The sequence below is a fragment of the Citrus sinensis genome, chromosome 1 (genome assembly GCF_022201045.2).
Source record: "Citrus sinensis cultivar Valencia sweet orange chromosome 1, DVS_A1.0, whole genome shotgun sequence".
In the NCBI taxonomy this organism is placed as follows: domain Eukaryota; kingdom Viridiplantae; phylum Streptophyta; class Magnoliopsida; order Sapindales; family Rutaceae; genus Citrus; species Citrus sinensis.
Window position 1 is genome coordinate 14,234,516 of NC_068556.1, and position 53,500 is coordinate 14,288,015.

At 31.9% G+C, this 53,500-nt stretch overlaps 2 protein-coding genes, 1 long non-coding RNA gene and 1 pseudogene across 12 annotated transcripts; 1 reads left to right on the forward strand and 3 right to left on the reverse strand.

The window, feature by feature from the left end:
- Positions 1–3,311: 3,311 nt before the first annotated feature.
- Positions 3,312–6,151, reverse strand: LOC102621739 (uncharacterized). 5 transcript variants are annotated; one of them, XR_008052307.1, is made up of 4 exons: positions 5,318–6,150; positions 4,761–4,902; positions 4,270–4,679; positions 3,312–3,976 (listed from the first exon to the last, which is right to left on the reverse strand). It is a non-coding gene; the product is annotated as an uncharacterized LOC102621739 (long non-coding RNA). The 5 variants fall into 5 exon arrangements; XR_008052304.1 differs by having other exon boundaries at positions 4,270–4,391; positions 4,546–4,679; positions 4,761–6,150; XR_003062054.2 differs by having other exon boundaries at positions 4,270–4,391; positions 4,567–4,679; positions 4,761–6,142.
- Positions 6,152–21,915: 15,764 nt separating this feature from the next.
- Positions 21,916–29,367, forward strand: LOC102621248 (phosphoethanolamine N-methyltransferase 1-like). 3 transcript variants are annotated; one of them, XM_006490707.4, is made up of 12 exons: positions 21,917–22,188; positions 24,617–24,729; positions 25,881–26,018; positions 26,126–26,263; positions 26,978–27,121; positions 27,381–27,491; positions 27,591–27,732; positions 28,107–28,387; positions 28,533–28,694; positions 28,797–28,850; positions 28,953–29,027; positions 29,121–29,367. In XM_006490707.4, the coding sequence occupies exons 1-12, from the start codon at positions 22,167–22,169 to the stop codon at positions 29,217–29,219; spliced, it is 1,479 nt and encodes a 492-aa protein (XP_006490770.1). In that variant the 5' UTR covers positions 21,917–22,166; the 3' UTR covers positions 29,220–29,367. The 3 variants fall into 3 exon arrangements, with proteins under 3 accessions (XP_052293678.1, XP_006490770.1, XP_052293677.1); XM_052437717.1 differs by lacking the exon at positions 21,917–22,188 and adding an exon at positions 24,237–24,516; XM_052437718.1 differs by lacking the exon at positions 24,617–24,729 and having other exon boundaries at positions 21,916–22,188.
- A 494-nt stretch (positions 29,368–29,861) lies between these two features.
- On the reverse strand, positions 29,862–33,595 carry LOC107178687 (hypothetical protein). 4 transcript variants are annotated; one of them, XM_052437730.1, is made up of 7 exons: positions 33,122–33,595; positions 32,223–32,464; positions 32,006–32,128; positions 31,743–31,859; positions 31,445–31,627; positions 30,614–30,755; positions 29,862–30,308 (listed from the first exon to the last, which is right to left on the reverse strand). In XM_052437730.1, exons 1-7 carry the CDS (start codon positions 33,531–33,533, stop codon positions 30,283–30,285), a joined length of 1,245 nt encoding a protein of 414 aa, XP_052293690.1. In that variant the 5' UTR covers positions 33,534–33,595; the 3' UTR covers positions 29,862–30,282. The 4 variants fall into 4 exon arrangements, with proteins under 4 accessions (XP_052293690.1, XP_015389636.1, XP_015389633.1 ...); XM_015534150.3 differs by having other exon boundaries at positions 29,862–30,328; positions 33,127–33,592; XM_015534147.3 differs by having other exon boundaries at positions 29,862–30,328; positions 33,122–33,592.
- Positions 33,596–35,568: 1,973 nt separating this feature from the next.
- Positions 35,569–52,466, reverse strand: LOC102620967 (tubulin beta-5 chain-like; annotated as a pseudogene).
- Between the last annotated feature and the right edge of the window lie 1,034 nt (positions 52,467–53,500).

Sequence of the window (53,500 nt, forward strand, 5' to 3'; positions counted from 1 at the left end):
TTTGATATCTCGTAGTTGTGACTTCTTGTAATTGTTATTTCAGGATTGTAATTTTAATTTTAATTCATCATTATTATAATGTATGGAATTAAATTTATGTATTGTTGTGTTATGATTGGTTATTGTGAAATTGTGATAAACTAATAATAAAATGTTAATTGTTCTCTTAATAAAAATTATTATTATTTATTATTATTATTATTATTAGACTGATGAGCTTAAAAAAGCACTTCAGGCACGTGAACTTGAATAAAATACTTCAGGCACGTAGGGTTTTTTAGGCATGCTAGGCATGTGGGCTTAAAAAAAAAATTGATGAGCCTTTTTTGGGGCACGGCTCGAGAACAGCACGAGTGCGGGCCGTGCCGGGCCCTTAAAAAAATTGGGCACAGCACAACCCACCAAGTTGGTGGGCCGTGCCATGCTAGCCCCCGGACTCTTGTGGGCCCTTTGCTTAACAATCGACATGGCTCGTTGGCCACATTTAATTTGAATAATAGTCTCATGTAAAAAAAGAAAATAAAAACTATATTGAAAAATAAAAACAAAGTGAAACCTAAGATTTAATTAGAAAGATTTCGCTTTTAACTTTCACCTCCTCTTTCAAAAGTAGGGTGGCTAAGCATTAATTGTTTTTATATAATTTTCACTTTTTTCTTTATCTTTCAAAAAATTTGTCGCAACCCTGAGTTTGGTTATACATAATTTTAAGCATAAGGTTTAAACTATTAAATCACATTCATCCTAATGAATCTTGTCATATTATTTCACATATAACATATAGCAATTCTTGAATTATAACTTAAAATAAAAAAAAAATTACAATATATGCAATAATTAAATTATCATGGATAGTAATCCATAAGTTTATATCATAGCCTAACCATTATATATATCATAGCCTAACCTCATTTCAATAGCTTAAATTGATTGTACATAAATTTCTTTCTAATCCAAAATTAATTAACAGCTCGCTCTCCTCATATTACACTCTCAAAAATTTTGTCCCGTAAAGTTCTAAGCTTCTACGAAACTTAAAAAGAATTGTAAAGAACCAAAAATAAAAAAATTAAACAAACAGCAACAATAGTTTTTTTAAATATTTTAATTTATTGTGTTTACTATTTGAGGAGTTTACACTTTCACTTTTTAATTTACAACATAGGTAAGTAAATAAACATTTGGAAAGTAAAATTAGATGAGTCTTTTGTAATACTCTGAACTATTGAAATGAGTATCACCTAATAGCTAAAAACTAATGTCCAAATTTATATTTAGAATTGTGTTCCTCAAACCTGCCTTATCCTAAACTTACTTCCTCTCATGTTCAATTTTTTTATTATTTAAATCTCATTTTTCTTTATCACTACTAACAATTTGTAAACACAAATTTAGACACAAGTTTCTACGTACACGAAAATAAACTTTAGCTAGAGAAAGAGGAGACAAAAAGAAATAAAGGCCAAATAAGTAGTTTGTTAATAATATAATAACAATTAAAACTTTAACTTAAAAAATGGGGAAATAAATAAATTAGTGGATTCAAATAGTTTAATCTCTTAACTTTTGATAAGTACTTAATTTCACATAACTTTTTATTAATTTCTTTGTATTTATTTGATATTTTCTTGAACTTCTTACATCTTTATTAGTTTGTTACATTTTGTAGGAGTTCTTTAGGCAAAGAAACAAAAAGGAGTAAAAAAGCTATAAACTAGTGCGAAGAATACACAGATTGCGACTTCATGGATTTTCATTGCTTCTTAGATGAATTTTTGGGCTCTATTCACTATACTACGATATAATAAACTTAAGTTAAAGTTAAAAATTAGATTTAAATCATAAAGATTGATTCTTAAATGGATAGTCAGATATCTTAATTGGGTTTCATTAAAAATGAATTTTAGAACTATTCTGCAATATGGGTCTATTTTCTTGGGTCAAAATCTTATTCTAATAATGGAAAAGAAGTCAAGAACGAATTTTATTATTCCTATAAGGAATAGGATAGAAACTTTATAGAAAGGTAAGAATTCAGACACCTTAGCATAAGAAAAGCGTGAAGAATTAATTCAAGAATACAAGAGAACACAACAAGTAGAGGAAATGACATTTTTTAGAAAAGACCAAGCCACTATAGCCTCAATTCAATCAACAATTTTTTCTTCTCTTGTCTTTTGGAAGTTTTCTTTAATGAACTTCACTTTGAATATTTTAAACATGTGTGAGTAATCTTTTTTATTCGTTAGGATTGATTTCAATACCTTAGAGATGAATTTTTAGTTAATAAAGTTTAGAATTTCTTCATCTTTCTCTAGCAAATGTTATATTTTTCTGATTTTAATGTCAAGAATTATTATCTTGTTCATTTAGTTGCACAACTAGATGAATTTGATAGTGGTTTAAATGCTAATTTAGTGTTTTTCATTCATAATCGTTAAAGAACAAAACAAATTAAAGTGACAGATGGTAATAAATGATTATGAGATATTTTCGTTTGATTGTATGTGAAATATAATTTAAGACAAAAATTAACTCTATATGCCCCTAGAATTTTGTGCTCGTGTTTGTTAGTGTGTCCTTGGTATACGTAGAAATTTTAAGCTAATTTCTTTAAATTTATATTGGGTCTTTAATTTAATTTTCATTTCAGGTTATTTTTGTGTTTTGTGTTAATGACTTATCAATTGCAAATGATCTTTTACAGAAATAATCCTTGCTTGCTACTATACTCATGGGCAACAATATTTGAAGAGAAGGATTTAAATGAAGTGCTTTTTAGCAGTGTCAACTTTCTCATGATAAATAATCTGGGTGTGCCCAACAATCTTGGGCACATGGGTTCGAGTCCTAGCGTTAGCACAACACTAGGACTCGACTCCCCCTATATAATAGGGGTCTATTTGTCTCCCTACATAGGGGTAGAATCGATCTCCCTCTAGTATTGACAGTAAGGGTAGATCTCCTTCCAGTTTTAAGCAAGGGTTGAGCTTCGGGTTGTGCTATAATAGGATTATTCAGGAGTATTTCGACTAATCTCTGATTGTAAATATCAGTATATAAAAAAAAAACTACTTTGTCATGATAAATAAAATTTAAATGACTATTTTATCCTTTATCAATTCAAAGGTAAAAATTTTAGTGATCTTATCCTTATAGTTTGGTCTATACACAAACTTAAAACACTTTGGAAACAATATTCCGCAAACATTTAACTAAAATTTATTATGTTAAAACAATTCAATTTTTCACTTTTAAGTAATTTTGCTTGTCAGAGTTTTAATATGAAAGGATAAAAACTAGTTGTAAAACAGTTTTTTTTTACGAAATAATTCCATTAACATCACGACAACCATTCTCAAAGATAACAACATAGGTGTGGTGGAAAATCTTCCACCTAAACATAAGAATTCCTTCAACAGACAGAACATTTTGATAATGCATCTGCTGTTGTATAACAAACTCTTGAGATATGTCGAACCTCAAAAGAGTGCTATGGAGAGAGTACGTTCTTCACATTATAAATGAGCCAAAACAACTCAATAAGAGTACTACGTCGATCTGAAACGAATTGAATCACACCAAGTGAATTTGACTCAACTATTAATAGAGATAAACCAACCTACCTAGCAAGTCGTGATATAAAGCATAAGACCTTAGCCTCAGCCAAATCAACATCATCAGAGAAAACCCCTTGAGCCATTCCTGCAGCCATCACCAAACCATGATGGTTTCGCACAACAACAACATATCCCACAACATCCTTATTTGCACCGACTGCTGCATCAACATTCAGTTTCATCCAAACCGTAGACAGTGGCTCCCACTTCACACTCTCATGTCTATCACTGCTTAAATTACAATCAACACTACTGATACCATGCCTGCCGAAATAGTCCAAAATCCCTTCAGCCCGTCTACAAATAGATTGTGACCAATTATTTTGGCCCTTAAACAGCATATTGTTTAGTACCTCCTAAAGACACCACATAATCATCACCAATAAGCATAAATCATTTAAGATAATGTAGAAATAGCATATTAAAAAAAACTTTAGTAATCATTTGAAGCATCACATAAAACCAAATCAATAAAGATTGTATCCCGCCAAACTCATCGTGTAAAAGCACAATGAAATAAAGCATGAATAAGGATCTTATAAGAAAACCAGCACAAACTACAACAAGCATTAAACAATACCTTTTGATTTGTGAGATTAACCTTTGTCGAAAGGACATCGTGCAAAACGCAACAAAGAAAAATCTTTACCTTAGGGGGCACCTTCAAAGTCCAAATCAAATTCTAGCCCTTTGATACTCTAACCGATGTTCCCGCAGCTGCTAAATCTCTAAGCTGTACTGCCAGATGATTCCCAGATTTTATAGTGTACACTTCACATTTATCAAAATTCCAAAATCAATTCAACATCAGTAGGTGAAAAATGCTCTCGTAATCGTGCCATATGCAAACCATTCCCAATGTTAAGCAAATAATCTATTGTCGTTTCAGGTGGTAGTGAAACTGGTGAGATAGGCCTAAAAGTACCTAGTCTTAGTAGCCACTTACTGTCGTGTATATTAATGCTACGACCATTTTCAACACGCCAGCGAAGACCCGTTATAGTAGTTTTCGTCCCCAATGAATACTCTGCCATATGTAAGAAGGATTTGAGTTTAATTCTGCATGGAAAAATAGGCTATGCCGTTATTGGTCACAGGACCTTCGTAACCAATAAATAATCATAAAGTAGTAACCACCACCTTTGCTTAGCCAACATGGATTGGTTTAAACAGACAAGATCCCAAAACCCAAGAGCCCCTAACTTCTTTGGCTAACTCATTCTTTTCCACCTTATCAACATGGAAAGCATTGAATTGCTGTTGAAAACGTCAAATAAAGTACCTGCCAAACAGAAAACACTCATAGTATATGACGTAATAACCTGAATAACTGCCTTAATTAAGACTTCCTTCCCACCACAAGAAAAATTTTTATCTTGCTAGTACGCTAATTTCTTAGCAACTTTAACAATATTGGCAATTTCTGCCAACTATAGTTGGTATTTCCAAATATCTTTCATAAACAATAATCTCAGCAAGCCCAAACAAAGTTGTTATCTTGCGCGAAACATTTTGATCCATTAGGGCGAAAAAGAATAGAAGATTTATCATAATTAAAAATTTATCCCTACGATGCATAATAGCAATAAAAAAAAGCTCTTTAGTCAACAACAATCTGCCAAAGATGCTTGGCAAAATACAAGACTGTCATCTGCAAACAAAAGGTGAGAAATAAATAAACCAGAAGCAAACCGTACCCCTTGAATAGTCTTAACAGATTCAGTAGCATGTATTAAAGTGGAAAAAATGTCAGTACACAGAATAAATAAATAAGGCAATAGAGGACACCCTTGCCGCAAGTCCTATTGAGACCAACACAAACCCCATACTTTGCCATTTATATTGAAAGAAAACGTAATTGCAGTAATACATGCCATAATCAACCTAATCCACTACTCATAAAAATCCAAATGACGCATCACTAGTTCTTTGAAACCCCATTATTCCCAATCATATGCCTTACTAACATCAACTTCATTGCCACTAGACCCTTTTTTTTAGATTTATAGATTGGAGCTTATGCAAACATTCATATCCAACTATAACGTTATCAGTAATTAACCTATCTAGAAAAAAAAATACTCTAGTTTTGTGAAATAACATAACACAAAACTAACTTCAAATTGTTTGCAATAACCTTGGCAATAACGTGATGAACAATATTGCATAAACTAAGTGGTTTGAATTCAGCTATCGTAGTTAGAGATTGTACCCTTGGTGTCAAGACCATAACTGTATGATTTAAATCACCAACAAAATGTACCATTATTTAAAACAGAGAGGCAAATAAAAGTAACCTGAGGACCAACTGATTGACACTAAAAAGTATACATTTAATAAGGATAAAATTATTATTTTTCACTTACAGTGTTAATTAATGCGCTAATTATTCCTAAATGTTCTTAACACTCCCCAAATATATTTTTATGTTAAATTAATGTGTAACATGTTAATTTTGATTTGCAGATAAATTTCAAGAATAATGAGGAATTGGAGCTAAAAGCAAGAGACAAAGAAGCTTGATTGTATTCATATATAAAAGCTAAAAAATAAAAAATAAAAAAATAATAATTGAAAAATGTGCCTGAGCCACTTATCAAGATGAGCAAGTGGTTGCCACCATCCACTTGCTTATCCCTTTAATTATTAAAAATAATTATATAATAATAAATTAAATAAGAATAAAATGAACAAAGGTGGAGGCATTTGTTGCCTATAAAAGCCAAAGAATGAGAGCCGAGCTGGGGGAGAGGGGAGTGAAGTTGAGGAATTTCTTTCTTTCTTTATTTTCTTTTCTTGTTTTCTTTTGTATTAATTTTCTTGTAATATATTTCAGAAATTTATCAATAATAAAAAGAGTGTTTTGTTTTCTTTCAATATGAATAGCTAATTTTACTAAGCTACGGTGAAAGGTGAAGCTCAAGGTTTAAAATCATTAAATTAATTAGTTTCTCAAGTGAGTTTTAAGTTTATTTTATTCTTTTATGTTTATTTTTATGTCATGTTAATTTATAGATTTCCTTGGATCTGTATGGTATTTTGATATAATGTCGACATAATAATATAGTTGTGGCATATTGGATACTTGATTCCATATTTATCCACACACATAGTTAGTTAAAAATTAAATGACATAATAATTAACTGGTAAAAGTGAGAGAAAATATAAAAATGAAAGAGTATTTAAACTATAGTTTGAATACTGAGAGTAGATCCCGTAACCTTAACATATTTTAAAATTGATTCATAGTGATTTCTTTTCCCGCAATTAATTTTCTTTGTTTAACAAATTGACTACTAGATTTTAAATTTTATGTGGCTCGACTCCGAACTCGCCGAATTATATTATAACTAGACACTCTTATACTTGGGAGTAATAACACTTTTGAGTCATGCCACCAACCACTCCCTAACGGTCTTGAAAGAAAACAGGGGGCAACCCATCTAATCCTGGAGCCTTAGTCAAGTGCATTTGCATCACAGCCTGATGAACCTAATCCCCAGAGAATGGTAACATCAACTCCCTATTTATAGCATCCGTAACCCGTACGGGCACATGTTCTAAAGCTGATACCCATTGTTGATAAGTTGGATTTGATGATGAAAACAGCTTCGCAAAAAACTGTTCAATGATAATTCCCATCTCAGCCACATATATAACCATCTGACCCTTGTTATCTAATAGTCCCCTAATCAAATTTTGTCGTCGCCTCGTTAAAGCAAAAGAGTGAAAAAAATTGTGTATTCTTATCCCCTTCTGTCATTCACAATACATGAGCCCTTTGCCTCCAATACAATTCCTCTTCATAAAGCAAGCCATCAAGCTCTCTGTCTAGTTGCCTAAGCCCATTAGTATCACTTTAAAGTTAATAAGTTTTTCGAAAAGCCATTAATTCAGTATGCTTGGTGATTAGTGTTAAAAATTGTATGTTTATTAAGGAGTAAAAATGTTATTTTGTGCTTATAATATAATTTACATTTGTAATTATGTAACATATTATGAATTTTTTAAATATTTTATTTTGTGTATTTTTGTGTGTTTATTAGGTAAAAATAATAATTTCACGTAGTTTGAGGCTCCAAACAAATGTACAGATGTCAAATTTAGATTCCAGATGTCCGAGATATTAGGTCATTGTTGATGAGGAACTGCCATTTTTGTTGTAAATTTATAAGTTTTTACCGCAGTAAATGTGGTAATTGTGAAATTATAAGTTTTTATCATGTTAAGTATGATAATTGTTAGTGGAGTGTGTTGGATGTCCTTGAATGGATTAAGTTAGGTATATACTTGTTAGTGAGACAAATGTAAGGTTAAGATGTAATTAGTTTTATTTATTTGTGTGGTGTGGATTAATCTTGTATTATTATGAATAGAAAGGGGGGGGGGGACACACCTCTCCACACATTTTCTTCTCTTCTTTCCCTTCAAATTCTTATTCTCATATCTCTTTGTAATATATTTTCAATAAATAAAATTAGTTTTATTTTCAATTTTCAAATACTTTTTTAATTATGTTTTTTATTTTAATAATTCCCTTTATTTCAATTATGTTTAGTTAAATATTAATAGTTAGGGGAAGGTGAAGCTCTTAGGAAATAAACATGATTTAATCAAATTCTATTTTTAATTATATAAATTAAATTATTTTCTATTTAATTTTATCCATTTTTTATATTTTGAAATTTTGATTTATTGTAAACAAACATTGGATTTTGGCACAATGAATTCTTAATATCTTAGTATAAAGTATGGTAAAATTGTATTTTGACTTATTGTAGACAAATTAAGTTTTGGCACATTAAGTACTTAATCTATAATAAAATTAATGGGAAAATAATTGTAATTTATACAATTAATCTTTTGAGCAATAAAATAAAAATAAAAAGAATTTATTAAATTGTACTTATTACTAAGAGTGGATCCATAACCCTAACCCTAACTAATTTTATTTTATAGTTTTTCTCAAATCCAATTACATATATTTAAATTTTCTTTTCTTTTTTTAGATAAACTTAAATAAATAAATTAAATCATTTCTCTGTGGATCGACCTCGGACTCACCGAGATATAGTATAACTAGACACTCTTATACTTGAGTGGCGAATTACGAGTGTTTATAGTCATCCTTAGGTTGATTTGAACAAGTATATACCTAACTTATACAAGTATAATTAGGTTGATTTGAACAACTATAACTAGGCACTCTTATACAAGTATAATTAATAAATAGCTTGACACGATATGACACGATAAATTATCGTGTCATATCTATATTGACTACCTCAATATAATTACACGTTTATGAAACAAGTATCGATTTGATATGATACAAACACAACACAATTACACAAAGTTAACACATCCAACTTCAGTGACCATAAGCATTTTATTATTTTGATTTCGTATCAAAATCATATTCTCTCGACAAAAGTACTTATATTTGTTTCCTAAAAGCTCAAAAGGGTGAAGCGGTCCACGGTGCCTGGGTATACTAATCAAATATCATGTGATTATAAAATTCTTTTTATATAATTTTGTAAAGTTCATGGTACTTAAAAGATGTTTTCATTGTTATCCCTGAGAAATGGTCTACTACTAGTTCTACCTTTTAAGTTCCAAAATTAGACTTCATTTTTCCGACCATCAATTAAATTTGGTTTTGTGAAATGACATCTTTACCCTTATTTTCTAAAATAACCCTGTACTAGTCTTCATAATTTTTTCCACCACTTTTAATTTTTGACTTTTGCTTACTTTCTTAATTTTTTATACATTTTCTAATAATTATTTTACATTTCTTTTTAATTTTTTTAATTTTGCAACACAAAATTATTAATACTTAAATTATCTAAGTATAAAAGGATTATTAAGTACAAGTATCATTCGATAGTAAAAGTACGATATTGAAATAGATGAGTCTATCAACTTAAAAATATTGGCACTGGCAAACATAGTGACGGAACCAAACAATTTATATAGAGGGGTTATTCTTAATAACAATGTTATTATCTAACAATAAGATAATAAAACGAATTTAATTAAAATAATGCCAATAGTTATAATAATAGCCTCAATTTCAACAACTTTAATAGAAACCAAAATATAAGACTTGAATCTAAGGTTTAACGATTACTCTTCCAATTCTCATTCACAGATCCACTAAATTTTTTTATTCTATTATTATACAAAACAAAACAACACTATAAAATGTACACAAATCACAAGAACAAATTTATGATGACGAATAATTATACTTTTTACTATGTAAACAGACAAAAACATTTATTAATTTAATATTTACTATATAACTTAACGGAATAATTGTATATAATGATAATTATGAATGAAAGATTAAGAACTAAGAATACAATATTGGATTCTTGAAGGCTTTAGAAATTATAAAAGAAATTGTTTGGGGGAAAAATAGCAAAGATAGCATAACGCCACGTGTCGACGAATGGAATAACTTCAGTGTGATCCGAGGTACCCCGCATGATTAGAGGTACCCGGCGTGATTAAAGGTATCCGGCATGATTAGAGGTATTCGTCATGATTAGAGGTACCCAGCACGATCAGAGGTACCCCGCATAGATTGGGGTACCCCGTATAATTAAATGTACCCCATTTAACTCTAGAGTAACTCGAGGTATCCCACATAGGTCGGGGTACCCCATATAATTCGAGGTACCCGGGAGATCAGATGCAAGAAACCCCTCTGAAAAAGACCGCCATGAGAAACGTCTCCACCTCTTAAAAGATAATATTTGATTTTTTCAGAATTAAATATCAAAACGTCGTACTAAAAAGGGGGGAACAGCCGCCTGCCACTCCTGCCAAAGTGAAGGACACTATCCCAAGGACAGTGGTCCTCAGCTGCCTACCCAACAGCTACTGCAAAGGTACCCTGGACCACTCTTCAGCACGCTCCACGTTTCTAAAGGACGAGATACACCGCAAACGCCTTCTTGATTCCCAAGCATGCACATAATGGCCCAAAAATCATAAAAAGGTAAAAAGACGTTAGCCAAAAAGGATACACCACGTGGCAGCTGAGGTACTCCATATATAAAGGTACCTAGGTTTCATTCTCCATCATGTTCTCATTCACTCACACTCCACAAAATAAGTTTTCTTCAACCTTAAACCTTAATTTATAGAGGGCTGGCAAGCTCTCTTTACCATTAAAAAGCTTGAGTTTGCTAACTTGAGCGTCAGAGTGTGAATGTCGGGGTACCTTAGCTTCACCTCTAACCTCTATTTCACCGTTTTGCAGGCATGAAGCTCATTTGGAAGGATTTTTTTATTGGTTCTGACCTTTCTCCATTGTTGCCACTCCCTCTTCCCTTCTTACCTCCCCGAATTTCAGATACAGCCGCTTGCCACCCCTGCCAAAAGTGAAGGATACTGTCCCAAGGACAGTGGTCCTCAGCCGCCTACCCAACAGCTACTGCAGAGGTATCCTGGACCACTCTCCAGCACGCGCCACGTTTCCAAAGGACGAGATACGGCACGAACGCCTTCTTGATTCCCAAGCATGCACATAACGGCCCAAAAATCATAAAAAGGTAAAAAGACGTTAGCCAAAAAGGATACGCCACGTTGCAGCTGAAGTACTCCATATATAAAGGTGCTTAGGTTTCATTCTCCATCATGTTCTCATTCACTCACACTCCACAAAATAAGCTTTCTTCAACCTTAAACCTTAATTTACAGAGGGCTGGCAAGCTCTCTTTACCATTAAAAAACTTAAGTTTGCTAACTTGAGCGTTGAAGTGTGAACGCCGAGGTATCTCGGCTTCACATTTAACCTCTATTTCACTGTTTTTCAGGCGTGAAGCTCATTTGGAATGATTTTTTTCTTAGTTCTAACCTTTCTCCATTGTTGCCACTCCCTCTTCCCTTCTTACCTCCCTGAATTTCAGATACACCACACACAACAAACCAGTGAGGTACCCCGTCTCCCCCAAAAATACAAATTCATTGTTCTAAATAGGTTTACCTTTTCTTATCCCCAAAATCTATCGAAAACAGAAACTAATGAGTCAAATTATTTTTTAGATTAAAATAAGGATTCTGAAGAGCAAAAAACTTAATTTCTTAAATGCAAAGCCTCTAACTCTTGTAATTATTTAAAGAAAGTAGTTTTTTTAAGCTTTTATAATAGGATAGAGTTTAATTTGAGCCTTTATGAAAGAAATTACCGGGAACTTAAATCAATGTAATTAAAATTAAAATATTACATATTTGAATAAGAAAAAGAAAATACCAGGGGCTTAAATGAATATAATTGACATAAAGATATTGCATACATTGAATAAATAATTGAATTTAAGAGGAAAGTTTAGTTCAGAGGGGAACCTAGCCTTTGTATGTAGTCACTGCTTGAGTCTGTCACTGGGTAAACATATGATTGATAATCAATATTTTAGGGTTATGATTTTTACATTAAAAAATATATATATAATTATCTTCTCGTGAAAACAACAAAACTATTAAAGAGACTCTAGTTTTTTTTTAGCTTCAGTCAGAGGTTTTTTTTTTTTTTTTCCTTTGACAGGAACTAAATTACTTAACTTTAATTATCAAAACTACCCTTTACATAATAAATTTATTTCCTACCATATAAAAGCTTAATTACTTTTTTATTTTACACAATCAATTTTTTAATAAAATTTTTGATAAAATTTTAAATCATACTACTAAAAATTATTTAAGACATTTTTTTCTTAATAGAAAAAAATCAGAATTTCTAAATTTTATCTTAAGTCTAAAGTCTTATGCACTGTTTACTTCCCGATTATTCAGAATTGGTAGGAATCAAAATGAGTTAGAATTGAGATGGACTGGAAACAGAATGAGAAATGTGAATTAGAAAAGTTGTGCCTTGAGCTATAGAAATCATAATTGGAACCAACAATACTCCCATTAATATATTTACTTTTGTATTATAATTAGAGTGAATTGTTTCAAGTTATAAAAATGCCCTTAGTTAAGATTATTTACTTTTTACTAATTAAATAAATAAATAAACATTTTAAAATCAAATAAATGCAAATTTATTATAATATGGAGTGTAATACAATGATTTTTGAGTAAAGTACTTATTATTACTACTGCTACTAATAATAATAATTGCATTATTATTTTTGTTATTGTAATTTTTGTTGTTGATATTATTATTACTACTACCACTAATAATAATAGTATTATTATTATTATTAGATTAATTATAAAAATAATATTGTAATCATAAATATTATATTATTATTATTATGTAACTTTTAGTAAGGCAAGATCGAAACTTCAGAAATAGAGTAAAGTAGTTAGTTCAAAGAATGAGAATCATGTTCTCACCTCTCCCAATGGGAATATGATTTAGATTTGTCATTTCCAAGTTTGGTGAGTTCCAATGAATTTATTCTCATTCTGAAATGTAAAATAAGCATGTAAACAAGTAATCATTCTCATTCCTTCATTTTGATTCCTTAATCTGAGAAGTAAACGTACCACTAACGTGTTATTTAAATTTAAATTCTCAAATATGCCCTATATTTTCTATTTATATTAAAATTTAATTTATTGTATTATTGTTAATGTATGCCTATTTTTAATTATTCTTTTAAATTTTTTAACTTTAAATAATTTAGGACCCGTTTGGTAGCGTTTTTACCCATTGTTTTCATTTTTGTTTTCATAATACAAACGTAATATATGTTTGGTGAGATGGTTTCAAAAAACAAATCACAAAATAACAAATTCAGATATAGTGTTATAACTACAAACATGAAAACGTGTTTAACATGTTTCCTAAATATTACAAACTAAACTCAAAAATAGATTAAGAAACAAAACCGATTCTCTTTGGCAGCAACCCTCTCCCCCCTTTCATCGTTCTCGATCTGGTCAACCCCCCCCCCCACGGCCATCCTCGATCTAGTCACGGCAGTAGTGCTTTCTCCTTTTCTCCCTCCAACAAAATTTTCTCTGCCGCTATTAAAGATTGAGAAGTCAATCACGAAGATTTGAATTGATTGTATAATTATATGATTTTATTTGTTTCCTTTCTTACTTTTGTACAGCTATAGAAAGGAATCACATTAATGGGTTTGCCTTAGATTTCGGCATTCCTCTGCTTTTGTATCTTGTATATAAACTCATGATATGGTGGCTGAATAATATATACAGAATTCATTCAATTCTTTTCATGGTATCAGAGCGAGATTCTGGTAACCAGATTCTTCTGCTCATCCCAGCAATCTGATTTTTTTTTTAAAGCCATCAATCCATGGCAAACAAAGAAAAAGCTTCATCACCAATCTCCAGCCATGAAGATCCAAGTAACCCATTATTCCTTCATCACTCTGATCATCCAGGAGTAATATTAGTGTCACAGCCCTTAACTGAAGACAACTATAATACCTGGAGCCGTGCAATGATTATGGCATTAAGTGCGAAGAACAAAATCGGGTTTATTGATGGATTTATCAAGCATCCTGGAGACACTTCAGCCGCTGAGTCACAGCACTGGAATCGCTGCAACGATATGGTCAAATCATGGCTGCTCAACTCTATATCAAAAGAAATCTCTCTTAGTGTGATCTATTGCAAGTTTGCAAGTGAGATTTGGACGGATTTAAAAGAACGACTTTCACAGGTAAATGGTCCATATATTTTTCAAGTTGAAAAAGAAATTCATAACTTGGTGCAGGATACCATGTCGATAGCAACATACTATACTAAGCTGAAAGCATTGTGGGATGAACTGGATGCACTTTGTTCAATTCCAACGTGTTCTTGTGGCTCAATGAAAGCAGTTATCCAATATCAGCAAAGCCACAAAACCATGAAGTTCCTTATGGGACTAAATGAATCATACTCTGCAACTCGCGGATAGATTTTATTGATGGATCCACTTCCGAATGTGAACAAGTCATATTCATTGGTGCTTCAAGATGAGCGTCAGCGTGCGGAATCTTCAAATCAAACCATTGCACCAGAAGCTGCTGCACTTGCTGCAAAAATGAACTCACGAGAAAGGAAAGAATACAAGGATGTGGAGAAGAGAAAAGACGGAAAACGTGAACGCCCAAAATGTGATCATTGCGGATGGGTTGGCCATACAGTTGACAAGTGTTATCATATTCATGGATTTCCTCCAGATCACCGAAATCGGAAAGGAAATTCCAAACCAAGTGCCAATCAAACATCCTCACTTGCTGTAGATTGTAAAGAATCAAGTGGTTATTCATTTACTCAAGAACAATGCAAGCAAATTCTTGAGCTCTTGAACAATGTTAATAAACCAGGTCTTATGGCACATCATGTAGGTACTTCTGCCATGACTCACTTGTCAGGTAAATTCATATGCCTCTCCTCATCCTTAGAATATACTCCATGGATCATAGATAGTGGTGCTACAGATCACATGGTTTGTTCCTCATCTTATTTAACATATTCTACGCCAGTGAAAAATCAAACTGTCAAACTACCAAATGGTTCATTAGCTCCTATCACACACATTGGATCCATTAATTTTTCTTCACAATTTACTTTGACCAATGTTATGTGTGTACCTACCTTTCATTTCAACTTAATTTCTATAAGCAAGCTTTCCCAAAATTCACAATACTCATTTATCTTCTCCTCCCAATCTTGTGTAATTCAGGACCTACGCTAGAGAAAGACAATTGGGACGGGAACTGAACGGGATGGTCTATACTACCTGAATGTGTTCAAGGAAGTCACATGTCAATCAGTGAACTCTTTTCCTTCTCAATTATGGCATCGTCGTTTAGGACATTTATCAAATAAATCTCTTCATCTACTTTCTACCAATGTACTTGACATTAAAGCTTGCGACATTGGTAATTGTCCAGTGTGTCCTTTAGCAAAGCAAACAAGAGTAGAATTTTCTTTAAGTTCAATATCTTCTACTGCACCTTTTGAGTTATTGCATGTTGATATTTGGGGAGGCTATCAAACATCTTCTATTTCAGGAGCCCATTATTTTTTGACCATTGTGGATGATCACACTCGATGCACATGGGTTTATCTAATGCGTCATAAGTCTGAAACCCGTCATCATTTACAATCATTTGTACAACTTGTTGAGACACAATTTTCTTCAAAGGTTAAAACCATCCGTAGTGACAATGGCCAAGAATTCATCATGCCACTTTATTATTCTAACAAAGGAATTATTCATCAGACTAGTTGTGTCTCCACCCTACAACAAAATGGAGTGGTAGAATGGAAACCCGACATCTCCTTAATGTAGCACGTGCATTACTTTTTCGAGCTAATTTACCAAAATATTTTTGGGGTGAAGCCATTCTTACAGCCACATATTTGATTAATAGGATACCTACACCTAATTTATCTGGAAAATCTCTATATGAAATGTTGTATAAAATTAGACCATCTTTTAACCATCTGCGTGTTTTTGGTTGTTTATGCTTTGCTTCCACACATGCTCAAAAACCATCCAAGTTTGATGCACGTGCTACTCGTTGCATATTCATTGGTTACCCTTATGGACAAAAAGGATATCGAGTCTATGAAATAGAAAATCGTAGAGTTTTGATATCCCGTGATATCATTTTCAATGAAGATCAATTTCCTTTCTCTAATTATTCAAGTCCATCACATTCTCCAGTTTTGCCCATGCCATTTCCTATTCCAAATGACGAGAATGTGCCCCCAAATTGCAATGATAATCCCACACCAGCTCTAGAGCAAGCCACTGATATTTCAAATATGCATTTCAATGCTTCGATTGTGCCACGTAGATCTTCTTGCCCAACTAAACCTCCTGGGTATTTGCATGACTTCCATATCCAACATAGACTCCCATCTCAGATGTCTCAATCGTCGGAATCAGCTACGGTCACTTCTCTTGGTAATCCTTATCCTTTATGTAATTTTTTATCTTATGATTGTTTGTCTTCTCCTCATCAAGCTTTCACCTCTTCCATTTCTCTTCAAACAGAACCTAAGTCCTTCTTGCAGGCATTTCGAGGCAAAAATTGGCGAGATGCTATGAGAGCAGAAATAGATGCTCTTGAAAACAACCAGACATGGACCTTGACTTCTCTTCCTCCTGGCAAAAAATCAGTAGGGTGTAAATGGGTTTTCAAAGTCAAGTATAAACTCGATGGTTCTGTTGAACGATATAAAGCACGTTTGGTTGCGAAAGGTTTCAGCTAAATAGAAGGGCTTGATTATACAGAAACATTTACTCCAGTTGCCAAGTTAGTGACAGTTCGTGTATTACTTGCAATTGCAGCTACACAAAAATGGCATCTTCATCAACTTTATGTTAACAATGCGTTCTTGCATGGAGATCTTCATGAAGATGTCTACATGGATCTCCTTCCTGGATTTGGACGAAAGGGGGACACAAGGTTTTGCAAACTCAACAAGTCATTGTATGGTCTAAAGCAAGCATCTAGACAATGGTTTGCTAAACTTTCTTCCGCCCTTAGAGATGCTGGCTACAAGCAATCAAAGGCATATTATTCAATGTTCGTCCAATCAGAGGAAGGAAATTTCACTGTTGTTTTGGTGTATGTTGATGATGTGATCTTAGCTGGAAATAATTTGAAGAAAATTCAAGAACTTAAAGAATTTTTGAATGGTTGTTTCAAACTCAAGGATCTTGGAAGCTTGAAATATTTCTTAGGCATTGAGGTTGCATGCTCGAGAAATGGGATTCATCTCTGTCAAAGAAAATATGCTCTTGAAATCCTTGAAGACACGAGTTTTCTAGGTGCAAAACCAACAAAAATTCCTTTGGAGCAAAACTTGAATTTAAGTGCATCGGATGGGGATTTATTAACAGAACCATCATCATATCGGAAGCTCGTTGGTAGATTGATTTACTTAACTATAACACGACCAGATTTGGTGTATGCAGTACATGTGCTAAGTCAATTCATGGACAAGCCATGTACATCACACTTAGATGCAGCACATCGAGTTTTACGATACATTAAGCAAGCACCAGGCCAAGGGATATTCTTGTCAACACATAGCTCAATTCAGTTGAAGGCTTATTGTGATGCGGATTGGGCACGATGTAGAGATACTCGAAGGTCGATTACTGGATATTGCATCATGCTTGGAGAATCACTGATCTCTTGGAAAAAAAAGAAGCAAACAACTGTCACTCGATCTTCAGCTGAGGCTGAATATAGATCTATGGCAACCACTTGTTGCGAAATTACTTGGTTAAAATATTTACTTGAAAACTTGAAGGTGAAACATTCGCAAGCAGTTATGTTATATTGTGATAACAAGGCAGCCATTCATATTGCTTCAAATCCTGTTTTCCACGAGCGTACAAAGCATATCGAGATTGATTGTCATCTTATACATGAGAAACTTCAAACCGGCATGATTCAAACAGCCCATGTACGCACCAGCCAACAACCAGCTGATATTTTTACTAAAGCTCTTGGTTCAGCTCAGTTTCATCATCTACTTGGCAAGTTGGGTGTTATGAATATACACTCCAACTTGAGGGGGAATGTTAAAGATTGAGAAGTCAATCACGAAGATTTGAATTGCTTGTATAATTATATGATTTTATTTGTTTCCTTTCTTACTTTTGTACAGCTATAGAAATGAATCACATTAATGGGTTTGCCTTAGATTTCAGCATTTCTCTGCTTTTGTATCTTGTATATAAACTCATGATATGGTGGCTGAATAATATATACAGAATTCATTCAATTCTTTTCAGCTGCCGCTACAACTTCGTCTCTACCGCAGTTGTCCTTTGGTGTGCCGTTCTCTCTCCGTCATGGCCGTTGCCACAAAATACGAAAGCCGGCCTGCCCAGTTCCAAATGACAGCCCAGTTCCAGGGCTGCTCACAATTGGGATCAAAGATGTCACATCCCGCACCTTACCAAAGTTGAAGCGAAAAGGATTGGAATTGCCGGAATCACCATTTGAGCTTTCATCAGATGAATTCTCATCCTTCGACTTGCCAAGCTGAAATGGAGGGAACGGTCCAGCTTTCTTGGCAAACACACTGAATCTTGGGTTCTTGATGATGAGCCTTGAACGGGGTGTTGTATTGAGCAGAAATGAATTGGAGGAAGTAAGCGTCGGGGCCATGAATTTTGGATATACAAACAGAGGATAGCAATCAGAAGGACACTCTCCTTCTTCAATGCAGTTGCAGTTAAGTGTTTTGTTGTATATACAACAAATCTTTGGATTGCGTACAACGAATTTGGCATTCATTGGGTTTTAATTTGCTTGGGAATCTTTGTTATGTGAGTTGCTGAACGTGTAATGTAATTTTCTTGCTAGTGTTGATGATTATTGATTATTGTGGAATTTATGATTGAAAGTGGAGGAGTGGATTGGTGAGTCAATGTGAAGTAGTTTTTTTTTTCTTTTGGCAGAGCAAATATTGTTTCTAGAAAGCAATTAAACAGCTTTCTAATTCCGTGTATAATGTGTTTTCATAATGAATATTCTAAAAAAAAAAATTGGCACTGACTTCACAAAAAGTTGTTCCAAGAAGATGTGTAATTGGATTTACATTTATTGCTGTGTTTGGGAGCATGGAATCAAAACCTTGGAATTGGAAATTGAAACTGCAAATGCTATATAAAATAATTTTGCACGAGCAAGCTTCATGTTAAATTGCACTAACTCTAGTTCATACCATGCATACTTTCAGTTTATTATCAAACTTTTTTTTAATTAATGTTAATTTTAAAACTTTATCATCATGTAATTTTTTTAATAATAAATTTGTTTAAATTATTTTATTATATTTATGTATGTAGTAGTTAAATAATTATTTTATGACTACAAATATAATGTAAATGCTTAGTAAAAATTATTTTTGAAAAAAGTATTACCAAACGCATATTTTTTATTTTATTATTTTCAACTGTGTCTATCAAACGCATATTACTGTTTTCAGTTTTAAAATATAGGATATAGAAAATGATATCAAACGCATATTTAAATTCGAAATACAGCAACTGCAAAACACCATTTTCATTTTCATTTTTATTCTCAAAAAATACAAATTCAGAAACAAAACCAAACAAGCCTTAATGTCCTAATAACTTTAAATGACAAATAGATTTATTTTGATTTTATGAAATAATATAATTTTGAAAATTATATTGTATTCATTACTTTAAGTAAAATCAACTTGAAAATACTAGTTTTCATACATTTTTATTACCAAAATAAACAACTAATTACATATGATCAAATGTTAAAAAAAACATATCTTTAAATAAATGCATTCATATTTATTTATACAAACACATTAATTATCTAATGGAATCTTTTATATGTTACTTTTTAAATATGTATTAAAAAACATATTTACTTCTTTCAAAATAAAAAAAAATTAAATAAACATATTAAAAAGAAATTACCAAACATTTTTTCTCTTAAAAAATGTGAAATAACCTACCTTGGGCATTTAGCCGTTTGGCAATTCCAAATGAAACCCCAGTAAAGTTGGATGAAATATTATAAGATAACATTCTACACTTGTTAATTTTTTTTTCCTTTTGTTAATTTTTTTCCTTTTCTCTCTCTTTCTCTCTCTCTAAGTTTCAATAGTATAAAATTTTTTCTAAAAATTAGTTTTAAATTTCTATTTAAACTTTTAACTCTAAAATAAATTATTTATCATTATAAATATTTTAATTATTATTTTCTAGGCATTATAATTACTTAAAATTTCAACTCCATGGTAAATAAAATGTTAACCATTTTTTAGGTACAACCACAAGCACTTATGTACAAACAATATTATACAAATTGATGTGGCATAATAAATATGATTGGTTGAATAAAATATTATATTACCCACATAATTTATTTTTTGTTACTTACATTTTCAATCAATGCAATTATGTTATGCCACATTAGTTTATACAACATTATCTATACAAATATTTATGGTTGTATGATTACTCTTTCTATTATTATTGAACACATTCATTTTAAAAACCCAAAGCCAATAGATAAAATTTTAAAGAGAAATTATCATTGCACCACCTTTATTTTGCCTTATGTTCATCCAATCACTATAAAATTTTAACATGTACTTTACACTATATTTCTTTTCACATTTGTATCAACTAGTTATTTTTGCATTAACACTATTAAATTATTTTAATAAAATGACAATTTTACCTCCAAATAAATTGAAAGACTATTTTATCTTATAAAAACTTTTAAAATTAAAAATTATAATCATAAAAATACCCCTAAATTTAATAAAAAATAAATCCCAAATAGAAATAATCATAAAAATATCCCTAAATTTTATGTTCTCAATATAAATTAGTAAGTAAATGATTCATCTACTCCTATTTTTCTTTAAATTTTTTATATAATAGAATTTTTGAATATTATGAAAAGAATAAGGGAATAATTGTTATATATTAATTTTATTATGGAAAAAATTGAGAATCACATACACATTATCTTCTCTTTATGAATTCGGCTAAAATAATATTTAAATCACGTGATGTTTATAAGTCCAAGGCATTCATTAGTAAATGGTATGGTAATGGGGAAGAGTGAGGACCACAAACAGATTCTGAATCAAACGTTGGCCAACCTCCCCATTATTTGAAGTCGCAACAAAAGTTGTTGCATGTGGGCCTATTTTTGGAAATTAAATTATTGGAGGTCTGGACGGACATCACATGGCTATTGGGTCATTTGATTCCAATTTCACTTCTTGCCCACGTAACTCGTCTGCGGCTTCTCGAAGTGTAAATGGCCAAGAGTAAGGTCACTGTCGCACTTGAAAAATCAAAATGATGCCAATAACTTATCGGTTGAATTATTTAATTACTTTCTGTTTCTGATTACATTTTAATTGAGAATTTTTATTTTTATTGTTTTAAATTTGAGAGTTTATTTATTTATTTAAATTTTTTAATTTTAAAATTTTAAGCTAGACTTCAACTTTAATATATCAAGATATGCCTTTAAAATATATATATATATATCAAGATATGTCTTAACATGCATTAAATTAGATAGGATTTAAGTCTCTCTGCAGGAGTGAGAATTTATTTATTTATTTATTTTCTTTAATTTCAATTTTTTAAACTAAACTTCAATTACGGTATATTGAATAGATAGGTATATTTCTTTCTAATTCGTTAACAGAAAAAGAAAAAGCAAAACTATTTTCTAAAAAAATAAATTAACTTGTGTTTTTGCAGCAACACCAAACGGAGCCCCTGGCTCAGTCTATAAATAGCTTGCGCATATCAAGCATTTGAAGCACCGAGCTTCAAAATCAGATAGAGTTGCATTTGCATTTGGGTTTGCATTTTGCATGCAGCAGAGAGGGAGAGAATACAATTACAGGTCGAGGAGTTTCTCAAGAGCCCGAGTTGCTGTTGAGGGCTTTTAGTTTAAGCCTTCTCTCAAAGAATCTCTCGGATCTCTATTAATTTTCTTTCACAGCTAATTAAAATACTCTACTCCTCCCTTTGAATCCTCTTGTTCTAAGAACCTTTGCTTGTCTCAACGATGGGTACTCAAAGTAATCATGGTGAGATATCTAATTCAATACCGGCACCATAATGATTATTTTGAGACACTTTTGTAGGAGTTCTTGATTTTATGTTGTTTATATTTTAATTTCATTTTTTTCTGAATATTATCTGTTAAAGTCCTGTTGACATGAATTTAATGTACCATATTATATTAGACTTAAGTTATTACATAAATCTTTTATGAATAGAACATTTAAAATCTGTCGCGACTTGAAAGATAAGAAGATGAGATATCCATTACTAAACCAAAAAAAAAAATAATAATAATAATTTATAACATTTAGTGAAATAGACAAACATATTCTTTTATCAACTATAGGTAGAGCCTGAAGAACATGGAATTAAGCTTCTTGAAATATTGCCTTTTCAGAGAAGGATATATATGAAATATTGACTCATTTTACAACTGACAAGAGCCTACCATACCCTCTTCTATTCTACTACAACTTTCAGAAATCCTCGGGGCTTTAATTAGGCACCGGGAAGCCTCATTTCTCTTTTCAATTATTTTTTAGGTTTCAAAATTTTCATTGGAAATTTCAATTTTATTTCAGAAAGATCCTACAAATTTACATATATATTCATCCCTGATATTTAATTACAGAAAAGTTGGGATGGAAATGGATTTTACATCCAAGGGCGTGCTTTTAATATATATCAATATGAAACTATCAATTTCGTGGCCCTCATTATGTGCCAGTGTTTTTATTTATATATACATAGATATGTAAAATTAGCATTAAACATGCAAAATTGTGTCATTAAGTACTCTTATTGTTTTCAGTTATTGAAAGATTATATCATGAATCTAAAATATTATTGTTATATCATTTTATTTTTAAAAGAGGAATTGACAAATTTTCATTTTACAGTTTAACCCATTATCTTTTATAATATTTATTTCGTTAGGATCTCTTAATATTTTTTTCTCCTAGTATCTCCTAATCTTTCAAATTTAGTAAAAAAATTGACTTAATTGTAAATAAAATGAAAAATGATTGCTTGTTTGTCAACATCAAAAATTTAAAATTTAATCTTAACTACTTAACTCACTAAGGAGTAAGAAAAAAAATAAGATAAGAAAAAAATTCTTGTCCACCCTAGTATTTCTTCTAATGTCAAAATTGTTAAAAACAGAAAATGATTTATTTCTAAACAAGAAGACTTCAATTCAAAATTTGATATTAGAGGGACAGCGGTCGTATAAAATATCTATTTATTTGATAAGAAATTAAAAGGAAAAAAATATAAGAAAATATGTTCGAATAAAAATAATAATCTGTTTAAAAAGAATTATTATCACACATCTCGATAAAATTAAGAAAATACCGCAAGAAATATCAGTCTATCATGACACTGTGTCCCTTTCAGAAAGAGAAAAAAACCTCATCTAGGACAGGTTCATCGTCTCAGTACACTGAGATGGTGAACAATAAGAATATTTTTCAGGCAGAGCACATAGCTTTATAATATAACCTTTTAATAGATTTAATATTAAATTTATTTGGTTCTATAATAAAACCTAACTGTGAATCTTACTTTTAAATACGCTACTCTGGTAGAGCATTATAAAACCGTCTGTCCGTCTCACCTCACCTCAGTCGAAAGTGATGGTCAGATCTCACATAATTGTTTCTCCATGAACAGCGGTGATTATTTTTATTTGTCTTCATTTTAATATTCTGGAAGAAAGGGCCACCACGTAATCAGATCCAACGCACAGGATTTGTCGTCTCATATTATTTCTGTTAAAAAAGGCCAACACGTGATTCATCGGACGTACACCATTTGTCACATTATATTATTTCTAGTAGAAAGGACCCCACGTGATTTAGATTTAACGTAATACACAAATCTATCGCTTTTTTTATTTGACCGACAATCAAAATCTTGCAGTAGTATATGGACAAGTTATAAAAAAAAAGGTCGCAAAATAAATAAATAACCCGGCCAAAATTCCATGTGGCAAAAACTAATAGGATGAGATTTGTGCCACAAATCCGAAGCCAATAAGCCAATTTCAAAATACAGCGCACTTACGAACTGAAGGCTATAAAAGGTGCCCATTGCAAAGGAAGAGGGCAAAGACGGAGGTTCTTGCATTTGGCGTTTTTGATCGTCGCCGTTTTGCGTCGTTTTGGTCATGCAGCAAAGAGGGAGAGCTAATAACCGTAGATCCAGGAGCTTTTCTAGATCTAGACTAGCCATTGAGGGGTTTTAGCCTTGAATTTTTGTTTATTTTTTGCATTAGATCTTTAAAAAAAAAAATTTAAAAGCCGAGAAGAATTTGCGTATTTTGCAGTCCGTTGCAATGGCTGGTCAAGGTGAATGATTAGAAATTAAGTAAAAGTAAAATAATAAAGTATTGAAATGAATGTTGTTGTTTCGAGAAATGGATCTGAAAGTAGCGGTAATGGCATGCAGGTGAACGTGAGATCCAAAAGAACTACTGGATGGAACACTCGGCGAATTTAACAGTGGAGGCTATGATGCTCGACTCCAAAGCCTCTGATCTCGACAAAGAAGAGCGTCCTGAAGTAATTTTGTTTTCCTCCTTTTAATGATTTGCTTCACTCGATGCCATGCTTTTTTTTAAAAAAAAATTATATGTGACTGTTAAGGAAAAAGAATAATAACCGCCCAAAAGAATAACAACACCCATGGATGACAACCTTTATTTTAGAAAATGGTCACATCGTGTTCAGAAATGTCACACAAACCCTCGTTTATCTAAAAATGGGGTTGTCTAACTAATCATTTCGAAAATTATGGGGTCTTTGTTTTCAGAAATGTCACGCAAAACCTATGTTTGTCCAAACATAGAGTCTGTGTAACCATTTCGAAAACTATGGAGTCTTGGTGATCATTTATCAGAACCACTATGTGTCTCTGCCTTTCCCCTTATTATTATTTTTCTTATTTTGTTTTTCGTGTTTTTTGCTAGTGGTTGTGTTAATGTCATAGTTAGCAACATACAATGTAAGTGTCATTGTAGAATTTTATACAAATAATAGTGATTTCTATTAATATTTTGAGACATAATCTGTTAGGTCCATTGAGATACTGTACATAATATTAATCTTCTACGGTGCTTGTTTGCTGTAAAACCAAAACTGAGTCATATTTGTTGAAGAAAGTTGCTATTATTAATTTTATCTATAAAGCTGATACCAGATCTAAAAGTAATTTGTAGAAATGATTTTTCAACTTAGTTTCAGTTGCTGTGCACTAGGTTTATGTGCCAGTCATTTCTTTAAGGATTGTCGATTATCAAAAAACTGTTCATTCTCATATTAACATTTTCACAACATTTGCTTGTTTTGGACCTATTTTAGTAGTTGCACTATAAACTTATTCATTTTGGTAGATCCCGAGTATATTTAAAATCAATAGGCCTATATATAATTCAATTTTTTCTTTGCTTTTAGGTTGTTATTTGTTGGTGCTGTTTGATCCTGTCTATGGTTCTTTATTTTTTTTCCCCCTCTTTGATTAAATAGTTTTACATACTCAATTTATACTATTTTCCATATTGTCGTACGAATTCTCCTTCTTTGCAAAGTTGAGCAACATTTCCCTTCCATCTTTGTCAATTTCATTTTCATTCAATTTATGGCTGTAGAGGTGCATATATCTTTTATAGAACAAGTAGAGCTGCAGAAACTTATTTCATTTTTGGTGCACACAGGTGCTTTCTCTACTTCCACCATATGAAGGAAAAACAGTTCTGGAATTTGGAGCTGGAATCGGTAGATTTACCGGTGAATTAGCTAAGAAGGCTGGTCATGTTATAGCCCTGGACTTTATTGACAGTGTCATCAAGAAGGTTATTCATCTTCTGTACCTTGACAATAAGTTTTTAATTGCAGAAAGAAAAATTTGTTACCAATGTCTAGAGCTTGTCTTATTTTTCTTTCAATTTCCTATTTGCAGAATGAAGAAGTGAATGGGCATTTTGAGAATGTCAAATTCATGTGTGCAGATGTTACATCCCCAGACCTTACTTTCTCTGAGGATTCAGTGGACATGATGTTCTCAAATTGGCTGCTGATGTATCTTTCAGACAAAGAGGTCATACTTTATTTCATGACCTGTTATTCCCCTTTATTAACTGTTGGCATTTAGCAAGAATTACTATAAAAAAAATTTTGTATCCTAGCTTAGATGGGAATGGGATTTTATGGGTTCTTGATAGTGGGCTTGAGTATAGAGCATACATATGAAATAATAAAAAAAGAATAAGATCGTATGCAGCTGGCTTGTTGTTAGCGGTGCTCAAGATCCAATAACTTAATAGTTAAATTCTTCTTATGGTGTAGAAATTAACCTTTAGCCCTTGCAGCTTTTTGTATAGTAATTCAGAATTTTTCTTTCAGTTGATATTATTTATCCTTTCTTGAGGCCAACTGGTTTTGCATTATCAAGCGGATGATGTAGAAAATGAGTCTAGTGATATGATAGTTACAAGACAGATGTAGCATTTGGAAAGCAAATTGGTATCAGCAGGACTAGACCTTTAAAAAAAAAAAGGGTTTCTGTGCTACGGTGGTTGTTTTTGTACTATTGGACTAATTTTGTTTTCCTTAATTTCAATGGTTCTTATATTTACTTAATGCAACTATAAGATGTGAAAATTGGAATTTCCTTTATTGGTAGTTTGTGACTGGCATGTCTGTATACTTTGGAATCACAAATCAATTCTTTTCCATTTTTTCTTTGGTTTTCTCTCTTTACTTCTGAAGTATCTCCAACATTTCATGAAAACTTAATTAACATGGAATGCAGGTGGAAAAATTGGCAGAAAGGATGGTTAAATGGTTAAAGGTCGGTGGGTACATCTTCTTCAGGGAGTCATGTTTTCATCAATCTGGAGACAGCAAGCGAAAACACAACCCGACCCACTACCGTGAACCCAGATTTTATTCAAAGGTTTTCCATTGAACTTTTTTATGTTCATTCAACATGGTCAACAGGAAGCTAAACTTGTTGGCTGAAAAACTGCTCTGTAGAGATTGTCATCACTGTTAATTTTTTCTGCATCAAATTTCTTAATATTATATCTGCATCTATATATGTCTAATACAATCTCTAATGTTTTGCCTCTTTATATGGCCTTTCCCTACAGAGATCTGCCTCTTGTAGTTTTCAATTTATAGAAATATTTGTACTGATATCCATTGTTCTGTAGGTCTTTAAAGAATGCCAGATACAAGATGCTTCAGGAAATTCCTTTGAGCTCTCACTGGTTGGTTACAAGTGCATAGGAGCATATGTGAAAAACAAAAAGAACCAAAATCAGGCAATAAATTGAACCTAGTTAACTTTTCAGTTCTTTTTTCTGGTTTTCATTAAGAATGATTTTTTGACAAGTTCTGTAATCAATGTTTGTATAATCCAGATTTGCTGGATCTGGCAAAAGGTCCGTTCTCAAAATGATAGGGGGTTCCAACAGTTCCTGGATAATGTTCAGTATAAACTTAATGGCATTTTACGTTACGAGCGCGTCTTTGGAGTAGGTTTTGTGAGCACAGGAGGAATTGGTATGCCTATTGGACTAAAACATTATTTAAAATTTTCTGTGCTAAAAAATCGAAATGGGACATGGTAAAAAGATGAAAGCAAATAGTATTTTGTTTTCTGCCGCGAATATGTGGAAGTTACTTTCCTAATTGTTTCAAAATGAAATGACTAAATTAGTTGAAATAATTGCAGAAGTTGATTAATATGATTTTTTAAAATTATTATTTCTGGGATATTATACATATAAATTAACTAAGCTGCTTTCTTTGTTTCTTTCTTTCGTCTTTTTTATTATTTTTGTGGAGAACAGTTATTGCATTTGCAAATGAGCTGTCAAAATGTTACTTTTTGTTATTATATTTCTTGATTTTCAAGTGCATCACTTTCTGAGCAGAGACAACAAAAGAATTTGTGGCAAAGCTGGATCTCAAGCCTGGTCAGAAAGTCCTAGATGTTGGCTGCGGCATCGGTGGAGGGGACTTTTACATGGCTGACAAGTTTGATGTGCACGTTGTTGGAATTGATCTCTCTATAAATATGATTTCTTTTGCTCTTGAAAGAGCTATTGGACTCAAATGTTCAGTCGAATTTGAAGTAGCTGATTGCACCAAGAAAACATATCCTGAAAACTCATTTGATGTGATCTACAGTCGTGACACAATTCTGCATATTCAAGTAAGATATCATCTATTTGCTGCTAAGATAATTCTTTATTTTGGAACTTTTTTTCAAACAATTGCAGGTAGAGTTTTATGTAATGCTTTGACCTGTCTTATGAAAAGAGATTTGATAAATAAATCTGTCTGCAACATTTTGTCAGGACAAACCTGCATTGTTCAAATCTTTCTTCAAATGGTTGAAGCCTGGAGGTACAGTTCTTATAAGTGATTACTGCAAAAGTTTTGGAACTCCATCAGTAGAATTTTCTGAGTATATCAAGCAGAGAGGATATGATCTCCACGACGTAAAATCATATGGACAGGTCAGCTTGCATTTAAAAGTTTATATTTGCTGTTTTCTCAGTTATATTTTGTTCATTTTTTCTGAAGTGCAATCTCTTTATTCGGTTTTGAACTGCTCACAGATGCTTAAAGATGCTGGTTTTGTTGACATAATTGCTGAGGATCGTACTGAGCAGGTTTGGGTAAATCTGTCTTATTGCATGCATATTTGTCTACTATAAATTGTGCTGGCCTGGCAGTCTAACGAGTACCTTCTTTTTTTCCCCCTCTGCACCCAGTTCGTGCAAGTTCTTCAGCGCGAATTAGATGCTATTGAGAAGGACAAGGATGCATTCATCAAAGATTTTTCTGAAGTATTTTGTTTCTTTCATTTAGATTGCCTCTCTGATACAGTTGACTCTTCTTTATTTTCAGTTCTCAAATGTTTTTAATTAATCAATATGCAGGAAGACTACAATGACATTGTTGGCGGATGGAAGGCAAAGCTGATCAGGACTTCAGCTGGTGAGCAGCGATGGGGCCTGTTCTTGGCCAAGAAAAAGTGATATCTGTCTGATTCCTATTATCGGTTTATCTTATGTACCTTTTATATTTTACAAACACGTCGTGGTTGTATGTTTCCAGTCGACTGATTGTTTGAACTGAATTTTCCATCCGTAGTTAATTATGTTTGAATAAAACTATCTTTCCTTAGTTCCTTTGGTGTCAACGGATGATGAAAGCCAGAGATTTTGATCTTTGTTGGCATTTGTGTTAACTCTTAGTGCTTCTTCTTCCCCCCAACTTATGTGAAGGGATCTGAAGTTTGAACTTCAGCCTCGTACTAAACACCAAGTGTTTGACAAGTGCTTTCAACTTTGGTTCACAGTTTAAGTTGATTTTACCCAACTTCAAAAGCTTTGATTACTAAATACCCCATCCACTTTCACAGTAGTTGCTGCAAAAGCCACATAACCAATCCAAAAATGGAGCCTAAGATTCATATGTTACCTTTGCTAGTCTCAGTCGGCAGCCTGCCTGCATAAACAGCTAACAAGCACTTGAATAATTTCCAAAATAGTTAATGATATGCTTGAAGAGAGAAATTCTTGCTGGCAAATTTATAAGAAAAATCCGGGTATGCCTGCTAAATTACCACAATCTAGACATGATTTCTTAGGCCATCAAAATACAACTGAGTCTTGCAATTAAACCTTCAACTCCAAACTGTTCTGTAATATTTAAGTATGAATTTAAAAAAAAAGAATGCTACAGTTATTTACTCCCGAAACTATGGGACAGTACTCTGCATGGATATTATACATGTATGGATGGCTACAGCCCCCTAAAAATTTTACAGACCTTGGTTTCCAGTATTAGGAGAAAACCACACATTCTATTTTGATACCAAAACCTTGTATTGTTAATTAATATAGAAAGTTTATCGGTTATACATGGACATACAAGTAGAAGAGCAAGGAAAGGAATCACTTCAACATATCTGTCATGTCCTTTTTGGATCTGACAGCCACTGGTGTCGTGGAAAGATTGTTTTGCAGTTTTTCCTTATCCAGTTCAGGTATCAGCAGTAGACTGCCGGTCTTAGTACATTCTTCAGCCTTTAGGGATTTATCGGGGGAGGAAGATCTGTACATCTGCACCAACAAGCTTCCACCTACCATAAGATATAGTGTACAAGTTTCATTCTCACATTACTAAACAAAGCTGCGGGAGAATTTTGAAACTAGCAATCTTCCAACTCAATTGCGTTCTCTGTTTTAATTCTCATCTAATACAGTTTGATAACTTGGATAGCATTTGTTCCTTTCAAATTCGTAGCTGTCAAACCTAATGCCAAGTCGTGATTTTATTTGTAAAATGCAAGTGCATTGCCCTTAACATGTCATGTTTAGAATTAATATTATTGGAGAAAAGCGAAGTGGCAAGATAAAGTATCTACCAAGCACAAGAGCAGCTCCAATCCATCCAGCTGTACTCCATCTTTCACCGAGCAGAAACCATGCAAAACCAGCCCCCCATAGTGGCTCCAGCCCGTAGATTATGGCTGTTTCTGTTGCTGAAACATCTCGCATGGCAGCAATCTGTAAGGACAAACAATTTATATCAGGAAGTTAAATCAAGTACAGTCCCACAAATCCTAGAGAATTGAAAAATGAAAATGCTCTTCCATAGAAATTGTGCATCCAATACCGCATTCAATTCAAGTTGGCCCGTCATTAAAAAATGCAATTTGCCACTTTTGAACAAAGGACATCCTGAAGCGATTCTTTGACAGAAACGTATAGCATGATTTGCCCCAGCTGAAATGGCTTTACCCCTTAGGCAAAACGACCTATTTTACTAAGTAAAAGTATTGGTATCGAACTGTCAGAAAACAATCAGATAAATGAAGTGGAAGACACCTTCTCGACTGCTCTAAACTACCATAGGATGACTTCTACAGAAGAAGAACATTGAAAACAGGGAATTCATACTTCCAATGTACAGTGACTTTAAGCAAAAAAATAGATTGTCTTAACTTAAAAGGTTTTAGGATTATGATACGCTGTATTACCCTTGCAATTCAACAGCAAAACTGGATGATTCTGTGTAATGATTTCAAACTGTTGTTCATAATTGCAAGTGCTGAAAAGTACTAATGAAATTGGAAGCAACTAAAAGAGATGCTGAGATGAAGGTCAACAGAAACCACATAAGATTAAATTCCAGCAGTTACCAATTCCAAATCTACTTTATTTGGTCAGAAAGTACTGTCAAGAATTTAGCTTACCTCTATCCACAGGCATATCCCAGTTGAAAAGATGCCAGTGTAAAGTGCAGGTACCCAAGGAAATGTGACCATCCAGTCCCAAAGCATAGTCCACGTCCACGGTGATTGATCAAAATCTTGGCTGCTGTCAAACCATCCTCCAACTAGAACCCAGATCGTAGACAACAGAGCAACAACACAAATCTAAAAGAAACCACAAAATTATTCAACATGCAAACCTGAAAAATTGAAAATTGAAAATTTTCTGTGCATGAAATGAATCGTAAGAAAATAGTTCTTTCTCTGAGAGATAAGCAACCTCATAACCAAGAAGTGGTAAGAAGTTTTCCTTCTTTGTGCTTCTTGAAATACGCTCAGTTCGGAGCATGTGAATTCCAAAAAAGATAGCACTCAAAAAGTTCAAAAAATCTCCAACCTGAAAGTGAGAGGCTAGGGTGATATTAAAGAGAGAACTATCCTGTAATTAGCAGGTTATGTTCATATGATGCAATGGAAGCAGTTATGTTCTTTTAAATGAATGATTTCATAATTCCAAAAGTACTAAGATTTAAAAATGCTTACACTTGGAGGAGATCCACTGCATTCCAGCATACCAACCCCAAGGGCTGAAATTAAAACTCCAAACCAGGTATGTGCTGGTATAATTGCTCCTAACATGCCATCAAACAATGGCACTACAATTACCTGTGCAAATCAGCAGGAATTTACTGTTAATTATTCCTTCACCATTCTTTGGTTAATGCAATTTTGACCAGCAGAAGACATATTGAGAGCTTACCGTAAACAAAGAAATGAATGATGCACGCCCAGCATCAGATGTCAGTAGCCCTAGTGCCTCAACAAAGTACCCTAAACTGACCCACAATCCCAGCTCTATTCCCGCATTGCGGGTCTTTACATCATCTCGTGCCCAGAACACAAATGGCAAAAAAGGGATGGCTGACATGACAAACCGCACGGCACAAAAGGATGCTGGATGCATAATCTCCTCAGCAGCTTTTAGAATAGGAATATCGCTTGCTGCAAATTTGAACCGATAAATGCCAATCAACGTACTAGAACTTGGAATTTTCACAACTAAGCCACGATCAAGAAACAAATTCTTAATGAGTCTTACAAGAATGGGCAACTGTTGACATCTTGACTCACATTCACAAAATGGACAGTATAAATACTTCATGACACTAATTCCAACAATAAAAGAATCTTTTATTATCCAGAACTATATCCTCTAACACTAGTACTGTTGCTCACAGCATTCATTATTGAAAAACAAATCAAATTTAATCCCCAAATTAGCTTCTATATATAATTTTATCTATAATGTTTCAACCTACTATGAATAACATATTTGCTAATATAAAATGATTATCATTAGTCAAAGGGGAAGCAAGCAACAGAATAACAGCGCTCAATCAAATTCTTAAGGCAAACATACCTTTTTGCGATAAGAGAGAAGTTGATTTTCACAAATTATCATTAAAACAATCTCTAAATTCTCCAAATTAACATATCAAAATTTTCATTTGCATATACAAAGTCACTTCCTCATAAATTCACCGAACGAACTTATCAAATTCAGTGATACCAATAAAATTGTTAATTAAAAATCTGTTCTGAATCCACTATTGAGTTAAGTGAAGCATGAAAGGAAATAGCTAGAAAAATATCCAATACCATACACAATGGTGATAACATTGAGCAAGAAAATACTCCTGATCTTCTTGGATGCAAACAAAACCCTTTTCCAGAAAGGCCGCTTTGTGATAATCTGAACACTCTCTGATGTTGTTTGAGCATTATCGTTCTTCTTCTCCTTTACATGCGCAATGGCTTCATCGTTGCCTTTTGCTTTAATTACCCACGTGCACTTGTTCTTTATTATGTGTGTCAGATTTGTAAAATGGAGTGTTTTGCTGTGTTGATTGGTTACATTAGAGAAGAAGTTAAAGCAGCAGCTTGAAATTGAGCAAGTACAGTCAGTTGTTACAATCTTCCAAGTTGGTTTTGTTGCATAATAATAAGTCATAGCCATGCTTGAATTCAAACTAGCTATTGTCTTTCTCGTTGCCGAACTAAATTCATACATGGCAATGTTCAGCAATTAGAAAATAAGTGATATTATTAAGTAATTATATACACAAATAGTGTAGATAGGAAAATTTAGAACCATTAGAAGTGTGAAATGGACTATGACCTTGGTATTTTTGGTATTATGCGAAAAAAAAATTCACACGTGTGAGTGTTGTGAGGCACACCAAGCAGTCAAATGTACAGTTATATAGACACGTGCGTAATGTGAAACAATTGACATATCAAATCCGTTGAAACCAGCTTCGGGCCCGCCTTTGAACAAATCCACTTGCTTACGCAATGGCGGGCCCAACGACCTCTTATGCCATTCACGAGACTGAAAGTTTTGAGTGTACGGATTTGATTCTCAGTGATAATTGAATTTCTCCTCTATTTATACGAGTAAAGTCATATATCTTTTCGATATTATGTGAAGAAAAATATTTAGACTGTACTATAATAGATTTATCATGGTAATTATATAGATTTTTTGTTGTAAATATTTGTAAAATTCAAATTGTAAACCAAGTTTATTCTGATTGTGTGTGTATTTATATACAATATAATTTTGTTAACTACCTTTATTTATTGTCCATTCTACATGAAAAGGGAAAAAGAAAGGGTTATTTGATGAATATGGGACAAAGGAAATTGAAACACACGTCTCTTCTACATATTTTTTACGGGAAATAATTTTGATGTAAATAGATACATTTCAATACAAAATTGCTAATCTTACAAGTTGTGAGTGACTTTTAAGAGGACCTACACTGTGTCTTGTGTATTATTTATTGAGTTAATTTCTGAAGAATTCGGGAATAAGGATTTTCCGTATATAACATGATTCGTTTAAAGAGGCACATGACATAGATGAATGGACAAGATTAACCTCATAAGAACGAACAAGTTGATCTAAAAGAAAATCTAATCGCTCATCGTGCTTGAATCAATGAGCTCGAAAAAGGTTTTACTGAATTAATTCCTTGTTGCAGATGGTAAAAGTCAAAAGCTCCTTGACACATCAAGCTAGCTAGCACGCCTTTTGAAATAGAAGAGGCCTTTTGATTTTCGATTCGGGTTGCAACCTGTTCGGATTGAAAAATTCAGTCAAAACAAATTACAACTTGTAAACCAAACCAAAAAAAATTATTTCCGTTTGATTCGATTTAAATTACAGATTCAAATTCAATTTAACTGATAAAACCTTAATCCTTCAAATTCATTTTCTCAAATTCCATAAAAAAATTTATTAATTAACCCAAAAAAAAATATTCTTCTCAAATCCCATCCAAAAATTAACTAATGAACAACTAAGAATATTTAACAATTAACATGAAAAATTAACTAAATAATTAAACAAAAACTAACTAAAACTAAAACTGCGGATCACAACGACGATGGCTTCAAGCTCGATGGTAGAGAGACATGCCACGGCTTGGATTTGGGGAAGCCAAATTGGATTCGTAAGGAGAATATGTAAGAGGACAAAGAAGAAAAAAATATGTGTTTGGGTTCAATTGGGATTGAATTTGTTTTCTATTATTGTCTCCCATTTGGAAGCTATGAATTCAAGATTAGACAATAAATGAACAAGTGTTAACAAGGATTTGGCAGAAAAAGGAGAAGGATTTGGTAGTAGTAGAAGAAGAAGTGAAGGATCTTACTCCCACTCCCACTCCATACTCTTAATCATAGGATTTCTACTCTTTAGGATTTCCACTCCTAACTAAAATGTAAATATTACCTTAATATCAACCAGAACCAAACCAAAATCGAAATTTACTCAACGCCCATTCTTATTTTGATAACCCACAATTTGTATTCATATTAGCATTTTTTATTTTTTGGCAATAGACCATTATTAATTCGGAGTACTTAATTTTGCTTGAATAAATCAATGTAGCTAGGCAGATGAACAAAAAAAAAAAAAAAAAACTCCTACATTGATTGATATTACGGGGAACAAAAACAAAAGTTACCAAACAAGTTAAGGGTGCATATATGCTTAGGTTAGGCAGTAGCACACAAGATATATATCATTCCTGTTACTCTCAACTGTCGGAGGCGGGTACATCATCATCTTCATATTCAACATCTTCATCAATAGTGGCATCTTGATATTGCTGATACTCAGCTACAAGATCATTCATGTTACTCTCAGCTTCAGTGAACTCCATCTCATCCATTCCTTCACCTATATACCAATGCAAAAAAGCCTTTCTCCCAAAACATGGCAGTGAACTGATCACTTACTCACCTAAACATTTCCTAAATAGAGGTCGAATTCCCCACGAATGTAGATGCCATTGCAAGCCCTCTTGGTGGGATGTCACAAACGCTTGATTTCATATTGTTTGGTATCCACTCAACAAAGTAGGATGTTGAACCTCGCAAAACCACCAGGGCTAGGAAGCCTAATCCAAAGTATCTGGCACTTCTGGATGTGAGCAATACTAATGACGTGGGGGCTAAAAGGCTTGGTCAAGTGTTGGATGCATAAAGGACCAAGTCTTGTGCTGGAAAATCTCTATATCTTGTTAGTAGCTTCAGTAGTTGAGTTAAAATAGGAGTTAGCCATTGCTTTGCTTCATTATTTAATAAGTTGTAAAACAAGTAGTTGGGGAGGGAAAAAATAAGATTTGTCATTGTGGTTTACTCCAAACTTGAATTGGAGAACTCTGAAATAATAGAAGAATTATCAGATTTATTAATTCTTGTTGCTGAGATAAGAATCTTCTTCCATTCTAACTTGAGTTCTAACATACGAAGAGTTCTTGTTCTGCACATTGATCATTTGTTCATCAACTTCTTTAGCACTCATTTTGCCTCTAAACATAGTTGATGCTGTGAGGTAACGTCCATGGCGTAGATCAGCTGCACACATCATGTTCCTGTCATCCCACATTTGATGTGTGATTTCAGGGACAGACAGTGACTGGTATTGTTGTGATCCTCTAGATGTCAGTGGAGCAAAACCCACCATGGCGAAATGAAGCCTTGGAAATGGGATCAAATTCACTACTAGCTTTCTAAGGTCTGAGTTTAGTTGACCAGGAAATCGCAAGCAACATGTTACACCACTCATAGTTCCTGAAATCAAATGATTCAAGTCCCCAACTGCATGCACCAATTTCACAGAACAACAGCTTCATTAATCCCAATTTTTGTTCAACAATATGTGATTTGAGCCAATTACTCATTTTCTAACAAGCACATGTAGCAACTGAAATAGAAAATAATGAGGCAAGTTTTAATAGACTGACAGAAAGATAATAAAACCTTTTGGATAATTTTTGAAGATATAGAGTAATTGATTCAAATTACAGGAACTAAATGAGCAGTTCCCCTTACTTTAATGTATGAAGGCTTTACTTACAGCTGGGGTGGTGAGCTTGAGGGTCCTTAAGCAAATATCATAGAGAGCCTCATTGTTGAGGACCATGCATTCATCAGCATTCTCAACCAATTGATGAACAGAAAGGGTAGCATTGTAAGGCTCTACAACTATGTCTGATACTTTTGGAGATCGAAACACTGAGAATGTAAGCATTATTCTTTCTGGATATTCTTCTCTTATCTTTGATATCAGCAGAGTTCCCATTCCAGATCTTGTTCCTCCTCCTAGTGAATGACACTCTTAGAATCCTACATACATTTATGCATGCATTCATTTTACAACTATATTCTCACCCAATAATAATAACAATACTTAAGACTTATTGCATCTATAACATAACAGTTTTAACGTTCATACTTTACTATTAAAGGATAGAGACGACTTTTTAACCTCAACTATTTAGAGATCACTTCGATAAAAAAGATACATGAGGCGTATCTTGAACCTCCGCTCACAATTGTTAACACTCGATAGAGAGATTTATGTAAGGAAGAACAACCAAATTTCTCATAAATGAAAAATATTAAAACTGATTATAATATTAAATTGAAATTGAAATTAAAATGATCATCATAATGTGAATTTAAATCATCGTCAATTTCAAGAAGAATATATATATATAGAGAGAGAGAGAGAGAGAGGCTAAGGTAGCATTTTTTTTTTTTTAGCTTGAAATCTGAATGAGTTTAAATTTGACTGAAGTCTAAATATGTCTGAATACATATATCTGAATGACATGTTTGTTTTTATCTTTTCAATATCTGAATATAAGTGTCAAGTTGTTTGTTCTTTAAAAAGAAAATATTTGTATGATATTTTGACATATATGACAAATATTAACAATACTTATTGTTTGGGGAATAAATAAAAGAATTAAAACCAAGCGCCACGTGTTGATAAAGGGACTTTAATGGCTGGAAGTTAACCTCTTGGGGTACCCGACTTGCACCAAGAACACCCTCCAGGTAGACTGATACGCGAGGTACGCCCTAACAAGAATAAAAGAACTGATGAAAGTACCCAAAAACCGCCATAAGGATAAAAGGACATGAAAAATCTTAGCAAGGGCAATAAAAATCCCCAATAAAGATGCGCCACGTGGTAAGGTACCCATGTTGTCCTATATAAAGGACAAAAAAAGTTTAATATCTCTCTCATGACCTCATACACTCATACTCTCTAAATTTTATCACCAACACAAACTAAGCCAGGGGGTTGAGGTCTTCTTCAATCTCCAGCCACCACTTTTTTAGGGGGCTTGCAAGCTCTCACCATCTAAAAAGCCCAAGTAGCTGACTTGAGCGTCAGAGTGTGGTCACCTCTAACCTCATTTCCTTATTTTGCAGATTGGAAGGCGTCTCTTCAAGATTTTTAACTCTCATCCAACCCCTTTGCTATTGCCATCCAAATCCTCCTCTCCATTACCTCCTTTGTTAGCCCAAATTAGCCTACACATCATGACTCAGTGAGGTACCTCAAACCCCGCAAAACAAATTTACTGTTTTGGTGAGATTTTACCCATTTATCCTTCAACCCAAAATTCACTAAAACACTTATTTTTATTAGTTAAACACATGACAAGTTATTAATAAATTAGTTGATTAGTAAAAAAAAATCATAATGTTTACCTTAACAAAGCATGAAAAATAAAAAAATATATCTGACACATGTATTTTTTTTTAATTAATAGATGATACTTATAATGTTATTTTTGGTATATTATATTGATATTTTTTTCTTCTTAATTACATAAGTCAATCAAGAATTGTTTAATCATTTGAATTAAAATTAATGTATTAAATAAAATTCAAAACCTATTATGAACATAGTAAATATAAATATGAAAAGATGGATCTATTATAAAACACACTCACCTAAAGTTCTATTATGTTTAAAATTCTCATTCACAAAATAATAATAATAATAATAGTTGAATAAACGTACTTAATAAAAGAAGAAAATAAATAATAAAATAATAAAAGATAATTTATATAGTAGAAAAAAAATTATTTGATAGGGATATAAATGAGAGAGAATATTAAAATTCCATTCATATTAGGGGTGTTTAAAATCTAATATGATCCACTCAATTTGTTTGATCTGCAAAAATTAGATTCGCAAAAATCTGTGATTAGTGTTAAAAATTGTATGTTTGTTAAGGGGTAAAAATGTTATTTTGTACTATTATTGTAATTTATATTTGTAATTGTGTAACATATTGTAAATTTCTAATTATTTTTCTAAGTATTTGATTTTGTGTATTTTTGTGTGTCTATTAGGTAAAAATAATAATTTCATACAATTTGAGGCTCCAAATAAATATGCGGATGTCAAATTTAGATTCCGGAAGTCCGAGAAATTATGTTATTGTCGAAGAGGATCCAAGACTTTTGTTGTAAATTTTTAAGTTGTTACGACGGTAAATGTGGTAATTGTAAAATTATAAGGTTTTATCATGTTAGGTATGGTAATTGTTAGTGGAATGTGTTGGATGTGTTTAAGTAGATTAAGTTAGGTTTATATTTTATTAGTGGAACAAATGTAAGGTTAAGATGTAATTAGATTTATTTATTTATGTGGTGTGGATTTACCATGTATTAGTATAAATAGAGGGGGGGAATACACCTCTTCACACATTCTCTTCTCTTCTTTTCCCCCAAATTCTTCTTATCATCTCTCTTTGTAATATATTTTCAATAAATAAAATTAGTTTTATTTCAATTTTCAAATTCCATTTTTTTAATTATGTGTTTTTCAATTTTAATAATTTCCTTTTTTTCAAATATGTTTAGTTAAATATTAGTAGTTAAGAGAAGGTGAAACTCTTAGTAAAAAAATATAATTTAATCAAATTCTATTTTTAATTATAGAAATTGAATTATTTTCTATTTAATTTTATCCATATTTTCTATTTTGAAATTTTGATTTATTGTATACAAAAATGGGAGTTTGGCACAATGAATTTTTAATATCTTAGTATAAAATATGGGGAAAAAAATGGTATTTTGACTTATTGTAGACAAGTTGAGTTTTGGCACATTAAGCTCTTAATCCATAATAAAATTAATGGAAAAATTATTTTAATTTATACAATTAATCTTTTGGGAAATAACATAAAAAAATAAAAAGAATTTGTTAAATTGTATTTATTACTAAGAGTGAATCCATAACCCTAACTAATTCAATTTGATAGTTTTTCTTAAATTAAATTATATATTTTTAAATTTTATTTTTTTGATAAACTTAAATAAAAAATTAAATCATTTCTCTGAGAATGGACCTCGGACTCACCGAGTTATAATATAACAAAACACTCTTATACTTGGAAGTTAGAAATTACTTTTAAGTTGTGTCAAGTTTTTTGCGCCGTTGCCGAGGAGAGGTATTTATCTTGTTTTACTTTTCTTTTCTTTTTTTGTGTAAATTTTCTTTTACCCCCTTTTGCTTTTCTTAAATTATGTTCTATCCCCAAATTTTTCATAATGTCACTTTTACCCTAAAATTCTTGTTTCTGGCTCATTCTTCTCGTAATTACAGTTTGACCACAAAATCACAAAAAATTTCGAATAAATCCCTAGCCAAAATTTCCCATAAATCTTAAATTCGGACCTATAACTTGAACTTTCTTGGACCATAATTAGATTTCTTTGGAGTAAATTTGGACTCAATAAAAAGATATTGACTTAAAAAATTACAAGGCCCATTAATTTGAATGAATCACTTAATTGGTTGGTACTTTTAAAATTTGAAAAAAAAAGTCTACACTTTAATTATTTCTTTTTTTTATTTCTGTAATTTAATTTTTGCATTTTTTAATTTTTCTTTTTGACTTTTACTTTGTTTATATGTTTGGTTCACTGCCTATTTAGTTATGTTATTTTTTAGTTAATTAATTTTTAGTTTATTTATTTTTGTTTTGTATTTTTTCTTCTTGTACATTTATCTTGTTTATTTTTTATTTTGTTCTTAATTTGTGTAATTTTCATTTTCTTTTTTGTTATTCATTTGTTCGTGTATCATCTTTTCAACATAATTTTACACTCATACATCATCATTGCATGAGATGTTGGTCTCGAACTTCAAGTGGCAGGTTAATTCGTAGATCTCAATTACTACCACTAATCATGGACGAGATCTAAGACGAAAATATTTTAGGCCAACTTAGCCCTCCAGTTGATCAGGGAGACAACCAATCTCAACATGATCAAAATCAACCAAGAACTTTGAGAGATTACATAAATCCAACGAGAACCAGAGCACCGTCATGTATAGTATTTTCTCGAGAAACATCTCGATTCAATTTCAAACTATGTATTATCCAACTTTTACCAATATTTCATGGTTTAAAATATTAGAATCCGTACTTACATCTAAGAGATTTTGAGGAAGTTTGTAATACATACACAAACCAAAATTATAGCATGAACATAATTAGATTAATTTTTTTTTCTTTTTCATTAACAGATAATGTTAAAACTGGGCTACAAAAACTTAGATCTAGAACAATAAGAACTTGGAATAATATACAAGAATAATTTTTGAAAAAATTCTTTCCACCTCATAGAATCAATTCTTTTAAAAGGCAAATCACTTCTTTCACTAAAAAAAATGGAGAAACATTACACCAATGTTGGGATAGGTTTAAAGAATTGCTTAACATATATCCACACCGTGGTTTTGAAACTTCATGATTGGTCACTTATTTCTATGAGGGCTTAACACCACAAAGTAGACAAGTTGTAAAAATGATGTGTAATGGTGAATTTAGAGATAAAAATCCTGAAGATGCACTTGATTACCTTGACCAATTAGCTAAAAATGCACAACATTGGGATACTGTTGGAACTTTTGAATTGACTAATAAACCACAACCATCTCCATCTCCATCTAGTGGAGGAACCTATAATCTTAGGGAAGATCATGATTTACAAGCAAAATTTGCATCCCTAGTTAGGAAGGTTGAAGCTTTGTAAAATAAAAAAAGTGATCAAGTAAAATTTGTTCAAGAAATTGCATGTAATGTTTGTAGTTCTAATAATCATTTCACTCAAGATTGTCCCGCTCTGCTTGCACTCAAAGAATGTTTACATGATCAAGCTAATGCCATCAACACTTTTAACAAGCCAAACCCATATTCACAGACTTATAATTCTGGTTGGAGAAATCATCCAAATTTTAGTTGGAGAATAATAATAATTCACAATCTTCACAAGCACCACCTCCACAAAATTTTCAAAATACTCAGTCTTATGCACCATATGTTCCACCACTATGGAAAAATTTGGAAGATACAATACATTCATTCATTAGGAAGCAAGATGCCATCAACAATCAAAATGCATAAACCTTTTCTAATTTGAAAGATACTCTTGCTAAAATTGCTTTTGCACTCACAATTTAAGAAAAAGGAAAATTTTTAGCTCAACCACAACCAAATCCTAAGAATCAAAATTCACCCATGGGCCAAGTCAAATCAATTATAACTCTTCGTAGTGGTAAGCTTATTGATTGGCCTATTACTGAACCTTGTGAAGATAACAACAATGAAAATTCAAAGGGTAAGAAAGAACTAAATAAACTTACACCTAATGAAGAAATAACTATTGTTCCATTTGAACCACCATTTTCACATGCATTGAATAAACTAAGGAAATCAAATTACTCTTCTGAAATTTATGAAATCTTTAAGCAAGTGAAAGTTAACATTCCTCTATTAGATGCAGTTAAGCAGATACCTTCATATGCCAAATTTTTAAAGGACTTATACACTGTTAAGAGGAAATTAAAGGTAAGAAAGAGTGCTTTCATGGCTGAACAGGTATGTACCATTATGTCCATGAATGATAAGTTGAAATATAAAGATCCTGGTTGTCCTACTATTTCTTGTATTATTGGAATCACAAAATTGAGCATGCTTTGTTAGACCTTAGTGCTAGTGTTAATTTCTTGGTGAGTTAAAATCAACTTCAACTACATTTTTGCTTGTCGATAGATTAGTTAAAGTACCAAAAGGAATAGTGGAAGATGCTTTAGTACAAGTTGATAAATTCATATACCCTGTGGATTTTATTGTTTTGGAAACCGAACCTGTTGTGAATAATTATAAACCAATTCCTGTAATTTTGGGTCGACCATTTTTAGCAACAGCTAATACTTTGATTAATTATATGAATGGTTTAATGGATTTATCGTTCGGAAATATGACTCTAGAATTGAATGTTTTTAACATGTGTAGGTAACCTAATGAAAAAAATGAAAATGAAGATGAAATTGATGAACAAAAAGAATTGTTTGAATCTTGTATAGAGGAGAATATTCAAAAAGGGATTTTTTCTGAACTTAGTGATATTTGTTTGGTTAATTCAATTGAATCAAATAAACAACTTGAACATGATACTTCTAATATAAATTTGTTGTTTGATTCTTGGCAGACTTTACAAAATGATGATGGGACACCAAAATTTGACGAGCTTGGAATCATTAAAAAGATTGAACAACAAGAAACACCTAAATTGGAATTGAAACATTTGCCAGAGGAATTGAAGTATGCTTATCTTGGAGAAGATCAAACTTATCATGTTGTGATTTTTTCAACCTTATCAAACGACCAAGAAGGTAAGCTACTATTTGTTCTTAAAAAGTATAAAAACGCAATTGGATGGACTTTAAATGACATTAAAGGTATTAATCCTTTAATTTGCACACATAAAATCAATTTAGAACAAAATGCTAAAACATGTCAACAACTTCATAGAAGATTAAACCCACACATGAAAGAAGTAGTAAAAATAAAAGTTCTTAAGTTACTTGATGTGGGAATTATCTATTTTATATTTGATAGCAAGTGGGTAAGTTCTACACAAGTAGTGCCTAAAACATATGGAATCATTGTTGTTAAAAATAAAAAAGGCAAATTAATTCCAACACGAATTACATTTAGTTGGTGCATGTGCATTGATTCTAGGAAATTAAATGAAGACACTAGAAAAGACCATTTTCCATTACCATTTCTTGACCAAATCTTAGAAAGAGTAGCTGGACATCCATATTACTGCTTTTTAGATGGATATTTAGGTTATTATCAAATTCCTATAGCACTTGAAGACCAAGAAAAAACACATTTACATGTCCCTTTAGAATATTTGCATTTAAAAGAATGTCATTTAGACTTTGTAATGCTCCTGCAACATTTCAAATATGCATGCTAAGTATTTTCACTGATATGGTTGAACATTATTTAGAGCTCTTTATGGATGATTTGACTGTGTTTGGGAATTCTTTTGATGATTGCCTTGATAATTTGGAAAAAATTTTAAAAAAATGTGTTGAAAAAGAACTTGTTTTAAATTGGGAAAAATGTCATTATATGGTTACTTCTAAAATTGTTTTGGGTCATGTTGTATCTGTTAAAGGAATTGAAGTTGACAAAGTAAAAGTTTAAGTCATATCTAAATTGCCACAACAAAAAACAATTAGAGATGTGCGATTTTTTTTAGGACATGCATGATTTTATAAAAGGTTTATAAAAAAATTTAGTGCCATATCTAAACCACTTTGTAATCTCTTTTTAAAAGACGCACAATTTGTATGGAGTGATGATTGTCAAAAATCTTTTGAGAAAATAATTTTTCTTTTGACATATGCACCTATTATGCAATCTCTTGATTGGTCTTTGCCTTTTGAATTAATGTGTGATGCAAGTGACTTTGCTGTTGATGTTATTTTAGGACAAAGAAAGGATGGTAAGCTGTTTGTGATTTATTATGCTAGTAAGACTTTGGATAGTGCTCAAATGGATAGTACTCAAATGAATTATTCGAAAACTGAAAAAGAATTAGTTGTTGTGGTGTTCGCATTAAACAAATTTCGCTCATATTTGCTTGGTTCTAAAAATGTTATTTTTACTGATCATGCTGCTGTGAGATATTTGATGACTAAACAGGATGTCAAACCAAGACCAATTTGTTGGATTTTGTTACTTCAAGAATTTGACCTCACCATCAAAGATAAAAAGAGTGCTGAAAATGTCATTGCTAATCATTTATAAGGACTCACATCTGAAATCTGCACTGATATAACACCCATCAATGATTCTTTTCCTGATGAATTTTTATTATCTATTACTTCAATACCATGGTATGCTAACATTGTTAATTTTCTTGTTACAGGTAAAATGCCTTTGCAATGGAATACTCAGGAGAAGAAGAATTTTTTTGTTGAAGTAAAGAAATTTTATTGGGATAATCCTTACTTATTCAAATATTGCCCTGATCAAATTTTTCAACGATGCATTCCTGATAATGAGGTAAGTAGTGTCATTAATTTTTGTCATTTTGAAGCATGTAGTGGACACTTTTCTTTAAGAAAAATTACGGCTAAAATTTTATAATGTGGATTTTATTGGCCTACCATATTCAAAGACACATGAATTTTGCAAAACTTGTGAAAACTGTAAAAAATTAGAATCAATTACTAAAAGAAACATGATTCCCTTAAATCTCATACTTGAGATTGACATATTTGACTGTTGGGGAATTGATTTCATGGGTTCATTTCCACCATCTTTTGGATTTTTGTACATATTAGTTGCAGTTGATTATGTCTCAAAATGGATTGAAGTAATGTCTTATCAAAATAATGATAGTAAAACTGTCGTTAAATTTTTAAGAGAAAACATTCTTAGTCGATTTGGAATCTCCCGAGCCATTATTAATGATGAAGGTAAGCATTTTTATAATAAGTCATTTGATTCTTTAATGAAAAAATATAGAATTACACATAAAATTGTTATCCCTTATCATCCTCAAACAAATGGTTAAGTTGAATTAGCAAATAGAGAGATAAAACAAATTTTAGAAAAAACAGTTAACCCAAACCGCAAGGATTAGTCTCTTCGATTGACTGATGCATTTTGGGCCTACCGTACTGCATTTAAAACGTCTTTAGGAATGTCACCCTATCGGCTAGTTTATGGTAAACCATGCCACTTACCCGTTGAACTTGACCATAAATCATTTTGGGCTATTAAAGCTTTTAATTCAAATTTGGATGATGCTGGTAATGTGCGAAAATTCCAATTGAATGAACTTGAGAAATTAAGAAATAATGCATATGAAAATTCAAGAATTATTAAGGAAAGAACAAAAATTTTTCAAAAAACATTTGAAATTAGTCAAAAAGTGTTGCTTTATAATTCTTGTCTTCATTTGTTTTCAGGAAAATTAAAGTCAAAGTGGAGTGGCCCATTTATTGTAAAAACTGTATATCCACATGGGGCTGTAGAAATTGAGAATCTAAAAAATAGTGTCACAGTTAAAGTTAATGGACAAAGAATAAAGCCCTATATGGAATACCAACCACGTGAAGCAAGTACCAAAATAAATTTGAGTGACCCACCAAATCTTGATTAAGTTTTTAATGAGTGTTTTAACTTTTCACTATTGTTTTACCGTTTGAATTGTTGAATGTCTTGAATGATATGCGTTGTGATGTTTCTTTCTTAAAGTGTATTTAATAATTGTGTTTTTTTTCATCATTATACATCATGAGCACCTCAATAAGGAAGATTCTGTTCAGACATCTTAAAAACCTTTTGCGAATAAAATTTCAGTTCAGAGGCCAAATAAAAAGTTGTAAATCACATCCAATTTGGGAACGACAACCACTAACATTCGTGGCCTACGTAGAGGATCAAGAAAGACAACTCAAAGAAATAGAGCGTGGTATATATGAATTTTAATCGGAGCTTGAGGTTAACTCAATGAGAGGACGAATGGAAGTTCATTTTCTTTTTTACATTGTGTGTTTCTTTTTGTTGTTCGCTTTCACGTTTGATTTGATTTTACAAATTTGATTTTGATGTGTTTTGATTTATTTTTCCGTACAAATGGCGGATAACGGTACTCAGTAACTTCTTACGTCGGCATCCTCAGTTTCCCACAATAACTGAGATCTGAAAATCAACCATGGAAGAAATACAATATAAACTACATAAGCGTTTTCCTTCTCTTCCTCAAAATGCACTCAAAATGTTTTACAAAACCCGTTGTGAAAGATTGCGTTTGTTAATGATCAACAGAATTCCTTCTGATATTCATTGGTTAATTAAAGTAAAGGTTTGATTAGCTGGTGAGTTTCTTGATCCATTTATTTCTTACATGTCTGGTTTTGGTAAAAGTACATTTGCTAAAAAACGAAGAGCTAAAAGACTTGGCTCATAATGTCATAATTGTGTACGACTTAGTTGCAAACTAGAATTTTGTAAATATTTAGGAATGATTTCTCATAATCGAGAACATAAAATTAAATTCGTCAAAGATGGCATGAGTAAAGAATCGTTGGATAATATCTTACGATCTCCTGAAACGCATCGAAGCGGACATGTGCAATATGAAATACACAGGTTATAGAGACCATTCCAAAAAGAAAGTGGACAATTTAGTCTTAGGAATCTGACTCAAAAAGATCATGTTTGCCAGTTTATAAGAAAACTGGATGGGAAACCTATCCTCGACTCATAGAGGGCGTTCAAACCATTACTGGACGTAAAACCAGAGGAAGATGTGAGTTACAATCATAACTACCAGTAAATCCTTTTACTTTATTGTTCTTTTATCATTTGCATTATTGTATTTAATGGTGTGATTTTGTATTTAATCATTATTTGTTTTCTTTTCATTGTTTGCTTTTCTTTTTACTGTTTGCTTTTGAATTATTGAGACATGAGCTTTACGCATCATTTGAAAAATACACCAACCCATTTATAGTTGTTTCTCATTTTTTCTCTCACTCAGATCTTTAAATATGAGCTCTTTTTCCAACCACTCACAACTTGTTTTTGAAGATTATTCTAATGGCAGCATCTTCGTGTAGACAATTCAAAAACATTTGTGTGCTCTTTGGATTTTATTATGGAAAATACAAGGAGTTCGTTCAAGCAACTGTAGATCATAGTCGTGTCATAGTTGAGAGAAAACTACACCTTGTATATAGAGGAGGTGACCGCGAGTTATCAAAACATGTCTCAAAAGATGTTTTTATTAGAGAAAACTAGGTACTAGGTATCATTCCACAAGCCTTAAAACCTCTGGGTTGCATGTTTGACGTACCAATTGGAGAAGAGTTAGTTGTCTCAAGTATGCAAGAGCGAATATCTCAGATGTTAAATCATGCTAACACTTTCATTTTCTTACCAGGAGATCTTGCAACTTTAGAGGCACTGATTACATATGCATCTTGGGCTCATTTAAACATCCATCAGAAACCAATCGATTTACTAAATGTTAATAATTTTTTTGATGGGTTGCTCACATTCATAAACCATGCAATTAAAAATCATTTTATTCCAATCTCTGTGAAAAATCTCTTTGTTTGTACTTCTACTGCTAATGAGTTACTTGATCTTTTACAAGCTTACAAACCAGAGCTAGATCCTAGAACATTGGCATTGAAATGGTTGACTAATGATGGTAACCCTAACCCTAGTAAGAAGTACAAGTTGGACTTAACTCTTCGGTTGTAATTATCTTCTTGGAGCGATGAGGTAATATGTACTAAACTCTACTTCTTTCCTTTAAGCCATTGAAGATAATGTCTTGTTTAGGTTGGGGGAGGGAATAATTGACAGTTGTGGAATATAGTAAATCCTAGAAATGTTTATGTCGAAGATAGCTGAACATGGGGTGTAGTAACACTAAAAACGCATATTCAGCGGCCTGTTCAAGTATGATCTTTCATATTTCTTCTTTTATTATTTATGTTTTCTTTATCTTTTTCGTCTTTTTGCATGCATATTTTTAAAATATGAATAATGTTTAGATTAGGTTGAGGGGAAGGGGTAGTTGACGTAAATTTTAAATAGGTGTGTTTATTTATTTATTTAAAAAAAATAGTTTGAATAATCTACTGCCTGAAGATAGAATTTCTAATGAGTTTTAGAACGAAAATGTTGTTTTCTTTTAATGAAGCCCCATAAGTATTGTGTTAATTACTTGAGCACAAAAGAAGGTTTATGATATTCTGGATAATGAGTGGACAACCAAGAGTTAGAAAATTTTGGGAGAGTTTATTTATTTAGTAGTTTAGAGGATAGATGAACAACTATTAACTTGCTTGTGAATTTTGTAAATCTTAATTTAATATAACGCTTTAATTGCTAAGGGCTAGCAATAAGCTAGTTAGGGGGTGTGATTAGTGTAAAATTGTATGTTTATTAAGGGGTAAAAATGATATTTTGTGCTATTATTATAATTTATATTTGTAATTGTGTAACATATTGTGAATTTCTAATTATTTTTCTTAGTATTTGATTTTATGTATTTTTGTGTGTTTATTAGGTAAAAATAATAATTTTATGCAATTTGAGGCTCCAAACAAATGTCCGGATGTCAAATTTAGATTCCAGAAGTCCGAGAAATTATGTCATTGTCGAGGAGGATCCAAAACGTTTGTTGTAAATTTTTAAGTTTTTACCACGGTAAATGTGATAATTGTAAAATTATAAGTTTTTATCATTTTAGGTATAGTAATTGTTAGTGGAATGTGTTGGATGTGTTTGAGTGGATTAAATTAGATTTATGTTTTATTAGCGGGACAAATGTAAGGTTAAGTTGTTATTAAATTTATTTATTAGTATAAATAGAGGAGGGAAGGGGAACACACCTCTTCACACCTTCTCTTCTCTTCTTTCCCCTCAAATTCTTCTTCTCATATCTCTTTGTAATATATTTTCAATAAATAAAATTAATTTTATTTCAATTTTCAAATTCTATTTTTTTTAATTATGTGTTTTTCAATTTTAATAATTTCTTTTTTTTCAAATATGTTGAGTTAAATATTATTAGTTAGGGAAAGGTGAAACTCTTAGTAAAAAAATATGATTTAATCAAATTCTATTTTTAATTGTACAAATTGAATTATTTTCTATTTAATTTTATCCATATTTTATATTTTGAAATTTTGATTTATTGTAAACAAAAATGGGAGTTTGGCACAATGAATTTTTAATATCTTAGTATAAAATATGAAAAAATGGTATTGACTTATTGTAGACAAGTTGAGTTTTGACACAGTAAGTTCTTAATCCATAATAAAATTAATGGGAAAATTATTTTAATTTGTACAATTAATCTTTTGGGAAATAAAATAAAAATAAAAAGAATTTGTTAAATTGTATTTATTATTAAGAGTGGATCCATAAGTCTAACTAATTGAATTTCATAGTTTTTCTTAAATTAAATTGCATATTTTTAAATTTTTTTATAAACTTAAATAAATTAATTAAATATTTTCTCTGGGGATGGATCTCGGACTCATTGAGTTATAATATACCAAGACACTCTTATACTTGAGAGTTAGAAATCACTTTTAAGTCGTGTCAATCTGACCTGTGGATTAGTGGATTGAATTAAATTAAAATTTTGAAAATCCATAGTTAGTGGATTGGGTATGGATTTAGTTTTATAAATAAGCAAAAATATGGGAATTTGTAAAAAAAATAATTAAAAAATAAAACTTATAAATGTGGCATTGCTACTTACTAATAAACAAAAAAAGTTAAAACATAGTTTCATTAACTTCATATTATATCTTATCTGATAATGATGTAAAATAAAAAATAATTAAATATTTAAATAATTGAGTAAATAAATATAGATTTCTAATCAGTAAAAATTTTAAAGAAACGAGGAAAAAAATACACCCTCAGCCACTTAGCACATAATACCAAACCTCTACACCACCCCATGCACAAGACCTCACCACTTGAACTTAATTTCTTACTTTCTTTTCAAGCTTTTCAAGCTCTTTAAGTTTCTTAATTTCTTTCTATTACATCTAAGCTCTCAAGTTTCAACTTTTATATAGATTTGAATTCATAATTTTAGTTAATTTTATGTATTAATCTAAACAAATAAGATTTTTAAATCTTATTCAATGTATTATTTTACTTTTATTCAAATAATTAGTTTTTTAAATCTTATTCAATTTTGAATTTGATTGGAAGTAAAATTATTTTTATATTAGATTTCTTATTTAATTAGTTCATAGATTAGACATAATTAAAAAAAACTTAATCCACAAATCAATCCGTAAAATGGTGAATTAGATATGGATTGGGTAAAATCTGCATCCGATTCGAAGATATATGGATTGGATTTGAATTGAGTTTTACAAATTCGTGGATTAAATTAGATTGAAAATTATAATCTCAAAATCATGGATCGAATATGGATTCATGTCCAATCCGCAAAATCCGATCTACGAACACCTCTAATTTAGATATTTTTCCATTTAGATAAAAGTCAAAATTTTTAACTTTTTTCATTCAGACCTAAATATATTATAATTATATATAAGTGATAAAAAAAACAAAAAAAAAACTGTAAATATCTTAAGGTAATTAAGATTCATACTTTAGACAAAAATCAAACAACCACTAAGATATAGAAAAAAAATGACGTTGAAATGGATAAATTAAATAATATACATAAGATTAAATAATATTACTAATAATTAAAAAGAAATTTGTAATCTAACCAAAATGACCTATATAAAATTTATCCAAAACACATATAAAACCCTTCCAATCTTTTCACGGAATGGCAATGAAGTTATAATTATATAAGAACCCAAAATTTGTAATAATTTTAATGTAAATGATGTAATATGTAATTAATTGATAAAAATTAAAAAAAAAAAAGAATAAGAGACAAAGTGGTAAAAAGGTGAAAAACATTCAAGATCTAAGTGCCATTATTCCTAAGTTTTATGTCATCTAATTAATTAAGGGGGTTGCTGACATAATAAAGAAAGCTTAAATTATAAATATAAATTATGAAAAATTTTAGAATGTATTGGAGGTATTATGTTAGTAATACAATAAATAAATTATACTATGATATGTGTGTATTTATTTTGAAAGGCTACCATACAAGTGATAGTTATATTAAATTCAATCATATATATATAGGGTATTGTTGCAGTCAGGGAGTCCCGGACTGAAACAGTGTGCGGAACAAAGGCTGGTGGCTGCACATGGTGGGGCCCACCATGTGCAGCTAACCAAAAAAAAAAAAAAGCCACTAGGTATATTAATTGATTGTATTACCTCTAAGCTATATTCTAAAATTCCTCATAAATCATCAATCAAGTTTTACCTTGCATGGAGTCACAATTTTCAGCTTCTGTCCTGACAACATCAAGAACCGAATCAATAAGCGCTGAGCACCTTCAATGTAGTGTCCCTTGGCCCAATTGTTTCCAGCCCTAGACTGCCCAAACACAAAGTTATTGGGCCGAAACATCTGGCCATATGGGCCTGATCTAACAGCATCCATAGTACCCGGTTCGAGATCCATGAGCACGGCACGTGGTACGGATCGTCCATTACTAGCCTTATTGTAGTACACAGTGACCCTCTCAAGTTGCAAATCTGAGTTTCCGATGTAACCGGCCAGTGGGATCAATACTCTGTTCATCACAAACAACCTCCCAAAAGTTTGATCCAATTTGGTTCCCACATTGCCCTCCTTGAATGTGAAGAATTTCACGCATTTTTGCTTTGATAAGAGGTTATTATTCTAATTGGGGTTTAAAATAAGGCAGAAATGTGTTTTATATAAATGGTTGCTTATTTAGCAGACTGATTTTTATAAAAAAGAGGAAAAAAATAACAAAGGATGTGGATTTAATTAATTTTTTTGATTGGAGGGTGGAAATTTGACCCGCTTGTGAGATAATAATACTACGACAATTAGTACGGTGTTTTGTTCGGGAAATAATTGTCAAATGTTGTTTGATTTAGCTTCGCCGATTTAATAGGATTATTTTTATTACTATTATTATGCATCTTGTCATTCAGATTTTAATCTAATACTAAGCCGACCTATTCTCAACTCTTCATAATTTTCTGCCACATATGTACTATATACGGTTAGGATTTAATTAATTTTATATTTTTATCTAATAAATTATATATCTCTAAAAGGTTAACAAAAAGGTCAAATTAGTACTAAATCTAATCCATTCATCTTCACTCATTCATTTGAAAAACGAGGCAAATAGGCCAACAATTTGTGTTCTATTTCTTTTTTTTGAAAAAAATAATAATTTCACATGTGCATCATAATCATACAATTTATGTGATGATGATTCGATATAGGGAGCCGAGCCTACGTTGGCTTGTTATAGGCTATTAATTCAATATAGGCTATTGAATTAAAGTAAGCGAGATAGTCATACAAGCTAGTGATCGAGATATCCCCACCCTCCGAACTGGACGTGAAGGTCTCCCCCCATCCCGGAGGCTTGCTCGAAAACATAGCTCCCTCGGGATTTTGATCTCAATGCTTGGTAGGGAAAGGCTTAACTATGACTCTTGTAGGTTAAGAGGCCCTGGTCAATCTTTCCCGCCCTCTCCACTGGAAAATCCAATACAATATAAGTAAAGAAAAACGACTACTCGGAAAAAAGACTAATTCCACTTCCTTTTCATTTCAGTTCACGGATAGCTTGAAGGTCTCTATCCCTAGGAACATGATGCTTAGGGGTGAGGTTGAGATGACACACGCACACACACACAAACACAC

Excerpts from the sequence above, each read along its gene's own strand:
- LOC102621248 (XM_006490707.4), top strand. The coding sequence starts at position 22,167 with ATGGGTACTCAAAGTAATCATG. Across the intron at positions 27,733-28,106 it reads TGTGAGCACAGGAGGAATTG|AGACAACAAAAGAATTTGTG; the intron begins GTATGCCTATTG and ends CTTTCTGAGCAG. Across the intron at positions 29,028-29,120 it reads TCATCAAAGATTTTTCTGAA|GAAGACTACAATGACATTGT; the intron begins GTATTTTGTTTC and ends ATCAATATGCAG.
- LOC107178687 (XM_015534147.3), bottom strand. The coding sequence starts at position 33,533 with ATGTATGAATTTAGTTCGGCAACGAGAAAGACAATAGCTAGTTTGAAT. Across the intron at positions 31,860-32,005 it reads GCAGTGGATCTCCTCCAAGT|GTTGGAGATTTTTTGAACTT; the intron begins GTAAGCATTTTT and ends TCTCACTTTCAG. Across the intron at positions 31,628-31,742 it reads TACCACTTCTTGGTTATGAG|ATTTGTGTTGTTGCTCTGTT; the intron begins GTTGCTTATCTC and ends GGTTTCTTTTAG.